Below are 72,089 nucleotides of genomic sequence, written 5' to 3'. Positions count from 1 at the left end.
ATAAAAGACTCTAACAGATGCCCCTGCCCAGTCCCCCCGTGACAGAACATTCATTGTGGGTAATGCTTGCAGTGCATTCTGCCCATGAGAAGCTACCAGTGATGCATTTCTTCCAAACAAGTATTGCGTGCCAAACACCCAGCATATCTCTGAAGATTTTTAACCCAATACTAACAAAATAAAATTCACATTCAATAGTTTGAGACTAAGGAATAAAAAAAAGGAAAACAAATCGTATGCCCCTTTTTCTTGGCAAACAACCAGATTGTAGTATAGTGATTAGACTTTTTCCTGATATTGATTTTTGGGGAGAGGAAGTAAAGCTAATTTTCTTATAGGGGTCCCACATTTTGAACTTGAAAGATTATTTCCCCCGATTAGGTTTCAATTATATATTTTTGGCAAGGAAACTACCAGGTGAAATGCCTTTTATTGCGTTGCATTATGAGGTTATATCCCACTATTGTTGATGCCACCTTTAATCATTTGGTATAGTTGGTGACTGCCAGATACATTTCTCTTTGTTAATAGTAAGTCAAACTCAGGGTGACGTGAAAGGATTTAAGGCCTCTTTCAATAGTTTAAGAATGGAGTATGGATGGTGGGACTGAGGCAGAGAGGTAAGTTAAAGAACTGTTATAGTAATCCAATCAAGGTCTGAGAGAATAGTGGCAAGGTGGGATAAGGCAGAGAAAAAAAATTCCAGAGATGTAAAATGGCTGGATCAACAGGGCCTGGCGACTGCTTAGGCACATGGAATGGAACAAGATTTAGAGATTTTGAAAAGGAGTCTAAGATGAATCCTAGGTTCAGGGTTGCAGGAATAAGAGAGTGGATTTCTTTTTGGACTCGCTAAGTATGAGCTTGTCTGGGGACTTCAAGTGTAGACAGCAAAGAGACATTTGGAAGTAAAACAAGGTAAAATTTAAGAGGGGTGACTGTATTAGTATTTGTTTTACTTCTTTCTCTCTATGTTTCCTGAATGGATCCCATCTCTTATTAATGGGTGAGAATTTTGAGAAAAATAATTAATAATACTTAAAAGTGATTTAATCTATGTTTGGAGCTCATGGTTGTATATCCTTTGAAAAAAATCTCTATTTTAAAAAATATTTTATTTATTTATTTTATTTTTATGGCTGTGTCAGTCTTAGTTGTGGAATGGGGTATCTTTGTTGAGGCATGTGGGAGAAGATATTTTGCTTCTTTTTCTTGATGACCCATTAAAACAGCTCTGATTATTATAAATTTACCATTATAATGGAAACAAACATTTAGTACCTGATACTTGGAGTATTTGGTTATGTTTCTACTATTTGATCTTAGATAAATTTGTGTTATACATGTCCATTACACCTCACATATGTAGAAGAATATGCTATATATACATACACACACACACTTTAAGAGTAAAAAACAGCTTTTTAAATATCTGTTGTCTTATGTCAATTAACAAAATGGTAAAACTTCCAAAACGCATGATTGATTTCCTTCAAACAAAGCTTGGAATACACAATTAAGCAAAAGTGTTTGAATTTGATTAGGAACCCTTACATACTATTTGTACTATTTTCATCCCAATCATATTATTCCAGTGTCTAATGATTTACTATTTAGCTGATCTTGGAATTAGATCTGTGATTTTCAATGAATTTGTAATCTCATTGAAGGTAATAAGCAGGAATTTTATTTCTAAGTTACCTCTACTATGTTGCTGAACACATTTGACCAGTGTTCATTTGTAAGCAGGCATAAAAGATGGAAAAGTTAAGAAGGAAAGAAAACCTCATCACAGGGTCACTCTGTTGAATGAAAATCTTCCAGAAACCTTTGATCAAATGCTAGCTAGCCAAAATACACTGCAATGTATTTTGCTGATTAGGGTAACTAACAGCCCCTAAGATATAGGTTAAAACTCATACAGATAAGATTTTATCACACTGTATATGTTGAACCATTTTAGAGTAACTTATAGACCACTTAACATTATCTTATTCAATTATCATTTACGACTTTTCGAAGTAGGCAGTATATTCCTATTTTAAAGATACGGAAACTGAGGCTCAGAAGGTCTTAATAATTTAACTAAGGCTATTCAACCAGTAAATCAGAGAAAAAATTTAAACCTAGGTTTGTCTCACACCAAAGTCTGAACTCTTCTAACTTTACCAACTGTCTGAAGTACTCTGTCTTGAAGAATTTATTTAACTGGATCAAATTGGTGCTAGTAGATGTGTTTGGAAATGTGTTCAATAGTCAACTCTCCTTAGACATTTCCAACAGGACAGTTCTACTGGCAGTGTAATATCATGTTCAGCTCTCCATCAATGGTTAATCTCTTAGTTTTGTGTTTGATCATAAATGTTCGTTTGAATTTTATGTTCTACACTAGATGGTGCATCAAAACAATAGGTGGGGGGCTTCCCTGGTGGCGCAGTGGTTGAGAATCTGCCTGCCAATGCAGGGGACACGGGTTTGAGCCCTGGTCTGGGACGATCCCACATGCTATGGAGCAACTAGGCCCGTGAGCCACAACTACTGAGCGTACGTGTCTGGAGCCTGTGCTCTGCAACAAGAGAGGCCGCGATAGTGAGAGGCCCGTGCACCACGATGAAGAGGGGCCCCCACTTGCTGCAACTAGAGAAAGTCCTCGCACAGAAACAGACCCAACACAGCCAAAAATAAAAAAATAAATAAAAAAAAACCAAACTGTAAAAAAAAAAAAAAAAAAATAGGTGGAGCTTTATAAAAATAATGTCTCTGTCTCACCTCTAGATAATGTATTTCATTAAGATCCTTTTTCTTATGCTAAAATATACCACACTGGTTTTAATATAAAAATAATGTCTTAAAGTATTTGGTAGTGAAATTATTTAATTTCTCAAATTTGCACCATTATTTCCTAAATTTGAGAAAATTTTGTGCTTCAGGAATATACACCCAGTTTGATTCACTGCTTAGACTATATCTTAATATTTAAAGTTTTTAGGTGTGAAATCTTCAGTGGTAGGGATTGTGCTTACTTTCTGTAAACCCCAGCGTATGGTACTGCCCTGTAGCCTATTATATATCCAGTATCAGGTGAGTCAAAGGTAGATTAAGACTGAATGGTAGAGTGTCCTGAAACTAATTGGCTAAGGGTATAGATTTTATCACTTATCTCCAAGTTTAAGTGGCTGACTTATGGTAGTTGCCTTATGCTAGAGTCCATGGTCATAATACATAGCATATTATACATATTTATTACTGTTTATGCGATACTATGTGAAGGGGGAAGAACGAAAAGGAAAAGGAGATCACAGCTATCAATAATTTCATGTTTATATGAACTAAAGTTGACCAAAAAAACCACTATCTGGTAGGAAAAGACTTAGATGGGTTAGTAAATTCAGAGAAATGCAGTGGCCTATATAAGATGCTTGTGAAGGTGTGATTTCTTTTGGCAAGAACATGATTTATAAATGCCAGTTTTATTCATGAGTATTATCAGGAAAATAATGTTTTTATTAATATTCACTCAAGTAGTACCTTGTACCTCGGTGAAGTTAGAAAAGTAACTTCTTTTTCTCATAATCCCAGAATAATTTCAGGTTATAAAAATTAGTAGCTAGCAAATTATGTCCTTGTCATAAAATAATAATATATGAGAAGCATGCGTGAGAAAAAAGAGGAATAAGGAAGGCAAGGTAAGAGTTTGACTGAAATACATTTTCATCATTTTGGTTTGGAATTTAAAAATAAATGCTTGAAAATCTGACAGCTTTCCTCATCTATACTATTAGCTGCTCCATTTTCCTGCCAGTCTGATTTTCTAAGTCGGCAGATGCTTGTGTTTCAGACATGAGGTTCCTACTACAGGAAATACCAGAGGAGACAAAACCATAGATAGCCTATGTCTCCTGGCTAAACAAGGCTTTTATTTTGTCTGATCCTAAAGTTAGGAAAACTGATCAGAAACTAGGGATATAATAGATTGGATGTATAGGCCACGTTAGTGGCCTATAAATCACTTCTCTCTTCATAAAACAAGTATGTTATATAGAAATGAGCTATGGAAGGGGTCCTATAGAAACACCTTTCACATTGCCTCCAGTAAGAAAGCCAAGCAGTTGATCTTTTTTCGGGGGAATGTAATTCTGGCTGAAAGAAATGAGGGCCCATATTTGCCTCAATACTTCTGTGCTAAGCAAAGAGACATCATCCAGATTTGTTGGAGTATGCAAAATTAAATTGGTAAGAGTTACTTCTTGGGCTCTGCTTCCATTTTATCTGCCACTGAATCATTTAATTGTAGAAAGTTTATTTTGTACTTAATCAGATTTTAGTTCCTAGATTATTGGGCTTTAAACTTTTAAGAGTTCTTATTTTCTCTCCTTATTAAAAACCTTGGCATGATACCAGCATACTACATAAAAGAGGGCCACAGCAGAGCTCTCTGGCAAGTTTTATTTGCATTGTGTTAGGTATAATAAAATGCTCCCACAAGCTTAGAAAAGTTTAAACAATACATAGAACAAGTTTATTGTAGCAGGCTTCCTAGATTCAAGTTACGGTATCATCCAGCTAAAGGCATTTTCTCCACCTTTATAGTATCATAAACATGGTTGGAAAAATAGGTTTCATCGACTATAGCTCAGTCACCATATGAATAGAGAAGATGGGTGTTTCCTCTTCCCATCTGCCATCACGGAATTACTTGGTGAATGCTCTAATACATAACATTTAGCAAAGTAGAAGGATTTTATAAATGTTTATTGACAGTTCCCTGTTTCCACTCCAGGTAGGGTATACTCAGTTACATCTCTTTTAATCCGACTTACTATGACAAGCAGATTTCTGACTGGATATTATACTCAGTGATGCTACCCCTCCCATCATAATGCAAAACCCATGGCTAGATGATAAACGGTGCTGCCTGTGAAATATAACTCAGTACAGTACATTTTGATTTGTTAGATATGCTGCTTTGGTCTTTTGACAGTTGTTCTGGGAGTACATAACATCTGCCATACAATTGTCTGGCAAAACTCATTTGTAGTATAATTGAACAGCCATCATTTTGTTGGAGTGTAAACGTCAAGATAAATAGTCCATGAATTAGCAAGTTCAACATCATTTGATGGCTCACAGATAGACAGGCACAATATAGATTTCATATACGTGCAGAGTATCTTTACCCAGGCAGCTAACAAAATCAAATGCAGAAACAGTGTCTATAATTTGAAAAACTGGAAGCAAGAGTGTTTAGATAGCCTCAGCAATCTTACATTTGCCGTATTTTGAGCCGTTTTCCTTATCTAGCATTGTGGCAGGTCCAGGTGACCTTCTTTACCTTTAAACTATATTAATGATAAAACAAATTAAGAACAGTAACAAAGAAAGGGTCATCCTTACCTTTGGGCATTTCTTTCCTGGAATCATTGCCTTCCTTTTTCCACTAATAGATTAGAGCTAAAACTAAAACCAGACATTGACCCAAGTTGGTTATTAACCAGGGGTATTTATCTTCTCTTCAGGTGTCTGGTGAACTGGTTTGATTCATGTGAAGGTCATTAAAGAAGGAAAAATTTATGGAAGTTTATACTTAATTTTTGTACTCTTTCCCAATGGCTGAGATGTTTGCCTCTAAATAGCAGGTCATTTTAATGCAGGTTTATAATTTACGATCAATTTTTGTCTTTTTAAAGAACTGATTACATAGTGAAATACTGCTAGCTGCTGTTTCCCTTTATCCTTTGGTCAGTTACTTGGGCCTTAGGACTATTGCTTACAGAAAGGCGTAAAGGAATAAAATGGTGAAAGTTTTAAAAATATGGTGGGGTGGGGGGAGAGTGAAGTCAGTTATGAGTGGATTTTTTTGTATTTATATTGTCCCTATACGTGATTACTGAGCTCCATTGAAATGCAGACGTATTAATATTTATATCACGAAGTATGTCATAAGGGAGAACACAGACTTTGTTATTTTGTTAATAGAAAAGTCTAGAACAGTGGTCCTCCACTTTTTTGGCACCAGGGACCGGTTTCGTGGAAGACGATTTTTCCACGGACTTGCAGGGTGGGGATGGTTCAGGCGGTAATGTGAGTGATGGGGAGCGGCAGATGAAGCTTCACTTGCTCGCCTGCCTGTGTGGCTGGGTTCCTAACAGGCCATGGACCAGTACCCCTGGTCTAGAATATAGTCAGTAGTTGATAAATATATGTTGAATAAAATAATAAATAAAATTATATTGCTTTTTTTGACGACAATTTCCTTTACTACTGCATCAAATGTGAGATTTATAAACTTCCACAATTGTTAGCAATTAAATATGACTTTTATTTCTATCATTATGCTTTGATCTCATTTCTGCTATTGATATTTATTCAGTGTGCATCTCTAACCGATGTGTTATAAAAATCCTTCACCTATCAATGCAAAAATCAATTGTTTTAATTTCATTTGTGATAGGAATGTTATGTACCAAAGTTCCATAATGTATTACTCAGAATATGCTGCCCTATTCTGTAGTAATCAACGACTTTAAAGCTACAGTAACTTCACTGAATAAAGTTTATTTCCTGTTGATGGTACATATATAATGCAAGCCATTTGAGGGGTTTGCTCTGCACAGATTTTTGGAAAGTGGGCTAAGAATAACACCACTATCTAGTAACTGCACCCTCTAGAGCAGAGGAGAAGTGAGCTAGAAGATCATGCATAAGCTCTTTTATGCTTTGGCTTGAAAATGACACAGGTGACCTCTCCTCCCAGCCCAATGGTCAAAAATTAGTAATATAGTCCTGCCTAATTTCAGTGGTGGGGAAAGTTGTGGTGGTAGCAGATGGGATGTGGTGAGCGTCATTCTTTCTGATGTACTAAGCAAAGTTATGTGCTCTCTGGAACCAAGTTGGAAAACAGAGTTGATATTGCTTAACTAAAGTTAGAAGTTTGAGACCAGGAATTTACATTCCAAGAAAACTTGACTCATGGCAAAAGATCTTACAGAAGAAAATTTTAAATACATTATCATAGGGACTTCCCTGTCAGTCCAGTGATTAAGACTTTGCCTTCTAATGACAGGGGTGCGGGTTCGATCCCTGGTCGGAGAGCTAAGATCCCACATGCCTTGCAGCCAAAAAACCAAAACATAAAACAGAAGCAATATTGTAACAAATTCAATAAAGACTTTTAAAATGGTCCACATCAAAAAACTATTTAAAAAGTAAAATGCATTATCACAAAGTAGAATTTACTCAGAAGAGGCAAGATTGGTTAGACATTTGACATGGATCAATATTATCCACCAGTAAATAGAATAACAGAGAATAATCATATGATAATACCAAAAAATTTATAAAAAGCATCTAACAAAATTTCACATTTTATAAACTCTCATCAGGCTAGAATTAGAAGGCAACTTTCTTAACCTGATAAAAGAACATCTACAAAATTGCACAGCTGACATCACACTTAATAATAAATTATTGAATGCTTTTCCCCAAGACTGGATGTGTCCTCTTTCAATACTTATATTTATCATTGTACTAGAGGTCACAACCAGCAAATGAAAGCAATAACAAAATTATAAAAGAAATACATATTGAAAAGGGGAAAGTAAAATAGTTTTTATTCACAGACAATATGATTTCTTACGTGAAAGATCCTGAGTATATAAAAAATGCTAAAACTAATACTTAAATTTAACAGGGTCAAAAGACTCAAGGTCAAGATATGAAAGTCATTTGCATTTATATATGCTAGCAGCAAATAATTAGAACATGAAATTTTAAAAAGGTACCATCAAAAATATAAAGTACTTAGGGATAAAGTTAATACAAGATCTACAAAACCTATACAATTAAAACTATAAAAGAATGCTGAAGTGAAATTAAAGATCTAACTAATGGATAGATATATCACATTATGAATTAGAAAAGTCAATTTTGTGAAGATTTGTTTATCCCCAAATTGATTTGTAGATTCAGTGCAATTTGAATCAAAATTCTAACATGGTTTTGAAAGTTGTTTCTAAAATTTATACAGAAATGCAAAGGATCTTGGGTAGCCAAAACAGACTTGAAAAAAAAAAAAAAACAAAAATAAAGTAAGAAGATGTTAACTGCCTAAATTTCAAATCTAAGTATAAAGCAACAGTAATTAGGCCAGTATGATATAGATTTATGAGTAGACAAAAAGATCAATGGAACAGAACAAAGATTCTATACAAAGGCAAGAAACCAAGGTAATTCAATAGGGAAAGGAGAAGAGTTTCAATAATTAGTGCTGGAACAACAGGGTATCTAAATGTAAAAGCTAAAACTATAAAGTTTCTAAAAGAAAACATAGGTGACTACCTTCCTGAACTTGGATTATGTAAAGATATTTTAGAGGACACAGAAAATACTAACCATAAAAAATTGGTAAACTGGACTCCATTCAAAATTTTAAAATTGTACTAATCAAAAACTTTGTTAAAACAATGAAAAGGGAAGACACAGACTTGGATAAAATTTATATATATATATTTATATCTTTACATATATATAAATAACCAAATATATACATTTGTAACCAGAATATAAAAAGGATATTTCTAGATAAATGATCAGTCCAACAGTCCCAAATAAATATACAAGAAACTTTGTAAAAGAAAGTATACAAATTGCAGTAAGTTCATGAAAATGTGTTCAATATAAATAGTCATCAAGGAAATGTAATTTACTCCCCACGATGAGACATTTTCTCACACCAATTATAATGGCTCAAATTCAAAAGACTCGCAAACATAAATGCTGGTGATGAACAACTGGGACACATATATTGCCTGTGGGAGTATAAAATAGACCAACCACTTTTGACAGTTCATTGGAAGTTTCTCAAGATAAACATATACCTGGACTCTGAGTCACAATGTGGTATTTACCAGAAAAGAATACATACATGCCCCAAAAGATTCACATAAAAATATTTATAACAACTTTAGAGAAAATAGCCTGTATATGAGGAAAAACTTAACTTTTTTCCCCTCTACCCTTCTGGGTTCTTTGCCTGGTGCCCTGCAAATTAGACTAATAAGAGAGAGATTGACAAAAGAGAACAAAACTTATTAACGAGTGTGGCACACATATGTGGGAGTAATCTCAGTGACGAGTAACTCAAAGGTATGTTTAGAACGTGGTGCTTATATACCATCTGAGAAAAGAGAAATAAATTTGTAGTGAAATGACAAGACAAAGGAAGAGGGATTTTGGACTTCCAATGGTGGCAAACTATGAGGTAGACTACTGAAGTAAGGTTTATTTGTGCAAGTTCATCTCAGCAGGCATTGACTTTCCATCTTCTTCATAAGCATAAAACTTCCTCAGGAGAAGGGATTTATGACAGTCCTAATTTCTCAGAAGTTTCTGCTTTTAGTGAAATAAGGGAAGCTCTGGGAAGGCTTCATTTTATATCTGTTGATTCTCATTTGCCTCCAGCTCAAAATAATAATTATGCCAAAGTGGTATACTTTGGGGTGGTATATTCTAATTTCCTACAAGCTGACACTGTAAACAATCAAATGTTTATAAATAGGAGAATACTTACTCAGCAATAAATAAAGAAGGAACTGCTGATACACACAACAACATGGATGAATTGCAAACATACTATGTTGAGTGAAAGAAGCTGGACAGGATATTGAGTTCTCCATTATTCCATTTATATGAAATTCAAAAACAGGTAAAACTAATTTACACTGATTGAAATCAGAATAGTAGCTGCCTGTGTGGTATGGGGATCAACTGGAAGGCAGCATGAGGGAAATTCCATGGGTCTTATATTTTGATTGACAGTTAGTTACAAGGGTAAATATTCATTACAACTCACTGAACACCTAGAATTTCTACCTTTCACTGTGTATAAATTTTACCTTAATAAAGAGGCTAATACGGGAAATGTGTATACATATTAAGTACTGTTTGAGTTGATTTTTATTTTTAAGAGAAGTGTAAGAGAGTGAATGGTTTGCTGGCAAACAGAAAAACCAAAGAAAACCAAACAAACAAAACCCCCAAAACCTCTGTGGGTACTTTGTGAGATTAATGCCAAAGACAAAATACTATTAAAATGATAACAAATAGTGACAGTAGGAAATAAAATAATATTAACATCATAATCTACTGGTGCCACTGTAAACATGAAAACCATTTACTATGTATAGAATCCTTTGGGTACCCATTTCAGAAACAGCTGGTAAAAAATGGAAAGATTAAGATTTTAGAACTGAAGGGGGAAAAAAAACAGCTATGGTTTAAAAAATTATAATTTCTCAAGTGAGAAGAAAGATTCTCCTTTCCAAAGTAAATGTGATCATATTTTATTCTGCCCATGATAAAGGCAGTGAGGCATTTATTTTGGGGAATGTCCAAAATATCTATGATTTTACTTTTCCAGCCAAAACAGTTCTGTTTTTCTGGCATGTATTAATCAATATGCAAAACATTTTGAAATTTTAAATGTTATTCCACATCACACTCATTTATTCTAGTTTAAAAAGATTTGGAGTGCCAGTATTTCTAGCATAATAATATTTTAATAAGTGAACATAAAGTGTTTCTTCCCTCATAAGAACATATTAGTAGAAAATACATAGTATTTGGAGAAATGGAAAGAAATGGTATTAACAACAGAAAAGCAAAAACAAAAAAACAAAATGAGCACTGGGAATTTCTGATCAGTATATAAGAAACCTAATGTTTATATCTGGATATACACTGGCTAGACTATTGTTAAAGAAATGATTGGCCGTCAGCAAGATGAAAAAAAAAAAACACGAAATAACACTGAATTATCTGCCATGTGGATCAAAGTCATTCGTGTATTATATCATCCTTTGAACACATTAGAGTTACTACCGTATTTCAGTAGAAGATCTATGAACTTTTGAATCAGCCTTTTGTTAAGTTCATAGCTACATCATTTAGTGTCTCTGTGATCTTGAGATTATATATGTATATTTCTGAGTCTTGGTTTTCACATGTATATAACAGTTGGGAATAATAAAACAATTTATCTCATGGGTTTAATGTAAGAATAAAAAGAAATCATAAATGTAAAATTACCAAGCAGAGTGCTGTCACTTATGTCCTAAAAAATCAGACAAGTTTCCTAACATCACAGAGCTTACAAGGGGGTGAGGTGAAGATGAATAACAAATAAAACAGATAACAAATTATTTAATTAACTAGCTGTTATCTTGAAATCAGCTGCAAGGCCCAGGGAGAATTATCTATTCAACAAACAAGTTTTGAAATTGCGAGAAAAGAAAACAGGTAGTATGAGAATCTTAACTAGAGAGTTAGGAAGGGCAGGCTGGGGGCAGCTCATTGGAATGAATGGTTGTTAAATACTGAGGAACTATAGAGAAATAGAAAATAGTGGAATTGGCCAAAACTAGAAGGGAAGAGGTTAAAGCAAGAAAAACTTCTTTCACAATTTTGCCTAGGGCTGACTTTCTGTCCTGAGTTTCAAAACAAATGGTTTCCATTCATATTACTATATAATGGGCATGAAAAGCATGGTTGCTAACTCAGTGGTATATACTGTTTTCAATCTATCTAGTTTATAATGTTGAAAATAGATATAATGTCTTTGTAAACATGCAAAAGCTGAGTGCTACTTAGTTCTACTTTCTGATTTTTTGATATTCCAAGGAAGCATCCTCATTAAGATTGAAATATCCAGGATGACATGTGATTTTTTAAGGGCAAAGTCTGCTTAGATGCAGAGTAGATTTTAGTTTATCTCTTTACTTCCTCCAGCTAATTTTTGACTGATAATCTTATTTTAAATAGTAAATTTATTGGTAGTTAAATTATTTGTATTCTACACAAAGATGGTCTACAAAACACAGTGCTTTAATTAGTTGAACTCTAGCCCTACCGCCATACCTGCAGCATTGTAATTCACACTGTTCATTTGTCAAGGTCTAATCATTGCTAACAAATCGGAAAAAAAATGAAAATTGACTTTATTCAGATGGTAGAATAATATTAATACAAGTAATTATAGTTACCAGTAATCCAACTACCACTCTTACTACTATTACATGATATGCTTTATTGATTATATATGCCAGCATTGCTCTAAGATCTTCACATTTATACCGTACTTCATTTTTACCACATTTCTGTAGGATATGCATCATTATCTCCATTTCACCCTCTCTGAAACACATGCTCAGAAAGCATAAACAAAATACCCAGGGTCACACAGATAAGGTTCAAATTCATTTTTGTCTTACACTAAGTTGAGTATTTTAAAATATCCTTTGGTTTTATAATTTAAGATTTCTCCCTTGTCAAACATCATTTGATAACATAGAATGCAGTAGAGTTGAAAAATACGTTAATCTATATACTAGCTCTTTGTTCTTCTTAAAGGTTTTCTCTACAACCCTTGTACAGATTTAACTCACAAACATAGCATTTCCTACCTCTCTTTATTTCACCATTAGGTCTTGCTAGTTCAGTACCCCACATGCTCAGAGTGCTATAATACCTTAGAAAGATGAACATGTTCTGCCTTTGTTCAGGGAGTTTGTATTATAACTCTTTTTCATTTATTCTGTATATGGTCATTTGTAGCCTTTCATTTCTCTGAAAGGAAAGGAGATTGATATTATTGAAAGATGACTAAATCATACTATAGTAGACTATGTCCTCCAACTCTTTCAATTAAAAGTTTTCTGTAGTTTCTTAACATGAGAACTCCATTGTATAGTATTTTTGTGTTTAATTATTCCTAATATAAATACTTAGTAATTGATATGGCATTTTACTTTCATAGCATGTTGTTAACCATTTTCAAAAAATCTTTATTTTGCTTGTGATGTCTTGAATAAAAGAATTCTTGAAAGGATTTCAAGGATGAATCCCCCTCCCAAAATACCTACAAAATAAACTCCCCAAAGTAAGGGGAAAAAAGAATAAAATTCCCCAGCAGCAGTAATTAAGAATTGGGCAAGGAATAAGACCTAGGTTTGGGGGCAGAACTGAGGAACACAGCGTGGCTTGGCTTACAGGGCTCTCTTGCTTCCTTGTAGCTGAAATGATGAGTACAAAATCTTATATCTACTCAGGAATATTCCAAAACTTCAGAGAAACAAACAGAACTTCTTTTTGTAGTTTTCTCTCTCCCCTTGTTTCACTGGGGAGTGTTGGAAATGGTTGCTAGGGAGAAATATATAAAACTTGCTAAGTCTATTGTGAGAGAAAGTATCCAGTGCCCCTATTGTCCAGGGGAAAAGCCCAACCAATAGTTATCCACCCCGTCCTATCATCCAAATGGGTTAAGAGGCCTTTCCCTCACCAAGGGGGAGTGAACATTGATACACAGAATTTAATAATACCTCAGAACTCACAGTGTACCACAAAAGGCAACTCTCAGATAAGCATATCTATATACCCTCTGGATAGGAGAAATGAATAGAAAGAAGCCATATTTGTCTTCAAACTGAAATTCAAAAAAATGCAAAACAGGCATCAAATGCAGTACAAAATTAGTTGAGAATGTACTCACACTATACCAGAGAAAACGTAGCTGCTCAAGCATGATAAAGATGAAGGGAAATGGCATTGTCAATATAGAAATATTCTGTAAATAATAATAGTAATATTGATAAAGTGAAGTAAAAATTTAAATTTAAAAAAGAAGAAAGGAACATACCATTATAAGGAAAAAAGGCTCAGTCTAGAGGAAAATATAACTTCAGAAAAAGGAAAATTCACTTCGAGTGCTTTGAAAGGGCATGATTTAAGAAAACTTATTCTCAAAAAAGGAAATAAGTTGAGGTAATGTATATAATTAAATTACAAAGAATAGATTCCCTAAAGACACACATTTGATAAAAACTTTATCATTAAAGGACTTAAAAATAAATTAGAAACATCAAGGAACTAGAAGTTGAATTATTATTATAGGAAGAAGTTTTAAGATAAGCCCACTGAATACATATTTTAAAACACAAGGAATTAGAGGGAGACTAATAAAATATATACTCCAATATTGGATAGATTATTACCCTGGATTAGAGATCTAAACAAATGGAAGGAAAGTAAAATAGGCTCAAAGCTTAAATAAAATAATAAATAATTCCCTGAAATGATTAAATAGATTTTCAGGTCAAAAAAGAACATCATGATCCAGGAAACTTAGACATTAAATTTTGCAAACCAAAGCATTTCTTCTTTACATTATTGAAACGTTAAGGAATATTCTTTTAAATTAATTCTCCAGGTATACAGGAAGAAAAGGGATTTGGGTTGGGGGTTGTTAGAAGTCTAGTCTTTTACTTCCTACTCCTTTACAGCAATATTTTAGACAATGAGTTAACATCTACATATTTTTAAAGGAAAACAGGTGTAGCCCAACTCTTTACAGCCAGTGAAGATGTCATCTATATCTCCACCTCTCTATGTGTATATACATACATCCACTGTATATCTGTATATACATACATACAGTCCTGGAAAATGGTCACATATCAATAATTTTTTTCAGTTTCCAGGGTATGTGTTTTGGGGCAATGTATTTATTTACTTTCTTCCTTGAACTTATCTATCTCATTTAAAAATACCTCAGTTAGTCTACCTCAACTCTTATAAATCATTCATAAAAACAAATGACTTTTTTCTTTTTTTTAAATTTATTTATTTATTTATTTTTGGCGGCATTGGGCCTTTGTTGCTGCGCACGGGCTTCCTCTGGTTGCGGCGAGTGGGGGCTACTCTTTGTTGCCGTGCGCGGGCTTCTCATTGCGGGGGCTTCTCTTGTCCCGGAGCATGGGCTCTAGGTGCACAGGGTTCAGTAATTGTGGCTTGTGGGCTCAGCAGTTGTGGCTTGCGGGCTCTAGAGCGCAGGCTCAGTAGTGTGGCGCACGGGCTTAGTTGCTCCGCGGCATGTGTGATCTTCCTGGACCAGGGCTCAAACCCGTGTCCCCTGCATTGGCAGGTGGATTCTTTTTTTTTTTTTTTTAACATCTCTATTGGAGTATAATTGCTTTACAGTGGTGTGTTAGTTTCTGCTTTATAACAAAGTAAAGCAGCTATACGTATACATATATCCCCATATCTCCTCCCTTTTGCGTCTCCCTCCCACCCTCCCTACCCCACCCCTCTAGGTGGTCACAAAGCACCGAGCTGATCTCCCTATGCTATGTGGCTGCTTCCCACTAGCTATCTGGCAGGTGGATTCTTCACCACTGTGCCACCAGGGAAGTCCCTTGACATTTTTCTCTTAAACAAAAATATTTTATATTTTATGGTAAGCAACTTCACTATACTTTTGCATCCTAGACTTTTCACTAATAAAACAAACCCATTTCAGTATGTGTAGCATGTCACCAAAATTCTTTCTATTTTTATGGCATTTATTCTTCATCTTATATTCTTTACCATGCCTGGTACGTAGATGTATGTGATAGATGATTGTTGGGTGAATAAATGCATAAATGAATGAATGAATAAGATGATATCTCAACCTTTTCAACAATACATACTTTCCCTTTTACTTTGGTCTATTTTGTAGGCTTGAACAAAAGACATGTTTTAAAATAAAACAGACAAATTATATACCTTGAATTAAAAACCTTGTCACATGAGCCTTTAAGAAATTATTAATCACAACATTTTCTTATATTTTTGGGATACTCTTTCAAATACATAGTTGGAGACCCTATGATTTCTACCCATCCAAAGACTGGACATTTGGGCATAGTTTTACATAACTGGCCTTCTGATAGCAGGTTAATGGATCAGGTGTTTCTTTCATATGCTTATTATACAGTATGATGATATAACTTTATTTTCATTAGTAGTCATTCCTAGTTTTCCTAGTTTCATATATTCTAATCTGCACAATTTATGGTCTTTCGAGAGTTATCTGTACACGAAAGTTCCCCTCTAATCAGCGCGAATTCATCATGTATCTTTTCTAGCACTTGCACTGAAGAAAAAAGCCCTGGTTTGAGTACAATAGAGACAATAGCAAGGCTCAAAGGTTGAAGACAAAAGATTCTGCAGAAGTTAAAGGAAAAGCTGCCAAAGGCCATGACAGCTCTTTTTGTTATTTTCTGGGCTGTAATTTATGAAATCAGTTTTCATTTTGAAAGTTCCCTAATTTTCTCCCACTTCAGTCTAAGATATAGCATGCATGAGTACTGAAGACAGACGGCCCCTCAAAATAATTCAGTCAGGTGGTATTTGTAATGAAACTGCAGGCTGTCACTTGGATTTCTTAGTACCCTTCGTCATAATCTTCTGTCTTTAGCTACAGAAAACTGTAACAGTTCCCTAAACACAGTTCACCAAACTGGATGCAACAAATTATTTTTGGAATAAGGTATTCTCTCCAATTCCTAGTTATAAATGACTGCTATAGAAAATTTCAATTTCTGTATGGTCCAGCTCCTACATAGCTCTCTTGGAAAGATATCTCTTTATGCAGGCTCAGGTGTCCTTAGGAAGGGATAGAGGCCGTTATAGTTTCGTTTTTGGGTATTAAAACAAATGCTTTCACGCTTTTTGTATTGTTAAGTATGGGAATTCTCAGAAGGAGTGAAGGTGAGGAAATGTGTTCCCAATGAAAATAACTAGAAGATCCTGAAGAAAATCTTAAAACATCAGTCAGCTGTGGAAGCAATGAGGACTAGAAAAGTAAAATTTATGAAGAAGGAAGATATTTTATGGTGTGAACTAAGGATTCCCATCTCTCTGAAGTCATTCTAATCTTTAGTGTTGGTTTAAAATTGGAGTAGGTCAGACAGAGGGGCCTGTACATTATGATTGAATTCCTCAAAGTCTCATAGGATTTAGGAACAAAAGACCCACTTAGGGAAGAATCCATTGAAATAAGAGAGAAGAGCTGAAAGTTCTCCAGGGAGTGGCAAAATATCTGAAGATTTCTTGCCACTTTTCCAAGGGGGCAGTTGCTGATCTGGACGCTAATAGAGGCTGAGAATCCAGAGCCAGGTTCTGCTAGAGGGCTACTAACTGGTGACAGGATAACAAAATAGAACCTGGTTATTTTCCCTGCCTTTCAAATTCATAAGAATTTATAATAACAAAATATTCATTCTTTTGTGTCTAGCTTTTGCACACCTAGTGTTTTAGAGATCCATTTATATGTAACCTCTATCAGTAGATTCTTCTTAATATTATTGTGCAATATCACTTTGTATGAAAATACAATTTCTTTATTTTCCTGTTGTTGGACATTTTAATTGTTTCTAGGTTTTGGTTATTGTGAATAAAACTGCTCTCAGCATTATTATACATGTCCTTTTGTGGACATATGCACAGATTTATCCGAGTACATATCAAGGAGAGAGGAATTGCTGTATCACACAGTAGGCGGTATTTTATTTCAGTAGATAATGTCAAGGTGTTTTCAAAAATGGCTGTAAAAATGTTTCCCATCTCTAGCAATGTACGAGACTTAAATTTTCTCCACATCTCTACTGTCACTTAATATTGTCATTATTTTTTAAACATTCTGGTGAGAATGTAATTATAATCTCAGTTTATATTTAATTTGCATTTCTGTGATGAGTAATAATAGTAATGATGTTACTATTAGCTTCATATCCTTTTCATATTCTTTTTGGGCATTTGAAAATTGTACATTATTAAGTACCTGTTCATTATTTTAAAGTTTGTTTTTTTGTCTTTTACTTATTGCTGTGTAGGATTGTATTATATATTCTTCATATAAACCCCTTTCTTAAAGATTTATTATTTATTTATTTTTTAAATTTTTGGCTGCGTTGGGTCTTAGTTGTGGCATGTGGGATCTTTCGTTGTGGCACGTGGGCTCTTTGTTGTGGTGTGCGGGCTTCTCTCTAGTTGCGGCGTGTGGGTTTTCTCTTCTTTAGTTGTGGCGTTGCAGGCTCCAGAGTGCGTGGGCTCTGTAGTTTGCGGCACGCAGGCTCTAGTTGAGGTGCGTGAGCTCAGTAGTTGTGGCGCGGGGGCTTAGTTGCCGTGCTGCATGTGGGATCTTAGTTCCCCGACCAGGGATCAAACCCGCCTCCCCTGCATTGTAAGGTGGATTCTTTACCACTAGACCACCAGGGAAGTCCCATATTCCTCATACGAACCCTTTATCAGATACTTGTATTTTAATATCTCTCCCAGTCTGTGGCTTGCCTATTCACTGTTTAATCATGATTTTGAGGAAAAGAAGTTCTTAGTTTTAATGAAATTTAATTTATTATTTTTATATTTGCTGTTGTTCTTTCCTGTACAAAAAGTTTTGCCTGCACCCAGGTTATGTAGATATTTTTCCATGTTTTCTTCCAGAAGTTTGATTGTTTTAGTTTTATATTTAGGTCTAAGATCAAACTCAAATTAATTTTTGAGTATGGTATAAGTCTCAAGGTTCATAATTTTTCCATGTGGTTAACGAGTCATTCTAGCGTAACTTATAGAGAAGGCCATCCTCTCCCCTACTAATCAGGTGACTAAATCAGGTTACTCTATGTGTGTGGATATATTTCTAGGTGTTCTTTTCTCAATTGATATATATGTCTCACATTGTGCAACTAACTCCTTAATTAATGTAACCTTACAATGTCTTGAAATTAGGAGTGTAAGACATCTTATGCCTGCATTTTTAAAGATTGACTTGGCTTTTCTAGGACTTTTGCATTTTCACATAAATTGTATGATCAGCTCATCAACCTAAAACACCAAAAACTTGCTGAGATGTTGACCACAACGGCATTATATTTATAGATCAATTTTGGGTTACTTGACATTTTAACAATATTGAGCCTTCATTGAACTCTCCAGTAATTTAAGAATTCTTTAGTTTCTGTAAACAATGTTTCATAATTTTCAGTATAGGAGTCTTTCACATCTTTTATTAGAATCATTTTAAGTATGTGTATTTTTGTAGTATTATAAATGATATTTTAAAATTTTCATTTACAAATGTTTGTTGCTGGTATATACAAATGCAATCAATTTTTTCAATATTAACTTTAGATTCAGCCAACTTCCTTAATCCATTTGTGAATTATAATGGTTTGTAGATTCTTTAGGTTTTCTGCATACTGAAATATCATCTTGGAATAAAAATACTCTTACTTTCCTTCTCCGTATTAGTTATGTATTACCTCAATAATGCTGTATAGAAAGCTGCCTTGAAACTCTCTTACCTAATAATTATTTAGACTATGAGTTTGAAAATCAGAGATTTAGGCTTTTTTTCCCTCTCATCTTTGCTGAATTAGCTCACATGACGAGTTGGCTGGCTATTTGTGGAGGTGTGTAAGCTATCAGCTGGTGTGCTACTGTTCAGCTCCCTATGTTTCTCACATCCAACCAACAGAATAACTTGGGCATATTGTCATGTGAAAGTAGAGGTACAAAGGAAAACAAGTTCAGTTGTGTAAGCAATGTCTAAACCCCTTGCTTGTGACTTGTTTGCTAATAACCCACTGGACAAAGCATATTGCATATTGCATGGCTGATTGCAATGTTTAAGGCTGGGTGTACTCTCCTGCCCAGAATGGCTGAGAACTTGAAAGTTACATGCAAAAGGCACAGATATGAGGAATAGTGAAGAATTTGGGCCATTAATGTAACCTACCACATATTCCAAACCTGATAGTTTATATTAATTTTTCTTAGACTGGTTAGGTCATCTATACAATGTTGATAGAAGGATAGATAGTGGACATCCATGTCTAATTTCTGTATACTGTGGGAAAGTATTCAGTATTGCATGATTGCATGTAATGTTAGCTGATAATTTTTGTAAATGATTTTTTTCATTTTCTAAATTAAATGAAGTTTCTTTTAAATTCTAGAATGTATTAATCATGAAAAGGTATTGAATTTTATTGAGATAATTATGTGTCCCTTATTTTTTAATGTAGTGAATTACGTTTATTTTATTAATATTTGAATGTTAACTCTTTCACTCCTGGAATAAATACCACTTTCTCATGATGTTTTACCCTTTACCTATACAGACAGTATAGTTACAGGAATTTTTTTTTGGGGGGGGTCTATTCTCACGAGAGATATTCACTTATAATTTTCCTTTCATGTAAGTTCCTTGTCAACATTTTATATCTATGTTATTTTGGCCCAAAAATGAATTACAAAGTATTCCCTCTTTTCCTATTCTATGAAAGAGTTTGTGTAAGGTTGTTATTACTTCTAACTTTATTATTTAGAGAAATCACCAGGGAGGTCATCTGGGCCTGAAACATTTTGGTAGGAAGCTATGTAGTGTAGATTCAATTTTTTGACAGATATAGGACCATCCAATGTTCTGTGTTTTTGTGTGTCAGCTTTCTTTTATCATGATTTTCAAGGAATTTTTCCATTTTATCTCTTTTTTTGTGTTTATTAGTATAACTCTTTTTTTAGGGTCTATTAGTGATGTCCCTATTCTTATATTGAGTTTTGGTTTTTATTTGAACATGTAGCCAGGGGGTTATAAATTTATTAATGTTTTCAGAGAACTAAATTTTGCTTTGATGAGATTTTTATTTTTATTTTATATATAGAAATATGTATAGCTAATTTTTAGTTTTCTTCCACATATTTTTATTGTTTCTTCCTTCTAAATTCGTTGTTGTTCTGTTTCTAACTTCTTGAGTAGAAGCTTAGACCATTGACTTAAATCTTCATGAATTTTTGTATATGCATTTTGAGTAACACATTTATTTGTATCAGAGACTTAGGTTTGACTGTTTTTTCTAACTTTATTTTAAAATTTTCAAAGTTATAACAAAGTAATAAAACAAGAGCCAGTACTTCTACTACAGTTGACATATCCATATCTACCACCTAAAAATTATTAATAATTTATTCTACTCTCTTTATTACATCTATTTATATATGAATGTATTTATCATTGCAATTCTCTATTCGTTGATGTATCCATTTTGGTTCTGTCAAGTGTTTTACTTTTTAGTTATTTGCGTCTTTAAAGGGTATGCAGTTGGATTTTGCTTCTTTAATTTTTCTTACAACATCTGACTTTAAATCAGAGTTATCATACTCTTTATATAATTTAATTATTGATATGGTTGTTGGTTAAATCTACCATCTTGCTATTTATTTCATATTGGTCCCATCTGTTCTTTTTCCACCTTTTCCTGCCTTCTTTTGGATTTAGAATTTTGTATTCCATTATATTTCCATTATTAGTTTCTTAAATATATCTCTTTTATGGTTTTATTGTTTGTTCTAAGGTTTGTAATATGCATTGTTAATCTATCACAGCCTATATTAAAATAACGTTTTACTTCCTCATATGTAATTAAGAACCTTAGAGTAGAATATTTCCTTTTCCTCCCTCCCGTCCTTCCTGGAGAATAGTATTAGAAGTCAAGATCTAAATGCTAGCCGTACTTGTTGCTATGGGGTACCATTACTTCTGGGACCTCTCAGCTAAAAAAAGCAAGCAAATATGTGTGTTTATACTAATTCATGTATATATATATATATACACATACATATATATATATATATATATATAAATGTATCTGTATATAAATATCTTTATACTAAACTAAACATGAGTTCATTCTGATACCTTCGATTCTAATTCATTACTATACGGATCATTTGAGCCTACTCTCCTTCCTTATTTGTAAACTTCCTCTCCAGTAATGAGAAACTTGGCATCCACCATTCACCATCCATTTAGTTATTTGTTCAATTTCAGTATATAGGTATAGCTATTGGAATCATTAACCTTAACCTTCTGGGAAACAACTTAATGAACAGGAGTACAGGACTTATGTACAGTTTCTTTTGTCTTTATTTTTACAAACTTCACTCATTACCAGAGATACTTAAGTGTTTTATTCCTGCACTCCATTAGGTAAGTTTGCTTTATACATCTGTAATACAGGTAGTTTTGTAACATTCTGCATTCCATTTTGGGAGACCCTAATCTTTTAAATGATTTCTTTTTAATTTGCATGTAGTAAGTTTCACTCTTTGTGCTGTGACATGCTTTTTACAAATGTATAGAGTAATTACAGTCATTGCAGATATTATACAAATATATAGTATCATACAGCATAATTTCACAACCCTAAAATCCTCAGTGATTCACCTATCCATCCATCCTATCCCCTTTGAACTACTGATATTCACTGTTCTTTTAGCTTCTATATAGTTCTGCCATTTCCAAAATGTTATAATTTTAATCATACATTGTACAGCTTTTTCAGATTGACTTCTTTCACTTTGCATAATCCATTTAAAATTCATTCATGCCTTTTTTTATTTGATAGTTCATTTTAAATTGCTGAATAATAGTCCATTGTATGCATATAGCACAGTGTGTTTTACCATTTTCCTGTGGAAGGATATCTTTATTACTTCCAGGGTTTTTTTTGTGATTATGAATAAAGCTGCTATAAACATTTACATATAGGTTTTTGTATAGACATAAGTTTTCACACCAGTTATACCTGGGAGCATGATCACTGGATCATATAGTAAGACTATGTTGAGCTTTGCAAGAAACTGCTAAACTGTCTTCCAGAGTGGCTCTACTATTTGGCATTCCCACCAGTAATGATTAAGAGTTCTTGACACTTCTGCATCCTTGCCAGAAAATGCTAATGTCAGCTCCTAGGATTTTAGTCATTTACATAGGTGTATAAGTGGTATCTCACTGTTATTTTAATTTGCAATATCCTAGAGAAATAGGGAAATCTTTTCATATGCTTACTTGTCATCTTTATATCTTTTCTGGTGAGGTGTCTGTTTAGATCTTTTGTCCATTTTTTAACTGGGTTGTTTGTTTTATTACTGTTGTGTTTTATTACTTCATATATTCTGGGTAAAAATCCTTTATCAGCTATGTGTTTCCCAAATATTTTCTCCCGGTCTATGGCTTTTCATTCTCTTAACAGTATCTTTTGCACAGAAGATTTTTTTTTTAACGTTTTTATTGGAGTATAATTTCTTTACAATGGTGTGTTAGTTTCTGCTTTATAACAAAGTGAATCAGTTATACATATACATATATCCCCATATCCCCTCCCTCTTGCATCTCCCTCCCTCCCACCCTCCCTACCCACCCTTCTAGCTGGTCACAAAGCACCGAGCTGATCTCCCTGTGCTATGCGACTGCTTCCCACTAGCTATCAATTTTACATTTGGTAGTGTATATATGTCCATATATACACTACCACTCTCTCACTTTGTCCCAGCTTACCCTTCCCCCTCCCCGTGTCCTTAAAGGTCTGCATATTTATTCCCATCTTGCCCCTAGGTTCTTCATGACCTTTTTTTTTTTCTTTTAGATTCATTATATGTGCATTAGCACACAGTATTTGTTTTTCTCTTTCTGACTTACTTCACTCTGTATGACAGACTCTAGGTCCATCCACCTCACTACAAATAACTCAATTTCGTTTCTCTTTATGGCTGAGTAATATTCCATTGTATATATGTGAGACATCTTCTTTCTCCATTCATCTGTCGATGGACACTTAGGTTGCTTCCATGTCCTGGCTATTGTAAATAGAGCTGCAATGAATATTGTGGTACATGACTCTTTTTGAATTATGGTTTTCTCAGGGTATATGCCCAGTAGTGGGATTTCTGGGTCGTATGGTAGTTCTATTTTTAGTTTTTTAAGGAACCTCCATACTGTTCTCCATAGTGGCTGTATCAATTTACATTCCCGCCAGCAGTGTATGAGGGTTCCCTTTTCTCCACACCCTCTCCAGCATTTATTGTTTGTAGATTTATTGATGATGGCCATTCTGACCAGTGTGAGATGATACCTAATTGTAGTTTTGATTTGCATTTCTCTAATGATTAATGATGTTGAGCATTCTTTCATGTGTTTGTTGGCAATCTGTATATCTTCTTTGGAGAAATGTCTATTTAGGTCTTCTGCCCATTTTTGGATTGGGTTGTTTGTTTTTTTGATATTGAGCTGTATGAGCTGCTTGTAAATCTTGGAGATTAATCCTTTGTCAGTTGCTTCATTTGCAACTATTTTCTCCCATTCTGAGGGTTGTCTTTTCGTCTTGTTTATGGTTTCCTTTGCTGTGCAAAAGCTTTTAAGTTTCATTAGGTCCCATTTGTTTATTTTTGTTTTTATTTCCATTTCTCTAGGAGGTGGGTCAAAAAGGATCTTGCTGTGATTAATATCATAGAGTGTTCTGCCTATGTTTTCGTCTAAGAGTTTGATAGTGTCTGGCCTTACATTTAGGTCTTTAATCCATTTTGAGTTTATTTTTGCTTAGGGTGTTAGGGAGTGTTCTAATTCCATTCTTTTACACATAGCTGTCCAGTTTTCCCAGCACCACTTATTGAAGAGGCTGTCTTTTCTCCATTGTATATTCTTGCCTCCTTTATCAAAGATAAGGTGACCATATGTGTGTGGGTTTATCTCTGGGCTTTCTATCCTGTTCCATTGATCTATATTTCTCTTTTTGTGCCAGTATCACACTGTCTTGATTACTGTAGCTTTGTAGTATAGTCTGAAGTCAGGGAGCCTGATTCCTCCAGCTCCATTTTTCTTTCTCAAGATTGCTTTGTCTATTCGGGGTCTTTTGTGTTTCCATACCAATTGTGAAATTTTTTGTTCTAGTTCTGTAAAAAACGCCAGTGGTAGTTTGACAGGGATTGCACTGAATCTGTAGATTGCTTTGGGTAGTATAGTCATTTTCACAATGTTGATTCTTCCAATCCAAGAAAATGGTATATCTCTCCATCTATTTGTATCATCTTTAATTTCTTTGATCAGTGTCTTATAATTTTCTGCATACAGGTCTTTTGTCTCCTTAGGTAGGTTTATTCCTAGGTATTTTATTCTTTTTGTTGCAGTGGTAAATGGGAGTGTTTCCTTAATTTCACTTTAAGATTTTTCATCATTAGTGTATAGAAATGCAATAGATTTCTGTGCATTAATTTTGTATCCTGCTACTTTACCAAATTCAGTGATTGGCTGTAGTAGTTATCGGGTAGCATCTTTAGGATTCTATATGTATAGTGTCATGTCATCTGCAAACAGTGACAGCTTTACTTCTTCTTTTCTGATTTGGATTCCTTTTATTTCTTTTTCTTCTCTGATTGCTGTGGCTAAAACTTCCAAAACTATGTTGAATAACAGTGGTGAGAGTGGGTAACCGTGTCTTGTTCCTGATCTTAGCGGAAATGGTTTCAGTTTTTCACCATTGAGGATGATGTTGGCTGTGGGTTTGTCATATATGGCCTTTGTTGTGTTGAAGTAAGTTCCCTCTTTGCCTACTTCCTGGAGGGTTTTTTTTTTTATCATAAATGGGTGTTGAATTTTGTCGAAAGCTTTCTCTGCATCTATTGAGATGTTCATATGGTTTTTCTCCTTCAATTTGTTAATATGGCGTATCACATTGATTGATTTGCGTATATTGAAGAATCCTTGCATTCCTGGGATAAACCCCACTTGATCATGGTGTGTGATCCTTTTAATGTGCTGTTGGATTCTGTTTGCTAGTATTTTGTTGAGGATTTTTGCATCTGTGTTCATCAGTGATATTGGCCTGTAGTTTTCTTTCTTTGTGACATCTTTGTCTGGTTTTGGTATCAGGGTGATGTTGGCCTCGTAGAATGAGTTTGGGAGTGTTCCTCCCTCTGCTATATTTTGGAAGAGTTTGAGAAGGATAGGTGTTAGCTCTTCTCTAAAAGTTTGATAGAATTCGCCTGTGGAGCCATCTGGTCCTAGACTTCTGTTTGTTGGAAGACTTTTAATTACAGTTTCAATTTCAGTGCTTGTGATTGGTCTCTTCATATTTTCTATTTCTTCCTGGTTCAGTCTCAGAAGGTTGTGCATTTCTAAAAATTTGTCCATTTCTTCCAGGTTGTCCATTTTATTGACATATAGTTGCTTGTAGTAATCTCTCATGATCCTTTGTATTTCTTCAGTGTCAGTTGTTACTTCCCCTTTTTCATTTCTAATTCTATTGCTTTGAGTCTTCTCCCTTTTCTTCTTGATGAGTCTGGCTAATGCTTTATCAATTTTGTTTGTCTTCTCAAAGAACTAGCTTTTAGTTTTATTGATCTTTGCTATCATTTCCTTCATTTCTTTTTCATTTATTTCAGATCTGATCTTTATGATTTCTTTCCTTTTCTAACTTTGGGGTTTTTTTGTTCTTCTTTCTCCAGTTGCTTTAGGTCTAAGGTTAGGTTGTTTATTTGATATGTTTCTTGTTTCTTAAGGTAGGATTGTATTGCTATAAACTTCCCTATTAAAACTGCTTTTGCTGTATCCCATAGGTTTTAGGTCGTCGTGTTTTCATTGTCATTTGTTTCTAGGTATTTTTTAATTTCCTCTTTGATTTCTTCAGTGATCTCTTGGTTATTTAGTAGTGTATTGTTTAGCCTCCATGTGTTTGTATTTTTTACAGATTTTTTCCTGTAATTGATATCTAGTCTCATAGCATTGTGGTTAGAAAAGATACTCGATACAATTTCAATTTTCTTCAATTAACCAAGGCTTGACTTGTGACCCAAGATATGATCTATCCTGGAGAATGTTCGATGAGCACTTGAGAAGAAAGTGTATTCTGTTGTTTTTGGATGGAATGTCCGATAAATATCAATTAAGTCCATATTGTTTAATGTATCATTTAAGGCTTGTGTTTCCTTGTTTACTTTCATTTTGGATGATCTGTCCATTGGTGAAAGTAGGGTGTTACAGTCCCCTACTATGATTGTGTTACTGTCGATTTCCCCTTTTATGGCTGTTAGTATTTGCCTTATGTATTGAGGTGGTCCTATGTTGGGTGCATAAATATTTACAGTTGTTATATCTTCTTCTTGGATTGATCCCTTGATCATTATGTAGTGTCCTTCTTTGTCTTTTGTACTAGTCTTTGTTTTAAAATCTATTTTGTGTGATATGAGAATTGCTACTCCAGCTTTCTTTTGATTTCCATATGCATGGAATATCTTTTTCCATCCTCTCACTTTCAGTCTGTATGTGTCACTAGGTCTGAAGTGGGTCTTTTTTAGACAGCATATATAGGGTCTTGTTTTTGTATCCATTCAGCCAGTCTGTGTCTTTCGGTTGGAGCATTTAATCCATTTACATTTGAGGTAATTATCAATATGTATGTTCCTATTACCATTTTCTTAATTGTTTTGGGTTTGTTACTTTAGGTCTTTTCCTTCTCTTGTGTTTCCTGCCTAGAGAAGTTCCTTTAGCAATTGTTGTAAAGCTGGTTTGGTTGTGTTGAATTCTCTTAGCTTTTGCTTATCTGTAAAGGTTTTAATTTCTCCATCAAATCTGAATGAGATCCTTTCTGGTAGAGTAATCTTGGTTGTAGCTTTTTCCCTTTCATCACTTTAAATATGTCCTGCCACTTCCTTCTGGCTTACAGAGTTTCTGCTGAAAGATCAGCTGTTAACCCTATGGAGATCCCCTTGTATGTTATTTGTTGTTTTTCCCTTGCTGCTTTTAATATGTTTTCTTTGTATTTAATTTTTGATAGTTTGATTAATATGTGTCTTTGCATGTTTCTCCTTGGATTTATCCTGTATGGGACTCTCTGTGCTTCCTGGACTTAACTATTTCCTTTCCCATATTAGGGAAGTTTTCAACTATAATCTCTTCAAATATTTTCTCAGTCCCTTTCTTTTTCTCTTGTTCTTCTGGGACCCCTATAATTCGAATGTTGGTGCATTTAATAGTGTCCCAGAGGTCTCCGAGACGGTTCTCAATTCTTTTCATTCTGTTTTCTTTATTCTGCTCTGCAGTAGTTACTTCCACTCTTTTATCTTCGGGGTCACTTATCCATTCTTCTGCCTCAGTTTTTCTGCTATTGATCCCTTCTAGAGCATTTTTAATTTCATTTATTGTGTTGTTCATGATTGTTTGCTCTTTAGTTCTCCTAGGGTCCTGTCAAACGTTTCTTTTATTTTCTCCACTCTATTTCCTAGATTTTGGATCATCTTTAGTATCATTATTCTGAATTCTTTTTCAGTTAGACTGCCTATTTCCTCTTCATTTGTTAGGTCTGGTGGGTTTTTACCTTGCTCCTTCATCTGCTGTGTGTTTCTTTGTCTTCTCATTTTGCTTAGCTTACTGTGTTTGGGGTCTCCTTCTCACAGGCTGCAGGTTCATAGTTCCCGTTGTTATTGGTGTCTGCCCGTAGTGGCTAAAGTTGGTTCAGTGGGTTGTGTAGGCTTCCTGGTGGAGGGGACTAGTGCCTGTGTTCTGGTGGATGAGGCTGGATCTTGTGTTTCTGGTGGGCAGGTCCACGTCTTGTGGTGTGTTTTGGGGTGTCTGTGGCCTTATTATGATTTTAGACAGCCTCTCTGCTAATGGATGGGGTTTTGTTCCTGTCTTGCTAGTTGATTGGCATAGGGTGTCCAGCATTGTAGCTTGCTGGTCGTTGAGTGGAGCTGGGTCTTGGCATTGAGATGGAGATCTCTGGGAGATTTTCACCGTTTGATATTACGTGGAGCTGGGAGGTCTCTCGTGGACCAATGTCCTGAACTTGGCTCTCCCACCTCAGAGGCACAGCCCTGATGCCTGGCTGGAGCACCAAGAGCCTGTTATCCACACGGCTCAGAATAAAAGGGAGAAAAAAAGAAAGAAAGAAAGGAAAAGATAAAATAAAATAGTTATTAAAACAAAAAGTAATTAAGAAAATTTTTTAAAGTAATTAAAAAGAAAGAAAGAACAACCAAACCAAAAAACAAATCCACCAATGATAACAAGAGCTGAAAACTATACTAGAAAACAAACAAACAAACAAAAAAAGCAGACAGACAGAACCCTAGGATAAATGGTAAAAGCAAAGCTATACAGACAAAATCACACACAGAAGCATATGCATACACACTCACAAAAAGAGAAAAAGGGAAAAAAAAAATATATATATATATATCTTTGCTGCCAAAGTCCACCTCCTCAATTTGGGATGATTCGTTGTCTATTCACGTGTTCTACAGATGCAGGGTACATCAAGTTGACTGTGGAGATTTAATCCGCTGCTCCTGAGGCTGCTGGGAGAGATTTCCCTTTCTCTTCTTTGTTCGCACAGCTCCTGGGGTTCAGCTTTGAATTTGGACCCGCCTCTGCGTATAGGTCACCTGAGGGCATCTTTTCTTCGCTCAGATAGGACGGGGTTAAAGGAGCAGCTGATTCGTGGGCTCTGGCTCACTCAGGCCGGGGATAGGGAGCGGTACGAATGTGGGGCGAGCCTGTGGCGGCAGAGGCCAGCATGACGTTGCACCACCCTAAGGCATGCCATATGTTCTCCCGTGGAAGCTGTCCCTGGATCACAGGACCCTGGCAGTGGGGGGCTGCACAGGCTCCTGGGAGGGGAGGTGTGGAGAGTGACCTGTGCTTGCACACAGGCTTCTTGGTGGCTGCAGCAGCAGCCTTAGCGTCTCATGCCCATCTCTGGTGTCCGTGCTGATAGCCGCGGCTCACGCCTGTCTCTGGAGCTCATTTAACCGGTGCTCTTAATCCTTTCTCCTTGCGCACCAGGAAACAAAGAGGCAAGAAAAAGTGTCTTGCCTCTTCGGCAGCTCCAGACTTTATCCTGGACTCCCTGCTGGCTAGCTGTGGCGCACTAGCCCCCTGCAGGCTGTGTTCACGCAGCCAACCCCAGTCCTCTCCCTGGGATCTGACCTCCGAAGCCCGAGCCTCAGCTCCCAGCCCCCGCCTGTCCCGGCGGGTGAGCAGACAAGCCTCTCGGGCTGGTGAGTGCTGGTCGGCACCGATCCTCTGTGCGGGAATCTCTCCGCTTTGCCCTCTGCACCCCTGTTGCTGCGCTCTCCTCTGTGGCTCCGAAGCTTCCCCCCTCTGCTACCCGCAGTCTCCGCCCACGAAGGGGCTTCCTAGTGTGTGGAAACCTTTCCTCCTTCACAGCTCCCTCCCACTGGTGCAGGTCCAGTCCCTATTCTTTAGTCTCTGTTTTTTCTTTTGCCCTACCCAGGTACGTGGGGAGTTTCTTGCCTTTTGGGAGGTCTGAGGTCTTCTAACAGTGTTCAGTAGGTGTTCTGTAGGAGTTGTTCCACATGTAGATGTATTTCTGATGTATTTGTGGGGAGGAAGGTGATATCCATGTCTTACTCCTCCGCCATCTTGAAGCCAGAAGAATTTTTTTAATTTTAATGAAGTGCAACTTAGCAATTTTTCTTTCATTGTGTCATGTTTTTGGTGTTGTATTTAAAAACTCATCACCAGATAAAAGGTCACCTAGATTTTCTCATATTTGTTCTTCTACAAGTTTTACAGTTTTGTATTTTACATTTATACTTATGATTCATTTTGAGGTAAATTTTTGAAATGTTGTGAGGTCTGTATTTAGGTTATTTTTTCCCACTAGAATATGTAATTATTCTAGCACCACTTATTAAAAAAATTACTTTTTTCTCTCTTGAATTGCCTTTGCTCCTTTGTCAGAGGTCAGTTGAATGTATCTGTATGAGTCTATTTCTGGGCTTTCTGTTCTGTTCCACTGACCTAAGTGTCTATTCTTTGTCAGTACCACAGTGTCTTGATTACTGTAGCCTAAGAGTTAGTCTTGAATTTCGGTACCTTTTCATATAAACTTTAGTGCTGGTTTGTCAACATGTATGAAAAAACTTACTGGCTTTTTGATTGAGGTTGCACTGAATCTATAGATCAAGTTGGGAATAACTGATATTTTAACAATATTAAATCTTTCATTCTATGAACATGGATATTCTCTCCATTTATTTAGATCATTGATTTCTTTCATCACAGTTTCATAGTTTTTCACATATAGATACTTGACATATTTTGTGAAATTTATACCTAATATTTAATTTTTGTGCTATTGTAAATGATATTTCATTAGATTTTTTTGATGTTCCAATTGCTCATTACTGGTATGTAGAAAAGCAGTTAACTTTTTAATATTAATCTTGTGTTGTGCAAATTTGTTATACTCACTTATTAGTTCTAGGAGTTGGGTGTTTATTCATTTGTTTATTTTCTACATAGACAGTTATGTCATCTGCAAAGAAAGAGGTTTATTTTTTACTTCCCAATCTATATAACTTTTATTTACTTTTATTCTTATTGGACTAGCCAGGACTTCAAGTATATTATTATGAGCATCATTGGTAAATATTGCTTTGTCATATGGCATTGATGAATTCTAGATGACTCTCATGCTAGTCTGTCTTATTCTTTTTGTTGATTATTTCCTTTTCAACAGTAGCTTAAATAAAACATCTTGATATTCTGTGTTTTATTTTATATTTTCCTTAAATACTGTACTGTTTTGATTTATAGATTTAGTTTTTTTCTCATTTTAGGTAAGCTTTTCATCAATATTTGAATGTATCTCCCATTGCATTTGATGAGTTTTCGGCTTCAGACACACCTATTTTCCTTAAGGCTATCTAAATTCCTTTTTAACAGATTCTCTCTGAGTGGCTTAATATCTTTGCCTACATCAGATGGAGTTATCTCAATCTTTTCCTCTATGAAAAGATCTCGGTTTCAGTAGTGACTATGCTGTTCATTGCTGTTTCTAAATTTGTTTGTCAGTTTGGGATTATTGTTCTTTGGTGACTTTCTATGTTTTTGGAAATCTGCGATCTCAAATATAGTTTTTAATCTCATGTTTGAAATCTAATATTATTGAATCAAACTTAAATTGTTCTAGATTTTGAAGTGATTAGAAGTAACTTTGAATTCATAATGTTTTCTTCAGAGCTGGGCACTTCATCTACCTTTTGCATACTGTGTATACTATGTTCTTTTTTTTTTTTCCCTATTTCATACCTACGGAGCAGAATTTCTACACCATTCTTTCTTTATATTGCTCACGTTTTCACAACAGCTTTCATAATCTCTTTTCTCTGAAGCAGTCTTGGTAATTTTTATTTCTCTTCTCTTATTGGATATGAAACCATTTCCCCAAAATGAACACTATTTTATGAGTGGTTATTTTGTGTGATATGACCTTCTCTATAGCCTAATGGAGGTGGACTGTGGAGAAATGTTACGGAAAAAGTTGAGCCGAAATGGTAGTACTTATTTTTAGAAATTCTGTACCCTGTTCTTTTTTATAAGGTTTTGTTTAATGCCCTGTACCAGGGATTAGTTCATCTTGTTTGGGAGAAATATCCCATTATTGTGAGGGGGCATTTCAAGATCTAGATCATTCCACAGTTCTATGTTTAAATCTAAGGCTTTAGTTTCACCAAGAAGGCACAGTGCCATAGTTTATCTCCCCCCTTTTATTTCCCTCTCTCTCTAGTAACTATTTCTTCATGCTATTACATTAAACATATAAAAAAGACTGGTTTGGTGAAAATGACACTTGATTGTGAAACCAGAGTTCTGATTTGAGGATCTGATTTTGACTCAAACCATGGGATGTATAGCAAATTTTATTCTTTTCTTAAAAATGTTTGCACAGGAAGGTGGTAATTGTAAAGTGATTTAAACAATATGATTTCCACAGTTTATTTTAGTTTTACTATCCCATAAGTATGAATTCCTGAACTTTCTGAATCAATGGTTAAACATAAGTGTTGAACCTGTAAAACTTTACGTAGGTAGAAAATTACAAAAATTACACCTAAAATTCATATGTATTATCAATTGGATAGCAAAAACGTAGATATTTAGAGGTATCTAAATAGGTTTGCATACCCTGTAGCAGCCTTAAATATTGGCATTTTATTTATGGATATGCAGATAAAAGTAAGTGGCAAATTGAGGAATTAGCTGATAATTTAGTCTCTCATACTTTTACGTGAAATTTAGACAACAGACATTGGAGGAAATCATAATCTAAGCAAACAACTGAAGTTGCATTTTGAGACAAAGTTGATACCTACAAATAAGCAAATAAGTGATTTTTGGTAGAATAACTGAACAGGTCAAACTATACCTCATACAGATAATTTTGCCGTGATTGACACCTGTACCTCTGTCTTAGAATTTTGCTTCATATTTAAAATGGATTTCTCTTTTGACTAGCGTGCACCTTTAGAGTGATGGGCACTGTGTTGTAAATTAATCCTTCATGCAGTTTCTTTTCATTTAACTTGAAAAATCTCCATATTACTTCACTTTTAGGAATAATAAAAAGACGGATTTTAGGGGGTTGCTTTTGCCATGTGGTAATGGCATTTTACAATATTCCCAGTATGATTATGTATGAGTGACTTAAGTGGAAGATTTATTATTAGGAATATTTTCCTTACTTAAAATACTCTTCTTATAGTGAAAGAGTAAGATATGGTTCTATTTGTAAACAACTGAAGCATAATATCTGCAATACATCATGTAAAGGTATAATCACTGTCAAAGTGCCAAGGTACCATCACAGAAAGTGACTGCTGTAATTGACAGAGATGGTGATCAGGCTCCAGAACCATTTGCTGATTGCATATTCATGATTCCACTTTGTAATATGCTACAGTTACGCTGTGAGTTATTCTAAATGGATGTTCTAACATCACTAGACTGACACTACGTAATCTGAAATTTAAAAGTCTAATCTTTAACACATCTCTTTCTGCTTTGTCTTGAATGTCTATCTCATGAAATGGGAACTTAGCTATTGGCCTGAATAAGAGGTTGCATGTTTATGCCATTGCCACAGTGCAGTCAGATGAATTCAGCCCTTTTTGAATTCAGTCCTTAAACTCTATCTTTTTACAACTTTAAACATTGCCAATCAGTTAAAACTAACTTCTAAATGCAATGGTTTTCTTGTCAGCCCTTTTACATGGCCAATTGTTTAGTCTCTCACTTAGAGATACTTATATAGCTGCAGACAATATTTAAACATTATTCCCCCAGTGGAGTCATTTGTAGTCTTTTCAATCTGTGTGTCATGTGGCATTTTCCCCCCATGCTGACAAATTGATTTTGGAATGTAGTGAGAAAAATCTATATAGTATCCTCAAATAATGTAGAATGTTGATTTATAAAATTTAAGTATATCTGCTTTCACATGGAAATTAAATGCAAATAGTCTATATAGAGAATAAAATATGATTTGTCCCAATACTGAAATTTTGGTTTAATTTCTTTTCCTCATTTTAGTAGGAAAAGCTGACTATATTTATGAAGAGATCTATAAATTGTACCAAAACCTTTTTACTAGGCTGAAGTAGAGGCTAAGAAGAAATGTAGAAAGCCAAGAAAGCATTCAAAGAAAGGAGAACTAAATCTCTTTTGAAAAAATTAGGGTATATTCAAAATTTATTCGTGTTATTGATTTAATGTAAAACAAGGAAGTCAAGACTGATAAATAGATTTTTAAAGAAGAAGGAATTAGAATAGACACACATTTCTATTAGTTTCAAATTTTGATGTAGTATTTTTTCAATGTTTTGATTTTCTAAGTAAGAATCTACATATAAATAATACTTTAGTTTTTTAAATAAATATTTTGTTAAAGTGCGGTTAGATATATAAAAGTATGTAAATATAAATATATATAAATCAAGAGTGCATGGCTCAGTGAATCTTTATAAAAAGCACGCAGCTATAACACTTTGGATTTTTTAATTATTTTATAAAAATTCTCTAACTTTCAAGAAGCTAAGGATACAGAAATATTCTAAGTATGCCTTTTCCAAACTACTTTCCTTAACATGAGAGTCAAGGAGTAATTGAATAAGACTAAAATTATCTCCAGGGTAATTTTAGAGTAGAAATAATGATAGCTCTCTAGGTCATTTTTCTGTAAGAGACCTGGATTTAAACCAAGCCAATAGGCTTGTCTGTCTGGCAGTTTGGCAAAACCATGTTGGTAGAAGCAATTATGGGTGAGTCATGCTAATCGTAATGAAACTCAAGGGATAATCCTGGAACCCAAATTATAGTTTAATTTCTACAGTTACAATTAATCTCTATAATTAGGTAGACATGGCACATCTTAATGTTCATATTTTTCCTTCATAGCTTTATGCAAATGCTGCCTTCTAATCTTTATATGCCATATGCACCTGAAGACTGCCATAATTATTTCAAAAACCATGAACTCCATTCTGTATTGGAAGGAGTATTTCTAAAAAGTTATTTGAATCAGAGAAAAATACTTAGAAAAATTCCTCTTAAAGTACAAGTTAATACCATTAGAAGATTTCACTTACATTTCTTTTTTCATCTAAGACCTATTGTCATGTGTTACTCATTTATTAATCCAAGAATCATTTACTACATGCCCTTTATATATCTAGCTTTGTTTCAGGGACTAAAAGTTTTTTTTTTTAAATGATGGCAGAGTAACACCTATCCTTCTGAAACTATTCCAAAAAATTGCAGAGGAGGGAACATTTCTAAACTCATTCTATGAAGCCATCATCACCCTGATATCAAAACCTGACAAAGATATCACAAAAAAGGAAAATTACAGGCCAATTTTACTGATGAACATAGATGCAAAAATTCTCAACAAAACACTAGCAAACTGAGTCCAACAATACATTAAAAGGATCATACATCTAGATCAACTGAGATGTATCCTAGAGATGGGAAGATTTTTCTATATCTGCTAATCAATCAGTGTGATACACCACATTAACAAAATGAAGAATAAAAACCATTTGGTCATCACAATAGGTTCAGAAAAAGCTTTTGACAAAATTCAGCACCCATTTATGATAAACACTCTCCAGAAAGTGGGCATAGAGGGAACATACCTCAACATAATAAAGGCCATATATCACAAACCCACAGCTAACATCATACTCAATGGTGACAACCTGAAAGCGTTCCAAGATTAGGAACAAGACAAGGATGCCCACTGTCACCAATTTTATTCAACATAGTTCTGCAAGTCCTAGCCACAGCAATCAGAGAAGAAAAACAAATAAAAGGAATCCAAATTGAAAAGGAAGAAGTAAAACTGTTACTGTTGGCAGATGACATGATACTATACATAGAAAATCCTAAAGACACCACTAGAAAACTATTAGAGCTCATCAATGATTTTGGAAAAGTTACTGGATACAAAATTAATATACATAAATCTATTCCATTCTATACACTTACAATGAAATAGCAGATAAAGAAATTAAGGAAATAATCCCATTAACCATCATATCAAAAAGAATAAAATACTTATGAATAAACCTATCTAAGAAGGCAAAAGACCTGTACTCAGAAAACTGTAAGACACTGATGAAAGAAATTAAAGATGACACAAACAAATGGAAAGATTCTTAGACTGGAAGAATCAATATTGTTAAAATGACCATACTACCCAAGGCAATCTAGAGATTTAATGCAATCCCTATCAAAATACCAATGATGGTTTTCAGAGAACTAGAACAAATAATTTTAAAATTTGTATGTAAATGCACCCAAAAATCCCTCAAATAGCCAAAACAATCTTGAGAAAGAAGAACAGAGTTGGAGGAATCCGGCTCCCCGACTTCAGACTATAGTACAAAGCTACAGTCATCAAAACAGTATGATACTGGTACAAAAAGAGACACATAGAACAATGGAACAGGAAAGAAAGCCCAGAAATAAACCCATGCACTTATGCTCAATTTATCTATGACAAAGGAGGCAAGAATATACAATGTAGAAAAGACAGTCTCTTCAATAAGTGGTGCTGGGAAAACTGAGCAGCTACATGTAAAAGAATGAAATTAGAACATTCTCTAACACCATATGCAAAATAAAACTCAAAATGGATTAAAGACCTAAATGTAAGACCAGATACTATAAAACTCCTAGAAGAAAAGATAAGCAGAACGATCTTTCACATAAATTGAAGCAACATTTTTTTGGATCCCTCCCCTAAAGTAAAGGGAATAAAAGTAAAAACAAACAAATGGGACCTAATTAAAGTTAAAAGCTTTTGCACAGCAAAGGAAACCATCAACAGAATGGAAAGATAACCTACTGAATGGGAGAAAATATTTGCAAATTGTATGACCGATAAGGGATTAATATCCAACATATATAAACAGTTCACACAACTTAATGTCAAAAAAACAAGCAATCTGATTAAAAAATGGGCAGAAGAACAGAATAGACATTTTTCCAAAGAGGAAAGGCATATGAAAAGATGCTCAACATTGCTAATCATCAGGGAAATGCAAATCAAAACCACAATGAGACATCACCTCACACCTGTCAGAATGGCTATCATCAAAAAGAACACAAATAACAAATGTTGGCAAGGATTTGGAGAAAAGGGAACCCTAGTACACTGTTGGTGGGAATGTCAATTGGTGCAGCCACTGTGGAAAGTAGTATGGAGGTTTCTCAAAAAACTAAAAATAGAACTACCATATAACCTAGCAATTCCACTCCTGAGTATATATCTGAAAAAAACAAAAACACTAATTCAAAAAGATACAGTGCACCCCAATGTTCATAGCAGCATTATTTACAATTGCCAAGATATGGAAGCAACCCAAGTGTCCATCAACAAATAAATGGATAAAGAAGATGTGATACACACACACACAGACACACACACACACACACACACACACACACACAATAAAATACTAATCAGCCATAAAAAAGAATGAAATTTTGCCATTTGTAACAACACGGTTGGACTTGGAGGGCATTATGCTAAGTGAAATAAATCATATCGAGAAAGATAAATACTATATGATATCATTTATATGTGGAATCTGAAAAATACAACAAACTAGTGAATATAACATAAGAGAAGGAGACTCACAGATATAGAGAAACTAGTGATTACAAGTGGGAAGGGGGGAGAGGGGCAATATAAGGGTGTGGGAGTGGGAGGTACAAACTATTGGGTGTAATATAGGCTCAAGGATGTATTGTATAACATGGGGAGTATAGCCAATGTTTTGTAGTAACTTTAAAATTGTATAAAAATAAAATATTTTAAAAAATGATAACAGATAACTTGACCTTAAAGAGCTTTCAGTCTCTGCAAATGTTTTATAGCAGAGTCCTCAACCCCCAGGCCCTGGACTGGTACCAGACCACAGCCTATTAGGAACCGGGCCACACAGCAGGAGGTGAGGGGCAGGTGAGTGAGGAAAGCTTCATCTGCTGCTCCCCATCGCTCCCCATCGCTCCCCAGCGCTTGCATTACTGCCTGAACCAGCGCTCGCATTACCACCTGAACACCCCTCCCTCGCAAAGTGAAAAAATTGTCTCCCACGAAACCAGTCCCTGGTGCCAAAAAGTTTGGGGACTGCTGTGTTATAGGGCAGTAGATCACAGATGTCTCCATTTATCTATCTACTCAACAAATAATTATTGAGTTCCCATTGTATGCCAGGAAAATTGCAGGCATTTTGGATGAAACATTTAAAAAATAGACAAAACTCTTGTCCTTTTAGAGCTTATATTCTGATGAAGGTGAATGGTGATAAACAAAGTATATAAGTAAGCGTGTGGTCTCGTAGGCTGATCAACTTTTAGCTTCAGTTAATTATCTTACTATATACCAAGCCCTCAGGGTCTTCATATAGGCTGTGACTCCTATCTGATATTAATGTGGCTGATACTCTCACCTACTTCAAAGGTTTGTTCAGATGTTATCTTCTCAATGAGTCCTAGTCTAAGTCTCCATTTAAAGTTGCACCCACCCCTTCCCACTGTGGTAGAGCCAATTATGTTTTCCCAAAACATTTACTTTCACAACTTTAGAAAACTATACACATTTATCCATTCACATGTGCCTCTTTGTAGGAGAAATAAACATTCTTGTCCCAGTGACCTTGACTTTGGCCAGGTGTCTCACTTTGGCAAATAGAATAGGAAAATCCTAATGTATTATCACATTCTAGGAGAATCTTTTATATCCACTAAAATATTCAGCTTCTACACTTTCTCCCTCTGCCATTAGTATTGTATTTAAGCCTGGATTCTGAAATAAAGAAAATAATTGGAGAAAAACTATAACAAATTACAGACGTTATGATCTAATGAAATATGAGAGAGAATTAAAATTTTACTCTTGTAAGCCATATGGTTTACTACAATATAAAGTAATGTAAGTTGACTGATACAGAAAGTTGTAACTAGAAGTGAGGTTCTGGCATAAGAAAAATTCTACGATACATTGGACCAAATGCAGGTCATGAGGAAGCTCTTGTTGAAGGTTCAAAAGGTGACACCCATGCTATCCAGTAACAGAACACTTGGAAATTTCCACCTATTATAATTTAGAAGGTAGGTAATAATTTGATGAATGTAGGGCTTTAGGTGGTTGCTATCAGCTCATCTGATAGGATGTTTCAAGACAGAGATATATTCAGAAAAGAATTGATGGGTAGGCAAACATGATGAAAGGGGAAAAAGAATCCTAAAATTTCCAGGACTACAGCTTGAAAAGATGCATATCTCATAGCCAACAGGTAAGAAAAAAATGAGAAATGCTTTGAGCAACTAAGACAAATTGACTCAACATTGAAGTAAAGATCAAATTAAGAGCATGCCAGTCTTCTTCTTTGCTATAACTTCTGAATAAATTAAGGTAACCCATGATAAATCTTTTCAGTTAATTAAAATGGCTTAGTGAAAAAATAATGGTGAGATTCTTTCATAGTATCCTGATAGATTAAAGATAATGGGAATGAATTTTATAGAGTAGTGTATGTCTCAAAATTAATTTGGGGTGTGGCTAACAGCATGTAGAAATAATTACCATCAAATAGGTAAAAAGCTAAAGAATGTTTCAGTGAGTTTTACTACCAAATGAACCATTAGCTTAAAATTAAATTATTGCCAAATATGAAAATAACCCTGGATGCCTAACCAGATTGAAAACTTGTTCAGCCCAACGCAGTGTATATCGTCCTCTTCAGATGTGGCCAAGTAGCATAATGAAAAAGAAATTTTTCCAGAGGATAGAGGAAAGATTCAAGGAGAACAATAGATGCAGGAGTTCATCCAAGGGAGCAAAACTTTTCTTTCCCAAAAAAATCCCTACCTCCAGCATACCAGGTTCTTGCAATATCTATCTTGAAGGATTTCATAATTTTTACATACCAGTGATGGCAATGTGCCTCTCATCCTTACTTTTTTTCAAAGAAAGTGTTTGTTGTCATAATCACGTCCTTGTTTCTCTGTTATATGTTGGGGAGGGGGAGAAAACTTTTCATTTTATTCATCTGTCTCTGAACCAAGAAAAGGCATATTCAAAACTTACATAGAAACTATATTAAAATTGTGGACATTAAGGCTGATGCTGTAGCTAGATAAGATTTTCAAGATATCTTTACTGGGGACAGAGTGAATGACTGAATGCAGAAGAGAAGAAACTTAATATCTGCGACCAAGAAGGTAGATTCTAGTATATTAGTGTCCTAGATTAGGCTATGAATGAGTATTTCTCCGATTATATACACACTGTAGGAGGATTGCTTTTATGTTCCTCCACTTGCTTCAAAAATGGCATTCCTTCTGTCTGGATACTGGAATGAGCAAGACATGTGGAGCAGAGCCAGAGCTGGCCCACTACTGCTACAGATCATATGTAACATGAGTTAGAAATATTTTTTCTTTTGCAAACTATTGAGTTTATAAAAGTTGTTTGTTATAACAGTAAGATCTAGCACATCACTTCCCAATTCCTAATTCAACCTTCACAATTCTTCTTAACTTGATATTCATCTTATTTTATATTATTTCTTATTGATTTTAAGTTTACCTGATACTTATTACTTTTGAACATGCAATATAACTTACCTATTTATAATGATTGTTGTTAATTTTATACCTATTTTCACCAGATATAAGCCATGAGATGTCAGGAAACTTTGTCCATCTTTTTCAATGATGTATCTGAAACATTAAGAGGAAATATGCACTCCATAAATATTTGTAGAATGAATGAATCATGCTTTCTTAAAACTTGTGGCAAATAAATGCAAAGGCAAAAAGTAAATTTAAAATCAGGCTCATCTTACAGAGGTAGCTTCTATTAAAAATTAGAATATGATCATATAGTAATTAAATATTACTTACAAATCAATAATCAATATTATTGGTTTATTATTACAGAACATATATCAATGGAACAGAATAAAGAACCCCCAAATAGACCCATATAAAGATGACCAACTGATTTTTTTTTATTGGGGTGTAGTTGTTTTACAGTGTTAGTTTCTACTGTACAGTGAAGTGGAGTTCCCTGTGCTATACAGCAGGTTCTCATTAGCTATTTATTTTATACATATTAGTGTATGTATGTCAATCCTAATCTCCCAATTCATCCCACCCCACCCCCTTTCCTTCTTGGTGTCCATATGACCAACTGATTTTTGAAAAAGGTACAAAGGCAACTAAATGGAGGAATATTGCATTTTCAACAAATGGTGCTGGGAAAATTGAACATCCATAGGGAAAGAGAGGAAGAAAGAAAGAAAGAGAGAAGTGGAGGGAGAGGGAGGGAGGGAGGAGAGAAAGAAAGGAAGCAAGAGATGGAGGAAAGGAAAAGGAAACAAAAGGAAAGGAAAATAAATCCTTGGCCTAATCCTTGCAATTTATACAAAAAGATAACTCAGAATGAATCACAGATTTAAGTATAAAATATGAAACTATACAATATTTAGAAAAACTAGAAAACTTTCAGGTTCTAGGGCTAGGCAAAGAGCTCTTAAACTTGATACCAAAGCATTACCCACAAAAGGAAAAATTAATAAATTAGATCTCATCAAAATTTAAAGCTTTTGTTCTGCCAGGCGCCCTGTTAAGAAGATAGATAGCACAAGCTACAGACTGAAAAAAGATACCTGCAAACCACGTATTGAAAAAAAACCTAGAGTATATAAAAAAAACTCTCAAAACTCAGCAGTAAAAAAGCACTCCAAATAGAAAATGGGCAAAAGTCATACACAGATATTTTGTTGAAGATAAAGGGATGGCAAATAAGCATTTAAAGGGATGTTCAACATTACCATTAGCCAAATGCATATTAAAACCACAATGGCATAGCTCTACACACCTCGTGTTACACACTGTTAGAGTACCTTACATTTATTATTATAGAGCTGAAATTCATTCACTCGCTAATAAATGATTTTTGAGTGCTACTTCACATATGCCAGACATTACTCTAGGTGGTGGATGGTATCTAGAATAATGAACAAAATCACTCTCTTTATTGAGCTTGTCTTCTGTTTTTGGAGAGAGAAAAACAATAAGCAGATAATATAATCTCAGGTAGTGCTAGTTGTTAAGAAGAAAAACAAACAGGGCAGTTGGATAGAGTTAGGGCAATTGGAATAGCGATTATTGTAGGTAGATATATTACACAAGGCTTATTTAAGGAGGTATTATTATTCAGAGACGTAAATAAAGTTGTGTTAGTTTTCTATTATTGCTATAACAAATTACTATAAATTTAGTGGCTTAGAACAATAGATGATTATTATCTTACAGTTCTGTAGGTCAGATGTCTGACATGGGTCTCATTGGGCTAAAATCAAGGTGTCAGCAGAGCAGAATTACTCTGAAGGTCCTAGAGTCGACTTGACTTCCTTGCCTTTTCCAGATTCTAGAAGCCACCCACATTTTTGATACATGGCTCCCTTCCTCCATCTTCAAGGCCAACAAGTCAAGTCTTATCACATCACATTTCTCTGATCTTCTTCCATCATCACATCTTTCTCTGATAAACTCTCCATCTCAAAGTCTTTAATCTTAATTACATCTTCAAAATCTCTTTTGCCATGTATGGTAACATTTGCACAGGGTCCAGGGATTAGGGCATGGGCATCTTTTGGGAGTGGGGTGCATTATTTTGCCTACAACAGAAGTGAAGAAGTGTTATATGTAGTGATCTAGGGAAAGAACATGCAAAGAAGAGAAATTAGGCAAGTGCAAAGACACTGAAGTGGAAATGAGATTGATGTGTTGAGTTTGCAAGACCAGTATGTCTGCAGTGGAGGGAACAAGAGAACAATAATTGATGTCAGTGAATTGAGCAGGGTCCAGGAAAGGTAGGACCTCAAAGCCACGGTAATAGTGCATTTTAGTTTGATTATTATACAAAGTCACAAGAGGGTTTTGGGAAAGATGGTGGCATAATCTCTTCACTTTATTTCCTGTGTAGTCACCACTAGAATATGAGAAATTTGAGTGTAGAAACCATATCTGTCTCATTCACCAGTGTACCTCTAATATCTGGTTTAGCTCCTGACTCAGAATAACCTCACAATGAGCACTATTTTGTCAATTTATGAATAAATGACATGTGTTGCCCACAATAAATAAGTAATCAATAAATTTTCCTGTGCCTCACTTCAACCTATCTTCCTATGTTTTAATCCTTCCTCTTCTCCCTCCTTTCCTTCCTTCTTTCATTCATTTCTTCCACTCTATTTGAAATATGGGTGCTATGAATACTTGAAATCAAGTGCATAGTGAAGTAGAGAATGCCAGTGATGTCTGTGGGATAGAAGCATGCTTATCTGAAAATAAGAAAAGATTCATCTTATTGCCAAGAAATCAGCTGTAGTCTGATAATGCCTCATGATGCATATCTTACCAGATTAAAAGTTATGACTTGGCCAGAAGAAGTACTGCAGAAACCGGATATAGAAGATCCTTTGCTATTCTTTTGATCTACTACCATACAGTTTGTAAAATCCACACTTGAATTGATTGATTCCTGAGAATTTTCAGTTTTAAAATCAGATGGGGCTATACCCTGTAGCCCTTGTCAGGCTTGTCAAGACAATACACCAAATATGGGGACAAAGTTACTACTTATTCCTTCTAATTTCTCATAAGCTCTGTCAAATATAAAGTCTCACTCCATATTCAACTTATACTAATAGTCACTGGATGACTATTATATGCCAATTAGGCTAGGCTCTATCTGCACATATTTCATCTAATTTTCACATCAACCTAATTAATTAAGGAATTAAATCCCTATTTTTCCCATTGCAGAAAATCAGGTGTGAAAAGGTTAACAAAATAAGATGTACAAGTATGTGTATAATAAACTACTATTTATCTAAGAAAGGGAAGAATATAAATGTGTGTCTGCATATGAAGGGAGCATTCCATTTTTTTTAAGGGTGATAAACCAAAGCCAAACCAGAAATGGTTTTCTACTAGAGAGAAAATTGCTATATATTAGAGGAGAAATTGGTGGTTGGGCTTAAAAAGAAGTTAGACTTATCTGAGTCTAATTGATTTGTAGATTCGACTCTGGAACAGTATAAATATTTTGCATAATTTTAAAACAAAATTAAGTGTATACAAGCAATCCATAAAATGAAAGCACAGTGAATTAAATAAGCCTATCTCTCAAGTTGCTGGCATCACCACACAGAGAGAAGTTATTTCAAATGACTTCATGATAGGATAATTCTGTACATCTTGAAAATAAAAATATAGAATAAAAATTCTTAAACACTTTCCAGTAATTATAGGTGGTAGTGGTAGTATTATTATTCTGAGACTATTGTGTGTGTAAGAAGGAATAAAATGAATGAATAATTATGTTATTTTGCTTGTTTCTTAGTTTTCTCAGCCTGGAAGAAAGGATATACAGGTTAATGAGATTAACTGAAAGTCTCTACTCCTGAATTTGAAATGGAATTATCAGTGTGAGCTCAGGTTTTAAAAAAGAAACAAGCAAAAAGTTACATATTAGCTCTGTCCAAAGAAAATCAGTGAGACCCAAGCCACTTTTGGCTTCCGGTAAGTGCTTAGTAAATGCAAGCTGTTACTCTCTGTTTTGAGTGTATTTACTAAAATATCTTACTGAGAAAGAGGAGCTAAGATTCAAGCATAACTGGCTTCTAGGAAAACATTATTTGTGCTTAAACTCTTTGAGTAAAAGTTCTCTAACACACAGTGCATTAACAATACCAGACAGAAACAGTAATAGAAATGGAAAGAATGGATTCTCCATTACCTGTCTCAGTCAGCTGGGGGGGTCAGTGAGGTTTATTCATGAAGGTTTCAACATGAAGAAACGGTACTAGATATCAGGCAAGAAGTATCAGATTGGGGGAAGATTATAAAGAGTACTATATTATAGCACTTCTCAAATTTTAATGTGTGTGAGTTACCTGAGGTTCCAATGAAAATCATAATTACAAAAGTGAAGAAGAGCCTGATATTCTGCATGTCTAACAAACTCATAGGTGATAATGCTGACCTTTAAATAGAAAGATTATATACCATACAAAGAAACATGAATTTTATCCAGGGTACCTTATGGAGATGTTACTGAATTCGTATGGGCAAGATTTGTATTTAAAAAAATTTTTTTTCATCACTGTGGAGGATAACTTTCTTAACTTCCATACAGAAATGTGTAAAACCAAATAAAATATTAGATTTTGAAATATTCATTGCTAATATACATTAGTTATTAGTTATTATTAGCTAGGCTAGTCATTCTTCCTGCATAGTGAATCTTTTAAACATATTCTGAAAAATAAATGAGATAGGCACTCGATTATAACTGAAATTTCATAATTTTCAAATTGATTCACACCTTTGTATGTTTTTTTTGTTGTTGCCAGTAAGCATGATTGGATGATTCTCTGCATTGATAGAGGCCTAGTATTTGTTATCCAAATGGGACAAATTTAGGTTTTTGAAGGAAAAGAAGACCGTTGTGCCTGCCAAAATGGCTTAAACATAGCAAGCAGAGACTTAACCACTCAGCAGGGTCTCCATCCAATAACTCTGCCTGCTGGATGTGTGTGTGTCCTGCACTTTAAAGGAGCCAAATTTGAACAAGGACCCTTGAGATTCATAATCAGTAACTCCTTCAGCCTTTACAAAGCTATGCACCATTTGGTTCAAAAGCATAGCAGTAGCACAGTTGTAACAGAACAGGATGCTTCTTTTCCTCAAAAGATGTTAAGTCAAAGAAATGTGTATTAATTATTATTGGCAAACATATAGGGCCTGTCATTAAGACCTAAAAGGAACATTGGATATATATTACTGCTGCCATTTACAAATTAGTCACTTGAAGTGCAGATGAAAATATTTGCTCCAAATCATAGATGTTAACATGGAGAGTTGCATACAAAAAATTACTCTTTACACTTCCAAAAATCTACCTTCTTTGAGGATAGGAGTAACACTTTGATTTCTTCAGTGATACAAATTTTTAATTCCAAATGCTTAATGAATATTTCTTCTTCAATGTCTCTTCAACACACTCATGTTCTCATGCTTTCATGACTTGAATTTGACTTGTTAAACTTCTCATTACACAAAACCAAACATGTTCCCCTTTTTTCACATTCTTCCTGCTTGTAACATAAAGTGCATCCAGCTACCCAAAGCCAGAAAACTCACAGTATCCCTGACCTGCAAATGTATGGATCTGATCTTAACTGGCATATAAATTGGAAAACTGAATTAATGCATATACCTCCACACAGTTTCTACGTTGAACTCTGGATGATGTAAGTGGGGGACTGATCAGAATAGCAGGGCAAATTTTTTAAAACAGAAGTGATTTTTGAAATGTAGCCCACAGAGTTGAGTTGGACGTTGTAGCCTGAACCTAACCATGTCAAGTGCCTGCAGAAATATCAACATTATCCTCTGAATTTAAACAGGACCCAGACTCTTATATTATTCAGAAAGTCTAGGATACAATTCAAAATTACTTAGCATACAGAAAATCATGAAAATCTCAACCTAAATAGCAAAAAATAATCAACAGATGCCAAGGGCAATATTATACATATGTTGGAATTATCTAACAAAGACATTAAAGCAGCTATTTTTAAAATGCTGAGTGAGCAACCATGAACACCCTTGAAACATTTAAAATAAAACATGTAACTGCAAAAATATAGAAGATATAAAGAAGAACCAAATGGAAAGTCACTAACTAAAAAAATATACAACCAAAAATTTTTTAAATCTCATTAGAAGGATTCAATAGCAAAATGAAGATGATAGTCTGTGACTTTAAAGATAGATTAATAAAAATTATCCAATCTAAATAAGAGAGAAAAATAGTGATCTTTAAAAATGAACAGAGTCTCAGGGAACTGTTGAGCAATAATAATAAGACTAAAATTTGTGCCATCGGCGTGCCAGAAGGAGAGAAAAAGAGTATTATGCTAAAAATCTTTTGAAGAATAATAGCTGAAAACTTCCCAAATGTGGCAAAAGCCTATACATTCAGTCGGCTGAGAGAACCCTAAACAGGATAAATCCAAAGAAATTCATGCCTGGACATATCATTATCAAAATATTGAAGACACACAATGAAGAAAAATATCTTTAAAGCATCCAGAAAAATGACATAGTACCAACAGGGGAACAATGATTCAAATAACAGCAGATATCTCAGGGAGACTAAAAGGAAGTGGTACAAAGTTTTTAAAGTATTGGAAGAAAAGGACTGTTATGCCATAATTTTATATCCAGTGAAATATCCTTCAGGAATGAAGGTGAAATAATATTCTCATATGAAGGACAACTAAGATAATTTGTAGTTATTGCACCTGTTCAAAAACAATTGATAAAGGAAAATCTTTAGACAGTAGGGAAATGATACCAGAAGGACACATGGAAAATCAGGAATGAAGAGCAACAGAATAAAAAAAAATAACCGGATAAATTTAATAACGTATTTTCCTTTTGAGTTCTTTAAATTCATTTGACAGTTGAAAGCAAAATGTATAGCATTATCTGATGGGGCTTTCCACATATGTAGTCATAACATATACGACAAGTACACCATTATGTGGAAAGGGCAAGGGAATTTATTTGGTGCTAAGCATCTACATACCAATTGAAGTGGTATAATATGGATTCTAATTAGATTGTGAAAGCTAAGTATGCATTTTAAATTCCTAGAGAAACAATAAAGGAGACAAATAGAATGGGGGAGAGGAGACAGAAGGCATCATTTCTATCTGTAACATTTTATTATAAGTAAAGTAAATATGGCAAAATATTAACATGTATTATACCTTGGTAGTGGGTACATGGGTGCCTATCATCCCCTGTAGTTTTTTATGCTTAAAATATCTTATAATACATATTAATTTAAAAATAAATTCAGAAAGGAGTTATATGATTATTTTCCAGTGTGAAATCAAGATGAAATTGTCACTTTACTTAAAATATTAAAGGATCTGGTTCTAGAAATAGCATATAGACCGTTAGCTTGCAGTTGTAAAATTCAGCCTGTTAGATGTTCATTTCTTCTAAAATAAAAAGCATTAACATTTTTCTGATTATAAATATAATACACATCTATCGTAGGAAAAATGAATATACCAGAAAAGTATAAAGAAGAAAACAGTCAATTATCAAATCTAGTCCTACCATCTAAAAAAGTGTAAATCTCATTTTATACTTTAGCAAATTTCCTTCCAGAGTTTTTTCAATATTTGCTTATATAATTGTATCACTGTAATAAGCATTTTTGTGTTTGCGGTTGTAGCTCAACTTTTAAGTCAATTCTTATCCTTTCCTCCATAATTTAAATTATTTGTAATCAAGAAATAAAAAGAGATCAGATGTTACAAAAAATAGGAATCATGGATTGATTTTAGGTGGCAAATTTTAATTTCCAAAATTATAATTTATGTAAAGAAACTTCTCTTTCAAAGCCACAGAATCTTAAATAACATATGAATCATTTGAAATCTTACCTAGGCAATGTTTGATATCCTGTGTTCTTGGCTATCAAATTAATCCACGACTTCCTTCACATCAAAGTTTGGTGCATTTAAGTGACAGCCCATCAACTTTCAACAGTGTTTCGAGTACTTTCTGCCTTGGAGATACTTTTTTAAATGTGAAGCTTGAATATACACTGGAAACCTACTTTTTTTGCCAAACAAGAAGTATGACCTTTAAATTTCAGCAAAATAAATCACACATAGTATTACAGAGAGTATTTTTCTATTAACAAAAGTATGTAAGAAGTTGTGTACTTCTCCAAGTTCTTTCCTTCGGGCCTCTATACCATTAAATGGTTACAATATTTAAAAATAAAGTTGTCATCACCACTGGACAAGAAAAAATGAAGAAGGGGTAAACACATCAGATGAACTTTAAATGGGCCCTATATCATGAAAAGAACACGCTCCTTTCTGGAAATCCATCACAAATAAACAATTCTTAAACAAACTAGAGAAGCAGTAACTGCAGTAGAAAGAGAATTTACCATAGTGGATAACTGCGTATCTTCTGAAGGCAGAATGCTTAGGATAGAATAAGGGTTGAGTAATTAAATAGTTGTAATTTTGCATGAGTTAGTTAAACTCTGAGTCTTTATTTCCTTTTCTGTAAAGTGGGGATACATCTTAGATTATGTTCAGAATTAAATAAGTTAATATACATAAATATACATAATGTACATAAACTTTTAGGACAGCATCTGGCTAGAGTAAGCATTATGTAATGTTTGGTGGTAGTGGTAGTACTAGTAGTTGTAATATATGGAATTTGGACATTAGAATCAGACACACACAGTCACAAATCCTTGCTCTTCTGTGTACTAGTGTGAGCTTCTCGGAACATTATGTAACCACTCTGAACCTGTTTTCCTAACTTTTTTTTTTACACACATGTATCTATTCTTTTTCAAATTCTTTTCCCACTTAGGTTGTTACATAATATTGAGCAGAGTTCCCTGTGCTATGCAGTAGGTCCTTGCTGGTTATCCATTTTAAATATAGCAGTGTATACGTGTCAATCCCAAACTCCCTAACTATCTCTCCCTTCATTATCTAAGTCTGTGAGTCTGTTTCTGTTTTGTAAATAAGTTCATTTGTATCACATTTTTTTAGATTCCACATATAAGCGATATCATATGATATTTCTCTTTCTCTGTCTGACTTACTTCACTCAGTAAGACAATCTCTAGGTCCATCCACGTGGCTGCAAATGGCATTATTTCATTCTTTTTAATGACTGAGTAATATTCCATAGTATATGTACCACATCTTCTTTATCCGTTCCTCTGTCAATGGACATTTAGGTTTTTTCCATGCCTTGGCAGTAAGCAGTGCTGCAATGAACATTGGGTGCATGTATCCTGTTGGACCATGTTTTTCTCCGGATATATGCCCAAGAGTGGGATTGCAGGATCATAGGGTAGCTCTATTTTTAGTTTTCTAAGGAACCTCCATACTGTTCTCCATAGTGGTTGTACCACTTTACATTCCCATCAACAGTGTAGGAGGGTTCCCTTCTCTCCACACCCTCTCCAGCATTTACTGTTTGTGGATTTTTTGATGATGGCCATGCTGACTGGTGTGAAGTGATGCCTCATTGTAGTTTTGATTTGCATTTCTCTGATAATTAGTGATGATGAGCATCTTTTCATGTGCCTGTTGGCCACCTGTATGTCTTCTTTGGGGAAATGTCTATTTAGGTCTTCTGTCCATTTTTTGACTGGGCTGTTTGTTTTGATGATATTAAGCCGCATGAGCTGTTTGTAAATTCTGGAGACTAATCCTTTGTCGTTCACATCATTTGCAAATATTTTCTCCCATTGTGTGGGTTGTCTTTTTGTTTTGTTTATGATTTCCTTTGCCTAACTTTAAAATGACTAATATCATGCCTATTGATAATTCGCAATTATTGAATGAGAAAATACATGATAAATGCTTGACACATAGAAAACTGTAACTACTGTTATTATCGTCACCATCACCATTATTATTATTATTAATCAGCAAGAAGCTTATGCCTAAACTAAAAGACAGATGTAATTTTCTAATAAAAGATTAGAGATTAAAGAGAAAATCGGTAAGTTGCACAAAAATCACAAAATAATTTAATGTACTTTCCTTTAAGAATAAAACTGTGCTAGTAGCATATTTTCTCCTGAAATGTTCAGAAACATACACTGTAAAGTTAAGTTTAGCTATAGAACTTGCATAATAAAATTCACCTTGTCCTACAGAAATTTAAAATATATCTAATTCTATGCAGAGAGAGCAGAAACTGATGGACTAGACCTCCTGTTCAAAGTGGTGTGCTGAGGATTTATGTTAGTGAGAGCGTTCAGCCTTAGCAGCTGATTTTATCTCTAATTCACAGAAAATTTTATTAGCACCATGGCACAATAAAAAGAGAATTGTATTGTAATCAGTAGCCCTGGGTTTTAGTGTTGATCTTTTTTAAACTGATCTGAACTTGAGCAGCGACATAACTCTTTTAAACTCTAGTTTACTATGGTAATAGTACTTATTTTATAACACAGTGGAGAAGATACAGCTTAAAAACATAGGAAAATACTTCGGATATCTTAATTATTCAAAACAGACATTTATGTATGTATGCATCCATTCATTTATTCATTCCACACTTTTAAGTTTTGCCTTGTTCTGTAGTGAGCTTAGAACAGCCTATAGGAATTAAAACTACAAATAAGATATCAAGTTTGTGGAAATAAAACCAGGTCTTAAGCACTTATGTAAATCATATAGCTGAGTCACATATTTTGCTCTCAGTTTCCTGAAAGTTGAAGTGAAAAAGAGAAGCAAGGGAAGCATTTTTAGCTACATGGTTCTAATTAGTCATTCAAAGAACTATATCATTTTCTTTTCTTGCAGGGAGCTCTAAAATTTTTTTCTCTTTGTCTTTTTCCTTTTTTAAAATTTTTTTACAAAGCCCATCAAAAAGGGTACGATCACCTGACAAAGTACAACAAGAAGGCATCTTATAGTAACTCTCTAAGAAATCGAACATCTCACTAAAGTGCAAATTATTGAAGGAAGTTCTGCAGGGTTCTAACACTAGATGGTCCAGCCTTTACTTTTAGTTGGTATGGCTTGATCCAATAATGAATCATAGATTATCTAGAGAATAGCTGACCTACATGTTCTTAAAAAAATCCTCACAATTATCACTGTTCTGATGAGGCATTCAATAAGAATTGAACCACAGACACTTTGAGGATTGTTAACTGGAATAGGCATTAATACCTAGAGTACAGAAAGTCTAATTTGTTGTATTAGAAAATCCTACAAGACTTATAATCTGATTAAATATGTAACTTAAAAGCAATGAGTAATTTTATAAACTGCAAACAAAACAAACATCAAATTTATCCAGGCCTTGAAGGCATCTTCTGTTGGAAAACCAGAGTATATACAATACAGTTGGTTATTGGGAGACTAACTTATTACATAATTATATACATAGACATCTATCTATCTATCTATCTATCTATCTATCTATCTATCTATCTTCATACTGTACTACCAACAAATCACTCTTGATGCTTACATTAATTCTGGGCATACCACTGAAAACAAAAGAAGATGCCTGGTGCTTTAGAAAAAAAAAGCTCTGGAGAAGGAAACAGGAAAGCCAGGTTAGAGTTCTTCATCTTCCGTAAGTATCTGTGTGACTTTGAATAAGTCACTTATTTAAACCTTAGTTTCTTCATCAAAAAATTAAGATTTTGGATTATATCACACCTAAGATTTTTGTAGGTCCAATATTCAATGAGTTAATAATCCCATAAACATTTAACATATGCATGAATTCATAAATTTGGTTGAGGGCAAGGGGAAGAAATTAGATGATTATATATTTAGAAAATGGTATAATTTGAAAACAAAATGTTTAAGAGACTTCCCTAAGATCTTAGTAAAGAAACCAGTTTGAGTTTTTTGGGTTTTTTTTAAAGAATATTGTATGAATGCAATCTTGTGATTGTGAATAAAGATATAAAAATCATAATCAAGAATTATGATATTCATAATTTATATTTATAGTCAGTTTAGCACAGCTATTTCAATTGTTTTGAGCATAGTATTTGATGAAGTCAAGGTTGCAGGTTCAATCTAAACATAATCTAGCTAGTTTCAAAAAGCATAAGTTTTCTCTCTGCCTGTTGATGGTCCTTGATTTAAGGGCAGCCACTGTGGAAACCACACAGAGACTGGACAAGATGTGAAGAAATCAAGCCATTTCAAGTCAGAACAAATAGTACGTGGATATCAGTGGCTCCACACTAGTGATATTACTACCTGCATATCAAGGGATATTTAGGTACTCTGAAGAAACGTCTAAGAGACACTTATATGAAAGTTTGTAAAGAAGTAATTTCAAATGAAATATTTGGACAAAACATACTCTGTGACAGAATGCAAAAAAACCGGCCACAAGTTCCTCTCAGTTTTGAACGCGTCTCCATTTGCAGTGTGACTTTGTTGTTCTTCCTGTAAAGCTATGGAATCTTTTCCTCTGCCTTTTGAATCTGGGCTTTATTATGTGACTTGACTTTGGTTAATGGGACATTAACAAAGCTGACACAAAGAGAAGCTTAAAAAGCTCTTGTGCATTGGGGCTATTCTCAGTTGCTGTTTGGAACCTCTGAGCCAGGTAAAGAACCAGGGCCAGCCTAGTAAGTACTGGAGATACATGCCAAGTTGCTCCCATTGCCCTAGGCAACTACAACTCAAGCCCTTTAGAATAAACCAAATAGTATTTCAACAACTCTGTGAAAGAAAATACAGGAATCAAAGACAAGCACTTAGTACGGTTACTGGTTAGGGATGTTTGATAATTTGAGAACTGTGAAAACAAACATCTGTATTAAAATGTATATTAATTATCTTGCTCTAATTCTGATTTCACTAGGGACATATCCTTTATCAAACAAAGGAAAGGAGATATTTTAGGAACATAATCAAGTAATTAATCAACTAATTAGTCTTAACCTTTTTTGTTGTAATTTTAGCCACTTAGGCAAGTCACTTAATATTCTATGCCTCACCTGCTAACTGATCTCCCATCCATTTATCTTGACCTTAAATTCATAATACACAAGAGTTCGACTTAAAACCCAAATCTGATCATGATAATCTGCTGGTTTTAAAAAAATCTGGCTTCTTATTGTATACAGCATAGGTTTGAAATTTTGTTTTAGCTTCACAAGTCTTTGATTAAGTAAAATATTAGGTGTCAATGTAGATAAATATCACTAAATAGAAACTGAGCTGCTCTAGTTGAAAAAGAGGTGGGGCCAGAACACAATTCACTAGTTTGCTGATGTACTTGGAGAGGTTTTTACAGGGACAATTTGAAAATAATTTGTATAGAGGTTAAATTTCAAGTCCTATAATATGGCAATGACTTTTTAAAGCTCCTTGGTAGGTAGCCTCATCTTTAGCAACTTTCTGTCTTGCAATTTATATTTCAGTAATGCCAAAGCACTTGTAGCTCCTGAAAGGTAGCATGTCCTTTCATACTTCCCTATCTCTGCTTTTTCTTTATTGATTCATCCACCTGGATATCCTTTCTGCTCTTTGGAGTAGTTTCTATTTGTCTTTTAAAATCCACTATAAGTGTAATCTCCTAAGAATCTTTTCCTAACTCTAGATGGCATACCTATGTGCTTACATGCACCCCTATAAATCTGAGCTACAACTGTCACAAGGTTTTTGAGTTATCTTTTTACACATTTGTCCATAAGAGCAGGGCCGTATGCTATGGATTCTCAGTGAGTGTCATATTTAGATGATCTACAGATGTTTGAGAAGTCAACTCTGAGTTAGCACAGGGCAAGGCTTGTGCTTCTCACTCAAGCACAAGTGATCTGAGAAGTTTGGGGAGTGAAATCTCATTACAAAATATTTACTTTCCTTGCTCCATCCAAACTCTCATTCTGAAGCACACATTGTACTTTCCGGGATTCATTCTTTTGATAATCAAAGTTTCATTGTTCTATAAGAGTCCATTATGCCACTGGAGGAATGCTTTACTTATCTGCTAATATTTTATGTGAATTAGTTTACCAGGAATTTTTGAATATATCAAGATGAAGCTGGAATGACATAAATAGATGGGAGGAGGAGTTAAAGGACTGCAAGAAGTATATATTCCAAAGACAAATGACATATTATTTGATATTAATATTCAGCTAGAAATGGAAAAATCTAGTGGTTATCCCATACGTATCAGTCTTACCATAAAATAGTTAAAGAGTGAGAGTTTGCATATCTGAAGCCATGGGTGATTCAAAATTATGTTACATAGACAGTATCATGGCAAGCATGTTTCATCCTATGGGATAGAGAAGAAAATTCACTTTCAGCATGAAATTTAGGAGTTACGATTTTGCAAAAGGGAGAACTATTATAAGATCCTCCTCCCGTACCCCAGGTATGGCCAAGGGCACTGAATGTGAAATGTATGTGCAGCATATGCTCAAAGATGCCTCAGTTATATAAGAGGAGGAACTGACATTTTTGAAGTTCATTTTGGAGAAAGCAGACCTCACTGGTAGATGAACCCTCTGTTAGTTAAAATAAAAACTTGGAATTATTGCAGAAAGATAAAATTTTTAGTAGAAATGAGAGCCTTAATGTACTGAACTAATTCTCCAACTGTAAACTTCTGTGATACTGGAGTATCCTGAAACTCAGTGAAGAAATACGTTAGAATCTGAATAATATAATCATAAGATAAATTAGAAATATATTGAAAATGAATTATTTCACCTAGCTACACCTACCTAAGGGGTTTCTCCAATTTCTTGGAAAGAACAGTAGGAAGTTCATATTTTATTGCATCTTATATTTATAGATTTTCATTAACTATTGAGCCATATGTTGTGTCATTCAATATTTTGAGCCCAATTATCTCAGTCACATCTTTTGTTGTTTTTATAATGTCCTAAATTAAAGAACTATATAGAACAGTGGTTCTCAACTCTAACTGTATATTAGAATCACCTGGGGAATGTTTAGAAACCACTAATGCCTGCACCAGAATGCTCCCAGTGATTCTAATGTGCAGCCATGGCTGCACTGATGTAGAGGGATTCCCAGACAAGGTAGACTTAATTTGATTGCAGTTGTAAGATTCAGGCCCTAGAATAAACAGACCATATAAACTTACAGTATTAGGCCTTGAAAGGTCTTATTTTTTATCTACGTGCTTTTTAAGTTGCTGGTAGGGCTGGTAACCTTCAAGACATTAAACCTATGGTCACAGAGCACCTAGCTAGATTCAACTAGCTGTGTTTCTCCCCCAACAAGGATTGTAAATGACACAGGATGTGACAAAGGGAATTTATAATTAAATAGTTTAGTCTTCACAGGAAAGAAAACAGAATTAAATTATATTAGAGCAGATAGTACTAAATAATGATTTTCAAGAAATCAGTTTTTACTTGAAAAACAGGAGAGGCAGAATATTGGAATGGGTAATTGCTAAGCATGCAATGTTAGAGTATATAGAAGAATCTAAGTAATATAAAATGATAAGAAAACAAGACAATTAATAAATAGCATGACAAATTCAACCTTAAGCACAAATTCACTTACAACACACTATAATGCAGACTTAGCAATAGCCTAGTATATGCTCTAATACCACAGATTTAAATCTAAGGCTCAGGGAGGACACAGATGATCCTCCCTGAAAAACCCACTGAATTTTCCCTTATCTCTTTAGAACCTACGTATTAGAACGCGTTAGATATTCATATTAAATAAACTTAAAGACTTCCACATGGTGGCAGTAAGTAGCTGTTACATTTAAGGGAAAGAACTGGCAAATGCTTCGTATCTCCCTGCACTGAAATCTCTTCTATACCAAGATGGGTGTGTGATAAGAATAAATAAATATCTTAGGGAATTCAAAGTGACTGTGAAAAACCCATCTTTAAGTTGCCTCTGGGACCTATGTATTAGAACACACATGGTACAACTCTGATTATATAGCAAGACCAATAACATCTGGCATCCACAATCACAAAGGACATCAAGGATCTTACTCTTTTTGACTCTGCCTACCTCTCCAGTTGTGCTACTTGCCAATTCCATAAATAGCACTTGTGCTATAGTTCACTCTTTACTGTGCCTTGCCTTACCTGTGTGCCTCTTGTTAAGTTTTCCCTCTGTGACTGAATACTACTCTTCATTCAGAAAGCCCATAAGGGATCCCTTTCCTCGCATTCTCAATAAGGTATTCTTTTTATGAGTATCTGCCTGATCAAATACATAACTCTAGCCTCATGTTGATTATTCAGTATTCTAGTTATTTGATTGTCTGTTATAGTAAAAGCTTGACTAGGATTTTTCATCTCTGAGATATCTTAGCACACATCACAGTCTTGACACATAAAACTGCCCAATTCAACAGCCATAATATAGATTTGGTTTTACCTGTTATTGCTTCCAGTGATTGTTTTCATCATGACACTTCTAACAATTATAATTACATAGTTTTCACATCATCATTTCTTTTTTTTTAATTGGAGTATAATTGCTTTACAATGTTGTGTTAGTTTCTGCTGTACAGTGAAGTGAATCAACTATATGTATACATATATCCCCTCCCTCTTGGATCTCCCTCCCACCCCCTCCCCAATCCCACCCATCTGGGTCATCACAGAGCACTGAGCTGAGCTTCCTGTGCTGTACCGCAGGTTCCCACTAGTAATCTATTTTACAGATGGTACTGTATATATGTCCATCCTGATCTCCCAGTTTATCCCACCCTCCCCTTCCCCCCAACCTTTGGCCAGATTTTAGCCTTTGTGAGGATGAACACCATGCTTGTTTTACTCATTGTTCTATCACCAACCCCTACCACAGTTCTTGATACATAGGAAACATATGTTTGCTATATGTCAGGCATTTATTTTTTGTTAAATGATTTAATTAATTAATTAAAATATATAAATTAAGGAATGAAGAGGCAATATAAAAGATAAAGTTGACTAGGTGAGTATCTGATAATCTAATAAAATAATTATAAACTACTTCAAATAATTGATAAGTTTTATTTCAGAATCAGGTAGGTCATCCTTTTCTGCCTCTTATACTTTAATTATCCTGTATTAAGTACATTCATTATGACTTTTCTGAGTCCCTAGAGGATGTATAAATCCCTGAAGATCATGCATATTTTCAGTGGGGTAAAAATGATCAACAGCTTGTTTGATTAATTTTGAGTGGGCCTGATCCTATCGTACCTAAAATTCAGTTCATTGTTTTCAACAAAAGGTTACTTAGGCATGAAAATAGATAAGTTGACAGTAAATTTATGCAGCTATCTACATTCCCATATTCATTTGGGTAAGCAGAATAAATATGTTATGTTTCTTGAACTGGAAAAAACTAAGAATATGATTACCTAGTTAATTAATACTACACCATTTATTTTAGTAACTATACATAAAGGCTTTTTTATTGAGGTATAATTGACATATAACATTATATTAGTTTCAGGTGTACAACATAATGATATGATATTTGTATGTACTGTGAAATGATTACCACAATAAATCTAGTTAACATCCTTCACCATACACAGTACGAAAATTTTTTTCTTGTGATATTTTAAGAATTCCTCTCTCAGGAACTTTCAAATACATAATATAGTATTATTATTAACTAGGGTAACCATGCTGTATATTATATCCCCATGACTTATTTATTTTAAAACTGGAAATTTGTACCTCTTGATCCCCTTCATCCATTTGGCCCACCCCAAGCCCCCACTGCTGGTAACCAACATTTGTTCTCTGTATCTATGAGCTCATTTTTGTTGTTGTTGTTTAGATTCCACATATAAGTGAGATCATACAGTATCTGTCTTTCTCTGACTTATTTAGATTAGCATAATGCCGTCAAGATCCATCCATGTTGTCACAAGTGTTGAGATTTCGTTTTTTTAATGGCTGAATAATATTCCATTGTATATATATGCCACATTTTCTTTATCCATTCATCCTTTGATGTACACTTAGGTTGTTTCCATATAAATGCTTTTGTGTTCAAGACTTCATACTTATTTCATCTTAGGCATTATCATAGATAGTTGAAACGGGATAGTTGGTGTACAGATTGTAGTGTGACACTGCTTTATCAGCAGAAAAGGTACTGAGCCAGAGGAAGGGGATTCAAAGAGAATCTTGGAGGAATATGGGTAATGATGGCCTACAATGATAGCATTTTCTCCTTCCCCTTTTGTACCAACTCTCTCACCCTCCAGAACTGTAAGAAGCAAAGATTGCAATCCTTAGACAGAAGATCATCAGATTGTGGGATGGGGAGATTGAAGGGGCAGGTTGAGAAGATCAGAATGGAGATGTCATGAGCCAGATGATCCCAAGAATAGCCTGCAGATGGGAACTGGAAAAAAGCAAGTAAGTGGGCAATGCCACTGGGCTAGTGTATACACTGGGTTTCCACACAGATGTTTGATGAAAAGGAAATGGATTTGCCGTTGAAGAAGCTTCAAATTTCACTGCTTTATTATTCGTACAACCTAGAAAAAATTTTATCCATGTAGGCCCCAATTTCCCCTTTGATAAGCTGAGAATGATGGAATTACCCTGGTTTTTTTAATGAATATAGTAGGAACATAGTAGACCCTTCATAAATATTCTCTTTTCTTTCTCTCCCATGTAAGGTAAAAGCCATAGCTTTGAGTTTGTTAGTATTTATTCTGAAAACTCAGTTGATCTAGAGACTAAATTTAGTTTTCTATAATTACCAGTGACTGACTTACATTGAGAAAATATGCATGGTGGACAATTGAAGAGTAAATAGATCCTTTTATAGGCTGGTGGGGCTGGAACAATCACTAATAATAGTAACATACGCCTATATCCCTCAAAGCATATTGCTATTGCTTTAAAATACCAGAGTTTTATTGTTGTGACACCTCAACTGAATATAGTAACAGATTAGTCTTTTCTCTGAGAAATTATCCTCAGCACATGCATAACCTGTTCTGGAAGCAAAGGAAACTGTGATTCTGTATTCCATATTACAGTTGTTGATATCCAGCTTCTTACACAAAGGGCTCTGGATGAGAGCCAACTGACGTTAAGAATGGACACTCCAGGTAATCTGTAGAAAAGAAGCCTTTGGAGGAGGAGAAGTGAGGTCAAACTTTACTCCCTTTAGAATTTTGTCCACCATATACTGTAAAACAAACAAATAACAACTACAAAACAAGAAAGCAAGAAAACTCAAAATTTATTTAAACTCAAATCTACAAAAACTATTTACATGAACACCTGAATTATTTCATGATTCTAAGTCTTGGTATTTCTGTCTCCTTCCAGTCTTCTCATACCCATGACTACTGCCTTAGTTCAGGCCTAAACGTACTGCCTACAATACGTTTTACTTGTGCTGTTGAAACAGTCAAATTGATTCTGTTTCCATTTTCTCCTTATCTCTGTTTCATTCTCCACATTAAATCTAAAATAACTATTCTCAAAATCTGCTCTGCCCTCTCTAAATTCCTAAGTCCACCATACAACTCTGTGATCTGACCTCTGCTGGTCTCTCTGACTTTGCCTCTTGTCATGGTGACACATACATACCAGGCTTAGTGAATTATGTACAGTTCCCAGAACACAACCGATTTAGATTATGTTTTTAACTTCAGTGCCTCCAAGCTTCCTCTTTCTGGCCTTTCATGACACAGCCTATATATCTTCTTTTGCGAAACACTGATTCCCACCCCTTAAATAACTTTGATCACTCTACTTTGTGTGCCGTATCATTTTCTATTATAAGATTTACTATACCATAATCCAGTCACTTGCTTACTGTCTTCTACGTCTTATGAAGTCTTTATAGCTCACAGTGTCTTGCACCTCAATAAACGGATTAAAATGAATCTAAGAATTACAGGAGAATTTCACCATAAAATAACTGAGCTGATGTTTATGCCAACTGTAGAACTGATATTGCATACATTTATCTGCTGACATGCCATACTGAATGAGGCAAGGGAATGTATTCTGTATCTTCTCTCCCTTTGGTCTAGTTTACCTTTATTTTTATGAATGGAAGCAGGTGTAGGATATAGAGAGGGTCTAGGAATATCTTGTAATAAAAAAAGCAAGTCACTGAGCTCTATTTGCTCAAGGAAAAGCATACTTAAAAGCTGTTCTTTTTGAGTTGTTATGGTATCAAGTTGATATTGTTGTTGCCTGAATCAATGAAGAATAGTCTGATAATGGAAACACTCAATGGAGATATTTGCATAAATGCTCTGTTTTGTTGTCTTGATGTGACAAACTCTGATTCTCTTTCATTAAGGATATTTTTGTACAGAGCATTGTGAATAACACACACACACACACACACAAATCCATGTTCTCTCTACATTCAAATTTTACTGCATCCCAAGAGCCTCAGATATTTTAGTGTGGAGAAAAGACCAAGAGAGAACCAGAGCTACTGGTGATTGTTAAAATTACAGAATGATCAGAATATGTCACCATTACCAACCAGTCTACTTACCCTCTGCAACCCCATTTTTGGGTTAAAATTAAATTTAAAGTATCCGAATATCATGACATGACAGAGTGTTAATTTTCCAGCAGATAAAATTTAAAGACCTGTTCAATATCTTCATTATGTCATAGAAGCACACAATAAAAAAAGCAAAGAAATCATAGGGTGAATATTTAGTTTGAACCTGGCTTTAAATCAGAGACTTAGAAACTATGTGATATTTTGCAAACTGTTTAATCTCTCTGAACTTTGTTTTCTGCATTTGTATATAATAAAATTTATAAAATTATAATAAAACTTACCAGGTAGGCTGGAAATCCAATGAGAGAGCATATGGGGAAGAATTTTATAGACTATAATACCTAAGAGATTGTACATCAATCATTATGATTACATATTAATATAAAATTTGCAATTATTCATTGCCAAACAATTTTCTCATTAATATGATCAATTATTATTATAATTATATTCTAGATTTTGGTTCCCAGCATTTTCAATCATGAAAATTCAATCATAATGATTTGAAAAATTATTGTGGATTAACCCTTGTGATATCATTGATAGAGAAAATGTATAATGACAGAAAGTACTATGAATTTAGTAATATGGAATTACAAAGCATTATATTCAAAGTACCTTGAATATATATTGGGTAAACAGGAAAACATTAGATATGGATATAGATATCATATACATATACCTACATACACATATAAATATATAGATATATTTCCATGAATTATGGGTGGAAAGGATTTGTGAACAATAAAGCTACAGTTGCTCAGGCCTACTTGCTACTTAGAGGTCAAAAACAACAGTGCTAGATGGATATGATATATGCATAAATAGATTCCAAAAATCTGTTAGCCTAACTCCAATTTTTAACAACTTCCTCAGTGTCCTCTCATAACTTGGTGATAGGGCCAGTGTTGTTTGGATTCTATCAACCAATGTTTTCCTTTTTTTTCTTATTGAAGGATTGTTGATGTATAATATTATATAAATTACAGGTATACCATATAATAATTCACAATTTTTAAAGGTTGTAGTTCATTTATAGTTATTATAAAATGTTGGCTATATCCCCTGTGTTGTATAATATATCCTTGTAGCTCATTTGGTACATAATAGTTTGCTCCTCTTAATCCCCTACCTTCATGTCCCTCTCCCCACTGGTAACCACTAGTTTGTTCTCTATATCTGAGTCTGTTTCTTTTTTGTTTTACTCAATAGTTTGTTGTATTTTTTCGATTCAACATATGTGGTATCATACAGTATTTGTCTTTCTCTGTCTGACTTATTTCACTTAGCATAATACCCTCCAAGTCCATCCATGTTGTTGCACATGGCAAAATTTCATTCTTTTTTCCTGACTGAGTAGTATTCCATTGTGTGTGTGTGTGTGTGTGTGTGTGTGTGTGTGTGTGTGTGTGTGTATGCATACCACATCTTCTTTAGCCATTCATCTGTTGATGGACACTTAGTTTGCTTCCATATCTTGGCAATTGTAAATAATGTTGCTATGAACATCGTGGTGCATATATCTTTTCAAATTAGTGTTTTGGGGGTTTTTTGATATATATTCAGGAGTAGAATTGCTGGGTCATATGTTTTTAGTTTTTTGAGAAACCTCCATACTGTTTTCCACAGTGGCTGCACCAATTTACATTCCCACCAACAGTGTACAAGAGTTCCCTTTATTCCACATCCTCACCACCAGCCAACATTTGTTATTTGTGTTCTTTTTGATGATAGCCATTCTGACAGGTGTGAGGTAATATCTCATTGTGTGTTTGGTATGCATTTCTCTGATAATTAATGATGTTGAGCATCTTTTCATGTGCCTGTTGGCCGTCTGCATTTTGGGCAGACAACCATAGTTTTCTTCATTAATTTAAAAAAATTTGCCTGTTCACAGATGTAATACTACTTGAAAATTCCAAATTCCTCGATACAACTAGATTGTGTGTTCTGTTAGCAAAGTCCTCATGAAGGATTCAATTCCTTATTTGAAGTGTTAATAAAATGAAGTAGTCAACTTAGATTGATGGCATGTTTTATAAAGCAAAACCTGCCATAAATATGGATTGGATTTGTAACCAGATTCTACTAACTTATCAATGGGGCAGCAATTTTTGGAGATTTTACATCAAAATCCTTGTCTCATTCCAAAATTTCTCAGAAAAATTCTGACTTTTTTTATGAAAACCTCAAAAGAAAGTATTTGAATAATTCTATTTGCCAGTATTTTACCTAAAGTCTGAAGAGGGACATGTGATATCCGGCAATGACATTCTATCCTCCTAGCCACCTAGATTTAAAAGTCATCTCAACACATCCTTCTCCCTCTTACTTTATATCCATTTGGCCCTTAATATTATGGATATTATCTCTGAAATAGCAGTAAAAGCCATTCTGTATTGAATTTATAAGCCAATTTTGGAATAATTGAAATCTTTGCAATATTGAATCTTCCAATCCATGAAGATGATTTATTCCTTGATTTATTTGATTCCTTTTAAATATCTTTCATAAAACTTGTAATTTTCAGTCTGATAGATTAATTCAAGGTACTGAATATTTTTATGCTATTGTAAATCTTTAAAACTACATTTTAAATGTCTTTATGCTTTCACTAATTGATTTTTTTTATATTGGTTAATTTCATCAATGGTGTTTTATGTCTTCTGTACTCTTACTGGTTACTTTTCTATTTATTCTATCAACTATCCAGGAATGTAAGTTAAAGACTCACACTCCATTGTAAATTTCTCTAGTTGTCCTTTTAGTTCTGTTAATTTTTGTCTTATATATTTTAAAATTATATTATTGCCTGCACTTAGATATATAATTGTTGTAAATCTGCTAGATTTGGTTTGAAATGAGTTGAAGGTACATATCAACTAAGGAAAATAGACATATTAACAATAATCAGCTTTTTAATCTTTCTTGCTATTGGTAATCTGTATTTTCTCTCCTTTTATCCTGATTAGTCTGGCTAGAGGTCTATCAATTTGATTATTCATCTCAAAGAATTAGCTTCAGATTTTTAAAGTCTCCTTCATTATACTTTTTTTCTGTTTTAATTTCTGCTCTTTTTTATAATTTCCTTTCTTTTGATTGTTTTGTATTTAATTTGTGCTCCTTTTTTCTAGTTTCCATTATATCACAACAAACAGTAGAAAATACACTTATAGAAAAGAAAATATAACCTGTATTTTCCAATAGCATTGAATACCCTAGAATAAATATGGTAAAAGTTTTTCAAGTTCTTTGTCAAGAAAATTATAGTTCAAAAACGTTCAAGAACACCTAAATTAATAAAAGGTGTTAACTATTTATTTCATGTTTTCCTTTCTTGTTTCCTGTTTAAGAAATTCTTCCTTATCATGAGATTCATGAGATTATGAGTCAGTGGGTGTGTGTAGGTGTAAGTATACACAGAGTCTTCTAAATTTGTATACTTTTGTCCATTCACACTTAAATATTTACTATATAGAAAATATTTTTGAGTATGTTGTGAGGTAAGGATATATAATTTTTCAATTGCCAGTTAGTAAATGGTATATCATTTCCCCCACTGTTCTGCAAAGGCTGCTCTGTCAAAATCAAACTTTTCATAAATTAATGGTTTTGACTATAGTGTCTCTATTCTATTTCACCAATTGACTCTTTGGACTCTTCGTTAATAATATACTCAGTTATTTACTGTGGATTTCAGTAGGAGTTGTCCTACTTCAGAATTGTTGTTGTTGTTGTTAGCCTGTTCCTTTTTAATAAAAATTTCAGAATCAACTTACCAAGTATCATTAAAAAAACATGTTGGGATTTTTTTTGAAGCACATTGAACCTATTGAATAATTTGAAAAGAAATGACAGCTTTATAATATTGAGGCTTTTGTCTAACAACATGTTTCCTGTTTATTAATTTAGGTTTTCCCTAACATCTTTTCATTATAATTATCTTGATAAAGAGCTTGAACATCTTTTAATATATTCCTGTATAATTTACAGTTTTGGATGCTATTTAAAAATATAGAATATTTTTTCTACTCACTTATTCTGCATCTTTAACACATTTCTCACACGCCTGCCCATCTTTGTAGTTTTAACACACAACCAATTTGTCACTTAGTGCCTAAGAATAATGTTATGCTTCCACAGAGATGAGTCTGTGCCAAACTTTCATAACCCTGTTGAGCATAATCACCAAATTGTCCCTTCATAGTACTCTTCCTTTTATTTTTTTTGTTTTGCATATCAATAGTTTATTCCTTTTTCTTGCTAAATAGTATTTCATTGTGTGGATATACCACAATTTGTTTATCCATTCATATATTGATGGACATTTATGTTGTTTCCAGTATTTGGCTAGTACAAATAAAATTTGTATACACATATGCTTTCATTTCTCTTGAAAGAGATACCTAAGAGTAGAATGTTTCAGTGATATAGTAAGTGTATATTTAACTTTTTAAGAAACTGTCAAACTGTTTTCCAAATTGGTTGTACCACTTTAAATTTCCACCAGAAGTGTATGAAGGTTCCATCTCTCGATCTCCTCACCAACACTTTAAAAAACTTTTTTTGTATTGAAGTATATTTGGCTTTTTTCCATACCATCAATTTATCTCTCATAAAATACTCTTTAGCATTTGCTTGATATACATGTGTCCACATACTTTGGCATTTATTATTTTTGTAAACTGTGTTTATGTGCATTCCATAAATGACGTATAGATGGATTTCAACAAATTCCTTCTTAAAATCTTTATGCTTAAACTAGTATCTACAATTGCATGTGAATATATTTTACTACTTTATTGTATGCTTTTTATTTCTTTTTTAAGTCAATTTTGTTTTTCTCTTCCTTTTTTATTCGATTGCTATTTTTCCTTCTTTGTCATTCTCTTTCCTTCCATTTTTTCCTTTTATTTCTATAGAATTTTTAGATGTTTTGTCTATTATTTTCCTTAGTATGTTTAAAATGCAAATTTAACAATATAAATCATAATATCTTTGTCCTCCTTTTCAGTAATACAAAGATTTTCAGATGCTTTTCTTCTAATTTTCACCCGCCCACATATATGATATTTCATCCACTGTTTAAATGAAGTCTTTATACTTCTATATCAGGTATTATTGTTATGTACAATCAATGTTTGAAGAGATTTATTCACATATTTATGGATGTTCTTGCCCTTTGCTTACTCTTATTTTTATATCCCAATGAAGTACATCCTTCATATTTTCTTAGTGTGGGCCTTTTGGATATAAACACAGCTTTTGTTTGTCCTAATACGTTTTAATTATATCTGCTGCTATAAGAAACAAAACACCAAATTTCAATGGCTTAAGATCATAGAAGTTTTTTTCTCATTCATATTAAGCAGAATCGGGTATTTAGCAGGCAGTTTTCCATTTAGTGATTGGGAATTCCTTCTTATCTTGTGTCTCTAACATTTGCTAAGATGTCCAAGTTCTTCACTTCATGAAAGCACATGAGTGAAAAGAAGAGTGGAGGATTATTCAAACACATGTTATACCAGGAAGTGGTATATATAAGCCCTATCCACCTTTTGTTAACCAGAACTCAGACATGGTTCCACCTTATTTCTAGCACACAAGGGGGAAACAGTCTAGTTGTTTGCTCAGGAGAAGGAGCAAGGTTTTGGTGAAATCTGAGCATTATCTGCCGCATATTTCTTTAGGCAGATATGTATGTATATAGAGTCCAAGGTTCACCGTTATTTCTCTCAGAATGTTGAAAATACTATTTCATTGTCTCCTTTTCCATTATTGCTTTTGAGAAGTCAGCTGACAACCTTAATTCATTTCTCAGTGGTCTTTGATGTTTTGTCATGCATATTGGGAATATTCTTTTAGTTTACTAGTATGCCCTTTTCCTTTCTCTCTCTCTCTCACTATACACACAATATGTGTACGTACATAATATAATTTACAATATATTTAGAAAGGTTCTTGATTCTTTTATTAACAGCTTTATGGAACTATTAATTCATATATAATACAAATCACTTAAAGTGTACAATTCAATCACTTTAGTACATTCATAATGAATTCTTTTTTAACATCTATTTTTTCTTTTATCTTTGTTCTTAATACTTTCCTATTCCTTTTTAATAAAATTTATGCATGTGTACATACATATATATGTGTGTATATTTTAAGAAACAGTTATTCTAAAATAGTTTAGACTATTTTGGACTGTTAAACTAAATTAATTTTATTCTGATAGAATTTACATACCAATTATTTATCTTGTGGTCTTTTTATCTCAGCATTACATTTCTTTGCTTACTTTGCAGTTGGAGGCTAATTGTGATAGGGATCATTTTGGCTTATTATTTTTGAACTCTGTGTTTCCCTCCTTATGCTAAATGAATTTGACCTTGCTTTTACCTGAAACTTTTATTTACCTTTATCCAGTGGGCACTAAAGTCCTTGATACCACCTACTTCCAGACAATAGTGGCCATCAGACCCATGGCTTCATCCCATTTAACTGCTTTTCATTCTCGCTCCATTTCTGGTCTAAATAGGGTTACTAGATAGGGATGTCTCATGTCATATTTTGGGACATACTTATGTCTAAAAATTAGTTGTTTATATGAAATTCAAATGTGATTTGGCATCCTATAGTTTTACTTACTAACTCTGGCATAGGTCTAAATATATGTTCTTTCCTTTTGAACCAAACTTTATCTTTTCTCAATGTTTGAAGAAATTAATATGAGTCAAATGTAAGATAATTGTGCCATCATGAACAGATTCATACTTTACTTTTATAATCAGAGGTATGTATAACATATAAAGAGATATAGCTATACAGAAACTGAGGCAAAAATAGTTAAAATCATGTACCCACAGTCACAGAACCAGTAAAACATATAGAATATGAATCCAAGTGGATTAGTGAAGAGTGTTTCAAGACACTAAGTTATTTGGTGGTATTTACAGGGCTGTAAAAGCAGGTATGAGCTGGTTCGGGATGTGAAATGATTCAACCATTATATGAATAGTTTTTAAGCCTGATGCTACTTTGACTTCACTTTCAGTGTTTAAATTAAACTATGAGATGTTCAAGGGACTCTGCTTTAAAATTGTATCATTCCTTAAGGAGTTCTTTCTGTGAATTGGAGTCTATTGTGTACTGGTTTATTTGAAAATTGCTTTTTTGGTTATTTTTGCTGTTTTGCGGCTTTTAAAAAAAATCAGTTGATTCCTTTGCCTATGTTGATAGGCTCCGGAAGAGCTCTCATATGCTGAAAATGCTATTAGTTTTGTTTTCCTTTGTTTTCTGATGCATTGCTTTTATTTTTGGTCCATACATTGAATGTGTCAACTTATTCATCATTTGGTTTAGATACTGTCTTATTACTTTCTTTTTCTTATGGTAATATTTTTTATCATTTTTGAAAGCCATGAGTTTTTATTACTCTTCATACAATCCCTGGGATACAGAGCATTGAAGAGGACCCTTTATTTTTAAAATCCCTCTGACTATAGTATTTTGTTATTTTCACTGTTATATCAGAATGGCTTTTTGCATCTCCTTGAGGTAAATAGGAAGAGAATGAGATGAGATGAGCAGATATTGGACAGTTGAAATCACAGTGTAGTCATGGTTACCATGAACATCCTATGGCAAATAGGCGACTCAATCTACAAAGAAAGAATATATATATATACACACATATATATATACATATATATTTTTAAAAAGTGTAGTTTGGCATTTTTGTTAACACCTCCTTCAAAATTCATATGATTGACTGGAAAACAACTTATCATTTCATTGACATTCCTCAAAATTGATATGGCGTGGATGGAAATAAAATACAAAAAATCTAATAGGAAGACATGAAAAGGAAGTGCTGAGAACTAACTGTAATACAGATCCTTTCTCTCTCTCACAAAGACATATTCAAATACTTTATGGCATTTTTAGTCATCGCAGTGTGCTACAAGCTTTATATCGTAGAGGTTCATTAAGTGTTGCCATTCCCTTTGTACCTAGGTAATAATAAAAAAGTCTAGAGAAGTTACCTTTTTTCTATTAAATTTTTTTAAAAAAATCACTGAATGTTAAATCTAAATAATCAACAACATATGTTTATTGACAATGAAGAATTTTGTATGTTTAGCTGCAGACCAATTAAAAATATTACTAAATTTAATGTGGATAACATTAAAGAAATGTTTTAAAGTCAAAATAATATGCATTTTATATCAGTTTAACAAATGTTTATAAACTATCTACGGGGGAAAGTAAGCCAGCCTATGCAAGTATATACTATGGTTTATATAGAATTAGAATATTATATAATTTATAAGTTGAGTGTCAAAGCCAATTATATTTTAAACGTTGTTGACTACCCTCTATCAGTATAGGTGATTGACAATTGAGTAAATATGGATTATAGCATTTTTATCAGATTCTCTTATTTAAAGGAACCATGTGTGTAGTATATACTCTGAGAACTGTAGAATAGAAAGATTTCACGCCTAAGAACACTGTTCTCTATTCCTATTCTAATAGTTGCTCAATTGAAACTGCATCATAGTCTTGTAGAATTAGCCTTCAACTGAAGTAGAATTCAGGAAACACCTCAGGGAAATCTAAAAAGTCAGCAGAACAAGGGCAAAAGTGATCTGGGAAGTATTGAACGTATGTTCCTGATCCAAATTAGAGGAAAATAGAACCATTTTTACATTGAATTTTAATTGCTGAATTTGAGAAAGGAATATTTTAAAATTTATCTCTAAAAGAAATAATATTCAGAGAGCAACAAAAGATTTCTGCTCTGAAATGGAGGAAGAATGTTTAAAACATTTCAGAAATAGACTTTCTTTGAGAAATCAACAGTGCTTTTTGTACAGTAGCTTCTTAAATATGTTGGTTTATTCTATTTTACTATACATAGATTTTACTGATATAAGTAAAACTTACAGGTTTGGGAGATAATTGATAATGTTCCAGATTGATTTTTGATAACATAGTTACAGTCAATAAAACACATATATATTTAATTAATCTAATATTTATTAATTTTGTAAACAGGAGTAAGCTATTGCAACTGTGACCACAAGGTGCTCAGTAGGCAATGGTGAAGACTGACAGGAAAATAACTGGTAGAACACTGATGTGGGTTTATCTTTTAAAGTGAAATGAGGGTACAGGTACAGAAGCAAATACTCTCAGGTGGGGAAGGGAGAAGTATTTGGAAATCTGCAAAGAGGAGAGCAAAATTGAACTGAGCCTGGACAGATGATTAAGGGTTGTGTCACAAGGACACATAAGGACACACAAGGAAGGTCATTCCGGAAGAAGATACAGCACTAATAAAGGAGATGAAAGAGAAGAAAAAGTATTCCATTGCCTCTAGAGCATACAGTGAAAAATCTTGAATTTAAAAGCCACGATGCCATTAATTTGTAGGCAAAACTAAAGCATTTACACTTTTTCTTATAGTCAATGAGAATTTACTGGGTTTTTTTTTCTTTTCAGCTTGAGGCAAAACATGATCACAAATGTTCAAGAAATCTGATGTGAGGGGAGTGGTGAGGTGGATGAATTGAGAGAAGAATAAACTAGAGATATAGATATCAGGGAGATGATACTGAACACTTTGGAATATTTAGAAAACATGCAACCTTCTTGTCAGTATGGAATGACTGGGATGCTGTCATTAACTTATCAGAACTTTTCCACATTCTTTGAGGGCAAAAACTGTGTTCATTTTATTCACTTCTGTATCAACAAAGATTAGGATAGCGTGAGTCACACAGTGGGTTTTCAGGAAATGGATAATGAATACAATAATAATAAATGAATAAGCTGCAAATCAAAAGCACATCGTTTATTATGGCCCTTAAGGACCTCTCATCATTCCACATGAAGCTTTATTGAGTAGTCCAAGTCTTCAAAAATGGTCACATTGCTGGATGCCACCTTTCAACACACTTTTAAATGTGCACTGCACAGACTAAGAGCCTAGAAATAACAGAATTGCATGAACCATTGCAACAATCATGGGTGATAGTTCAAGGAAGGGTTTGGAGTCTTTCTCAGGACATGGAATATAAGGATTGTCTAAAGCATCTTGAAAATTTCTTAAGGAAATTCATGAAAAATATCAACAATATGTTTCCTCCTAGTGAGGCATCAACACATGAAATTGCAGTCACTGCACAGCCAGTGATTCTCAGTTAAGAGATAAGGGTGCAAGCTCATTGACAGAACTCTGCTGCCCACTGGGAGGTTTCAAAAGGAGAAGCAGAAAGTTAATGAGAAGAGCCCTTTGTATTCCAAGCAGTCTACTGGCTGTGGCCTCAGCACCCAGAGCACTATTAACAGAACCACTTGCAGTTTCACCTTTCCCCAGCAATTCAGGGCAGGCACTTTGATGTGTTCCTTGATTTGCCCCCTGTTGCTTCCTCTTCAAAAGCTTGAGGATGACTGAACTTGTATCTTATAGACACATGTGAACCTCAGTGCAGCAACATTTTGAATTTGGTGCTTGTCTTTGAAGTATAGTAGCTTGTGCACATTAAAATTCTTGTCCCCAGTAGACTTCTTTCCTTGCAATCTTTCCTTCCAAGTAACCATACATCTCTCGTACCCAGCTGAATCGAGAGGCCACAGGCTGAATCAGTAACCTTGATAAAATGTTTCCTACTTTTCCTCATTGCTAGAGGGACTACTGTTCTTTCCCCTTGGCATCCAAACATAAAACAGGCAGCATATGTTGATTCACCTCTCTGTTTTCTATACTGTCAAGTTCTCCTTTTAAATATGCCTTATGTCCATCTATCCTTACTTTCTACCCTTAAATGAGTGGATCTGAGTCAGCTTGTACTTGAAAGTGGAATAACATGACCAGGAAGTTAAGAGCTAAGAAGTGATGC

The sequence above is a fragment of the Balaenoptera acutorostrata genome, chromosome 6 (assembly GCF_949987535.1).
Source record: "Balaenoptera acutorostrata chromosome 6, mBalAcu1.1, whole genome shotgun sequence".
Classification (NCBI taxonomy): domain Eukaryota; kingdom Metazoa; phylum Chordata; class Mammalia; order Artiodactyla; family Balaenopteridae; genus Balaenoptera; species Balaenoptera acutorostrata.
The sequence above is the reverse complement of the archived record's forward strand: the minus strand, read 5'-3'. Positions refer to the sequence as shown.